We start from the raw sequence: 72,089 nt of genomic DNA on the forward strand, positions 1-72,089 counted from the left end.
TTATTCTCCGCCTAAATTGACAGATTCAATCAGCAAATCTTATTTTCTGTCCGTTTTTCTCTGAGAATAGCTTATTATCTGATCTTCTAAAGGTCAAACCCATTTATTCGCCAGGCCCCGATGGAGTACGAGGCTGTGTGCTAAAATACGAGTCTGTGTGCTAAAATACGTACCAGGCTGTGGAACAAATCTTTCATAATTCCCTTACATAAAAAATGGAAAAAGTCCGATGCTGCCAATTCCAAAGTTATTTGAAAAATTAATTACTCCCCATCTGCAACACCTTTGCTCTTCAATCATCTCTCTTTGTCAGCATGGCTTTATTAAGCGTTGCTCCACCACCACGAACTTATTGGAGTTGATATCCTTTGTCATAGATAGCTTTCGTAAGGGATATCAAACCGATGTTATTTACACAGATTTTAGCAAAGCATTTGATTCAGTCAATCACTCACTCTTTCTGAGTAATCTGAATACGCTGGGATTTTCTACAGAACTCTTAACGTGGATCTCCAGCTACTTAGATGGAAGGACACAAAGAGTCTAATTAAAAATCACACATTCCCGTCTGGTCCGCGCTACATCTGGTGTCCCCCAAGGAAGGCATCTTGGCCCGTTGTTATTTACTCTTTTTATAGATGACTTGCTCCGTGCTTTAACGAACTCTTTAGTTCGTATGTATGCAAATGATGTAAAGCTTTGTCTTCGGTACAAATCCGTCTCCCCCCAATGCAGTCTTCAGTCTGACCTTGATAAATTTCAAAAATGGTGTTCAGCTAACGATTTAATACTTAATTTATCAAAATGCAAGCTTATAACTTTTTATCGTTTTTCCCCTCTGCAGGCTACGTATGCTCCTAATGGGATTGCCTTAGAGATTTTAGCTCAGATGATCTCGGCGTCCTATTAGACATTAAACTTAAATTTGCCGACCATATTTCCTTAATGGTTAGTAAGGCTAAAGGAGTCCTTTGTTTTATTAAAAGGTGGTCAAAAGATTTTAATGACCTGTATATAACCAAAACATTATTCATCTCTTTAGTCCGTCCGATACTGGAGTACGCTTCATGTGTCTGGAGTCCCCAATATGGAGGTACATCAGGACTAGAACATCAGGACGCATAGAATTGGTTCTGGGATGAAAATCTTCACCTTCCATCTTATAATATTAGACTCTAACCTATTGTTTAGGTGAGGGGCCGGCCCCTCGGGCCGTTGTGCCGCGGATGCCGGAAGAGTGCATCCGCGCTGAAAAGCGCACCCGCGCTTGAAAGCTCATCCGTGCTGAAGAGCGCATCCGCGCTCGCCCCTCTATGTATTCTTCCTCTCTCGTCGGCCGTCGTCGATCGTCCGCTCTGGTTTATATTGACGTTTTGCGTTTATTCTTTCTAAGTTAAGTTTAGTATTCTCTTGTAAGCAGCCCAATAAAGCTGACCACGTTATATTCATTGGAAGACGCCCCCGACTTTTTTATTCAACATTTCAACTCCTGGAATCTTTTGCGGCAACAACGACCCCCTACAATCATTTGGTCCTTCGAACCGGATAATTCCTGGATTTTCTTCTGCCAGCAGTTCCCGGCATTGTTACGCCAAAAGATAAGTACATTTTTTCGTCTTCTTCTCTATGCCGGTCTTCAGCAGTGGTCCGAACACTAAATTTTGTTCACACTGCTGCAAGATTGTTTTTCCCTCCGTGTCAACTCCAAGTCCGAGTTTTCCGACACAACGGCAGTTTGAGATTTTCTTCAAATTCTTCAAAGTTTTCCATCCGTCTCCGTTTTGTATGCTGCCCATATTTCTCGCCGTTTTCGGCCTCTCCGTTATCCATTCGCTTGCCAACTAAACTAAATTGTGCCATTTCTCCATTCGGTCGCCGTCTAGACCCGGGCTACAATTAGAGACTGCGGCTTACGTTCTTCCGCAGTTGGCAGGAAATCTGCCATCATATCCGATTTCGCGAGATCTTCTCAAGGGGCTGCCCGACATTCGCCTGGCGGACCTTAACTTCTTTGAGAGCTCCCAAGTCGATGTGTTATTAGGAGCTGACATTCTTCCGACACAACGGCAGTTTGAGATTTTCTTCAAATTCTTCAAAGTTTTCCATCCGTCTCCGTTTTTTATGCTGCCCATATATCTCGCCGTTTTCGGCCTCTCCGTTATCCATTCGCTTGCCAACGGTCGAGGCATATGTGCAAGTTAAATTGTTTGTAGTTCGGTGAATTAAAAAAATGAAAATTTTATTTTTTAATTTCACAACTTGGTGTTAAACCTTTATTAATTAAACGCAAAAATTACAAGACACTTTTGATTTTTCTTAAATATTTTTGTCAACCGTTCGCGGTCTCGGTCAAAATAGGACTGCCTTCTTAATTCTAAATCTGATCCAAAGAACCTCGGCCATCAGTTGTGTTTAGATTAGAGGCTTAAGATGAAACTGTCGCATCTTATTGTGAAATTCGATTAAGCTGATCGATGCAATTTGGTGGGTACTTGAAACGCAAAAGGCGTAATTGATTGGGCTTCGGAGGGAAGCTGATGTTTACTTTTGATTTTGATTTGTTTATGGGGAACCGAGATCGCGCCTCAGAGCCAAAGACAAAGCCGAAGGCAAATGCAGAGTTTGAAAATATTGTTTATAAAATTCATAAGTGGAAAGCCATAAGTGGCCTGGATTTATGGGTTGGATAATTGAGCCAAAGATCAAGCCAAAGGCAAATGCAGAGATTGAAAATATTGTTTATAAAAGCCATATGTGGCCTGTATTTAGGGGTTGGATAACTCTCCCCCTTCTAAAATGGATCGTCCCGATTCAATATGAAATTCGTTTAAATGATCTCTTAATTCTGTTAAAAAAATTTCTTGGTTAATAGATTTTTCTGGTTCAGGCCGATGTTTTTTGGTTACAAATAATATAGCATTTTTGTATTTTATAATAAGTGAAAGAATTAAAAATATAATGATTAAAATTAATAATATAAAGGTAAGTGATATTTTAGTATTCTTAATTTTAACGAATGGGTTTAAAATGGTTATATTATCTAAAGAAAGATCAGAGTTATTTGATAATATGTAATCGGATATTTCATAATTTTTAAAGTGGTTCGTAGTTACGTATTCAAGAATTTTATTTTGCAAATTGGTATATGAGATATTATTAATTTTAGTTGTACCATTAAATGTTATTAAAAACGAACCGTTTAAATAGGAGTTGTTAACAATATTGTTCCCATTTATAAGAATGGCATGATGTATGATGTCAATTTTTTTATTTTTTCCTCTTATTTTTTTACAGGTTAATTTCTCACCATTTATTAATCGGGTAAAACAAGTTTTTTTGTTATTTAAAGTGCAATAATTATTAAAAAGTTCGTTCTTAAAATTAGACATTTCGTAAAAAACATTTTCGCGTTTTGCGACTTGATTGCTTAATACTAGTTATCCATCGATTTGGGAAATCGCTCTAGGGTGATATATTTCACATCTGTTTTTTATTTTTGGGTATTTTATAAAAATTATTAAAAGTTCTTTATGCAATGCGATTTTAAAAACAGAGATGTCCATTAAGTCAGCGATAATTATTGGTTTTTGTTCATGTTTTAATATTTCCAAGATGTCATCATTGTTTATAGTTTTGGTATTCAAAAGGTCAATTTTCGCTGGTCACTGTGTCAGTTAAATTTTTAGATCAAATGTTAATAATCGTAAGCGATGTTTTCGAAGTGGTAGATCTAGATCAATAAATACTTTTTTAAAATCATCGGAAAGAGATTCTATTTCTTTGAATAATTGGGAATTGATAATAGACTGCTTATTATTGTTTCAATTAATTCATTAATTTTATTCTGAACTGTAATAAAATCATCATGGTCCGGAGTTCCATCTAACCATTTCCACACGGTGCCTAACTCATTTATCCCTCTTTTTAATCTAGTTGATAGTAATTGTGATTAAATTCTATGTCATTTTAATTTCCCATTTCCCCAATTTCCCATCCCTTTTATTAGTATCCCTTTTAATATTATCTGATTCCAAATTTATTATTTCTTTATAAAAGCTTAAGTTAGTTACATGGAATAAATCTGCGTATAAATCGTACGTCAATACGTCTTTATTGTCCTTAAATAAAAGATATTCGTGACTTGTATAGTCAATTATTTCTGATTTTGTTAATAAAATAAGGTGTAGTATGAGCACCTGATACAACATTTTCTGGGAAAGGAAAGAAAAAAGGATAATATATAAATACTTAGAATTTTTTATTATCTTTGTGAATAATTCTATTTCTATTGTTGATTATTATTTTGTTGGGTAAATTTTCCTTAACTATTTGTTTTTTATATCTGGTTTTAAGTTTATTTCTTTCCCCGTGTTTCTTTTCATAGACTACCTGTCCTACATGATATTCTTTTTCTTTTCTGTTTTCATTATGTGTTTCCAACATTTTCTCTTGAGTATTTTTCAAAAGTTCAGGAATGTTATCGTGCTCTATTTTATTATATAATACGTCAAAAGGTTTTTTGTTCGTTGTAGAATGAATGCTCTGATTATATTCTTGAGCGGCTCTTATTATTATTTCGGAAAAGTCAGTTAAATTAAATTCTTCTTTAATGCATCGAGCTAATTCTGTTAATGTAGAATGTGCCCTTTCAACCTGTCCGTTTGACGTGCTGTGCCTCGGATCTGCGTAATGTAAAGTTAAATTGCACCTTTGTGCGAAAGATTTAAATTGGGCCGAGGTAAAGCTCGGTTCATTATCGGTCATTATTACTTTTGCTTGTGGAAAATGCTGAAGAAGTTCCATTACTTTATTTTCGATATTTTATTTATTTTGGATTTCTTTTACTACTAGAAATTTTGAGTAAGCGTCAATACAAGTTATGAAAGTAAGACCTTGCGCGTAATATATATCAATGTGTAAATTTTCTCCTTCTTTACTTGGAATTGGGGCTTCCCCAATTGGAATTTTTATTGGGTGCCTGTTATATTTATTTTCGTTACAAATCACGCAATTTTTAATATACTCTCTTAATTTTTTAAAACAGTTTGGCCAATAATATAATTTACTGATCTGTTTGTAATTCTCTTCTAGCCCCCTATGAGCACGGCTGTGCGTTTCTTCTATTATTATAGCTTTATCTTCCTCGTTTTCCACGTCTTGTAGAAAGATTCTTGTAAAAAGGAATGTGTTTGTGAAATTATTTTTTAAAGGTAATTGAATTTTAAATAAGTCCTCTAAGGTACAATGAATTCCTACCGTAATGTTAGGTGGAAGATACGTTCTTAATATAGTTATTACATTATCTGGTGTGTCATATTCAATTAAATGTCGTGTCCTGTCAAAAATTTTCAGTGACTCATGTATTGTATACCTCCCCGTTGTTAATAACAGTTGTTGTTTAAATTGATTTAACGGTTTACGGGTCTCTTGTATTACATTTTCAAAACTACTTTCAGCTGAATGCTGTGTGTTCTGGTCTGAGTCTGACTGGTCTGTTTGTTCTATATCGCTGTCAGTAATATTATTTATCTGAATGCGAGATAATGCGTCTGCAACTACATTTGTTGTACCGGGCTTAAATGTTATTTTCGGTGTAAAACTTTGTATGAAAGAATACCATCCTTTCATATCTACATTGGGATTTTTATCCGAAATTGTGTAAGATAAAGTTTGATGGTCGGTTTTAATTTCAATTCCAATTACTCCGTATAAGTAATTTCTTAGATTTTTAAGAGCCCATACTATCGCTAAAAGTTCCTTCTTATTAGTCGCATAAGATTGTTCTGTTTTAGACAAGGTTTTTGAAATAAAAGTAATTGGTTTTCCTTCTTGAGATAAAACTGCACCAATTGCGTCGTCTGAAGTGTCGGTGGTCAAGGTAAATTTTTTATTATAGTCCGGTTGAACTAGTTCTACTTGAGCAATGAGATTTTCTTTTTGCTCGTTAAAAGCTTTAATTGCTGGTTCATCCAGCTGAATCAATATTTTTGTTGACATTCTCTTTGAGATTTTGCCATTATGACCTCCAAGATATTTTGTTAGAGGTTTGGCTATGTAGGCGTAGTTTGAAACAAATTTTCTATAATAGCCCGTAAAACTTAGGAAACTTCTTAGTTCCCGAATATTTTCTGGAAGCGGATATTTTCTAATGGTTTCAATTTTCTCTGGGTCTGTCTTGATGACGTTATAGGATACCATGTATCCTAGAAAACGGGTTTCGCGTTTGAAAAACTTAGATTTTTCTAAAGAGATTTTCATGTTTGCCCTCAATAATATATTTATAATTTTGTTTAGATCTGTATAGTGTTGTTCAATTGAGTTTGAGAATATTATAATGTCGTCCATATAGACATGACACGTTTTCCCTATTTGTTCTCTTAGAACATCGTCCATTGCTCTCTGAAAGATTCTTGGTGCATTTGTTAATCCGAATGGCATTCTTAAAAATTCGTATTTTCCATTATTTATCGAAAAGGCTGTTTTTTCGACATCAGATTCTTTCATTAGTATCTGATGAAATCCTGACTCTAAATCTATTGTTGAAAAATATCTTGCTTTTCCCAAATTTGATAGAATTACTGATGGGTCTTGCATTGGGTACCTGTCAGGTATAGTACTTTCATTCAATTTTTTGTAATCAATGACGAGTCTTAATTTACGGCTTCCGTCTTGATTCTCTCCTTTCTTTGGGACTACCAGAAGTGGTGAATTGTAAGGGCTTCTGCTAGGCCTTATTATTTTTTCTGATAACATTCTTTTGATTTCGCTATTCACGAAATCGTTGACAGATAGAGCATACGGATATTGCTTCCCGTATATTGGCCTGTCATGAATTAGATTTATTTCCCCCTTTATGTCTGTTCTAAAAGGAATTTGCATATTTATCTTTGAATGCTCCTTTTCAATATAGTGAACTATCTTTTCCCTCAGTCCGCCTAATTGGTCGGTACCTATATTATTTATTTGATTTTTGACGGTATTTACTTCGTCGGCACTCTCAGGATTTTTAATTCCCAAGATATTTTTATTTTTATTGACGGATATTTCTACGTCGGCGTTCTCAGGATTTTTAATTCCCAAGATATTTTTATTTTTATTGACGGATATTTCTACGTCGGCGTTCTCAGGATTTTTTGTTCCCAAGACATTTGTATTTTTGTTGACGGATATTTCTACGTCGGCGTTCTCGGGATTTTTTGTTCCCAAGATACTTGTATTTTTGTTGACGGATATTTCTACGTCGGCGTTCTCGGGATTTTTAACTCCCAAGCTTTTCTCACTATTTTCAACAAATAATGAATATGTGTTTTCGCACCATTATCATTAAAATCCTTTTTTATAATAAATTCTTTTAATGGAAGAATATTATTTTCTTCAATTAAACGTATTTCATTTTTCTCCTCATTATCATAATATTTCAACTTCTCCTGTTTCCCATTATTCCAAGATTCCCTTATCTATATTTATTATAGCTCCAATTTTTCTTAATAAATTGAATCCAATTAGAATATCAGATTCTAAACCTTCGATTTCATAAAATAATTGTTTTGTTTTAAATATATTTATAATATGGTAATACCTAATAATTGAGTAGCCATGAACTGTTGTTACCTTTTTGTATATTGGTAGCTCGTTTTTATTTTCAAAAATGCCCCTTTTTATGTAACAAGCAGTGGCTCCTGTATCTATTAAAACTTTTAGCTGCTTCTTGGTTTTTCCATCTATCCTATTTAAATAAGGCATTCCTCTGTAGGGGTCTGGTCTAAAAAATGGTCTTCATTGATATTATTTAATCTGGTTACTTTATTAGCTGGCTGACTTTCTGTTCCATCTGATTCCCTTTTTTGAGCTTGAGTTTGCTCTCTATTTTGATTTGTGTTATAGAAATTTGAACGATTTTTATTTTGATGATAATTATTATTATATCTACCTTGATTATCGTTTGCCTGCCAATTATTATATCTTCCCTGGTTACTATTTGACTGCCAATTTTGGCTCGGCTGCCGATTGTTATTAGATTTATTCTGGAGTTGAATCGGTGGATCAACATCCATTGGCTCGATAGCTTGTTGCTTATGATTATTATTTTGATTATTATTTTGCCAAAAATTTCCCTTTTGTGGCCAATTGTAATTTTGGTTATGATTAAAATTATTTCCCATTTTAGTGGTATTATTATTTTGCCGTATTTGATCAAATCGTAAGTTGTTTCCCCGATATTTACTTTCATTTTTAAATCCATTAAACCTATTTGCGAATTGAGCACGGAAGTTGTTTGATTCTAATTCTTGGACCTTTGCCAAAGCATTGGGCAAATCTTGTGGATTTAATGAGAAAAGAGTTTCTGAAATAGATCCATTAAGTCCGGATATAAATACTCGTAGAGCATTTCCCCTTATTGAATTGTTTTTTTCGTTGGTAATTACACTGTCCTTTCCGTCTGTCATTATGGTTTTGTTTATTAGTAAGGTCATTTTTTTATTTACTTCGTTATAGTACTCAGTAATTGTCATTCGTCCTTGCCTGAGGATACTTAGTTCTGACTCGAGAACATGTATTGGTCGTTTGTCACTATATATAAAGTCCAATCGGGATAGGATTGCTTTAAAGTTTAAAACTGTGCCATGATTGGTAAGAGCATCATGGGCAGCTCCCATAATTTTATTTCGTAAAATTGTTAGGGCGATAAAATATTGTTCACTTTCAATTTTATAGAGACTCATTGCAGTTTCTGCAGCTTCCCTCCAACCTACATATTGTGTTGTTTCCCCTGTGAAATTTGGTAAGGATTTTACCACTTCAAGTGTTGTATCGCATTTTATAGCTGGGTCAATTGTTTGTACTTTATAATCTTCCACAGTGTTTGCATCTGTGGCTAGCCTTCCTTCTAAATATTCTACTTTCCTGCTAACTTCATTCAATTGAGCGTTTATTAATCTGTTTATCAATTCTACAGTTAAACTGCCGGCTGTGGCTACACTGCCTGCAGAAAAATTTGGTGCTGAACCTCCGGTTGCCATTGTTAGATTTAGTTCACAAAAGCTATTTATCAAATCTTCCAGAATTATTCTTTATATTTTTTTGTTAAATCGCGAATCTTACTTTTTGCAATATATAAATCTTATATTATTTTCCTCAAATTTACAGGTCTTAAATTTTAGTCTTTAATTTTTTATTATTTTAAATTAATTCCTAACGATATTGTCCCGTTGGGGTCTTCCTTCTGTGTGGTTGGTGGTTGATAGAGAATGTCCTGTCTTCCTTCCTTGGGTTTTTTTGTTGGAGCGAGTTGTCGTTTTTATTTGAGAATGTCCTGCCTTCTTTTCCTGGTTTTTCTTGTTGGAGTTGTCGTTTTATTTGTTTTTGTTATTCTTGTTTGTTTTCTTTTTTGTTCGTTGATTTTGTTTTGTTTTTTTTTTTTTTTTTTTTTAGTTTTTGTGTTCTTGTAATTGTTTGGTTTAAAATTTCGGTCCACCTTTGTTTTAATTCACTCTTTATGGATTATTTCATTAATTAATTTCCATCTACTTTATTGTTAACGATCACTGTCACTTGGTAGTGTCGTTTGGTGGATGTTTTAATTTTTCCACTAAAAATGTTGAATTGTTGACCGCGCGAGTTCCGTTTATGTTTAACTTATTTTTCATTAAACTATTTTTTGGAGCTTTATGTGACGCGGCCCCTTGAGTTGGGCGCCAGTTAAATTGTTTGTAGTTCGGTGAATCAAAAAATGTACATTTTATTTTTTAATTTCACAACTTGGTGTTAAACCTTTATTAATTAAACGCAAAAATTACAAGACACTTTTGATTTTTCTTAAATATTTTTGTCAACCGTTCGCGGTCTCGGTCAAAATAGGACTGCCTTTTTATACCCTTGCAGAGGGTATTATAATTTTGGTCAAAAGTGTGCAACGCAGTGAAGGAGACATCTCCGACCCTATAAAGTATATATATTCTTGATCAGGATCACCTCCTGAGTTGATATGAGCATGTCCGTCTGTCCGTCTGTCCGTCTGTCTGTCCGTCTGTCTGTTTCTACGCGAACTAGTCTCTCAGTTTTAAAGCTATCGTCTTGAAACTTTGCACACACCCTTCTTTCCTTTGCACGCAGTATATAAGTCGGAACGGCCCGGATCGGCCGACTATATCCTATAGCTGCCATATAACTGATTGATCGGAAATGGTATAACTTTGGTGTTTTTAGAGTTAGAGAGTTCAAATTTGACATGTGAGCAAAACATTACGTCATGCCAAATTTCATAAGGATCGGCCGACTATATCCTATAGCTGCCATATAACTGAACGATCGGAAATGACCCAACTTTCGTGTTTTTGAAGATAGAAAGCTGGAACTTAGTACAGATTTAATTCTTGGTCAGTTGATCCAACCTACCAAATTTCATTAGGATCGGCCGACTATATCCCATAGCTGCCATATAACTGAACGATCGGAAATGGTATTTGGTAGAAATATCAACTTTCGTATTTTTGAAGATAGAAGTTTGGGACATTTTTTAGATTTTGTATTGTAATAAATTGGATTATATATTCCTATTCCCATAAGGATCGGCCAACTATATCCGATGTTTGCGATATATATCCGGTTTTAACTGCAAGGGTATATAAACTTCGGCTCCGCCCGAAGTTAGCTTTCCTTTCTTGTTAATTCTAAATCTGATCCAAAGAACCTCGGCCATCAGTTGTGTTTAGATTAGAGGCTTAAGATGAAACTGTCGCATCTTATTGTGAAATTCGATTAAGCTGATCGATGCAATTTGGTGGGTACTTGAAACGCAAAAGGCGTAATTGATTGGGCTTCGGAGGGAAGCTGATGTTTACTTTTGATTTTGATTTGTTTATGGGGAACCGAGATCGCGCCTCAGAGCCAAAGACAAAGCCGAAGGCAAATGCAGAGTTTGAAAATATTGTTTATAAAATTCATAAGTGGAAAGCCATAAGTGGCCTGGATTTATGGGTTGGATAATTGAGCCAAAGATCAAGCCAAAGGCAAATGCAGAGATTGAAAATATTGTTTATAAAAGCCATATGTGGCCTGTATTTAGGGGTTGGATAACTTGCATTCACATACATACATACACACATACATATTTTTTTGATGCAATTAATCCGCGAAAAATTCGCAAGTGAACAGTGAAATCGTGTGGTGACAAAAAGAAGGCATAATTAATATTGGCCAGCCGGTGTGAATTAGTTCCGGAATTTCCAAATTCACCGAACAGTCCGCCGCTGTTGTAATATTTGTTTTTTATCTTCCCCAATCAGTGTCATTTTTTACACCACATAACTTTTTTGTTCCCCCAATTATACAGTCCATTTATCAACGCTCCACTGTGCCAACATATGCCCACATGCCCTTACATATATCCGTACCTGCATGCATGTCCACATATCTCCAAATATTTTCTGCCTCCAATTTCAGGAAATATATAACCGATAAAATTTAACATATACAGTCCACTTATCGACGCTCCACTGTGCCAACATATGCCCCACATGCCCTTACATACATACATATATCCATACTTGCATGCATGTCCATATATTTCCAAATATTTTCTGCCCCCAATTTCAGGAAATAATACTGGGTTCGTTCGCGAACGTCGGCGAGCGCAGACGTGCTTTCTTTTTGTCTTCTGATCGTGCAACGAAAATTAAACAAAAACTAAGCATAGTGCAGTGCAAGCTCTAAACAAAAATACACAGCGGATGAAAAGACGCTTAGTGCGATGAACTTCGTACTTTTTGTGTAAATAAGAAAAAAAAAAATAATAAAATCAAAAACATTAAGTTATGAGTGAATTCGACACTCATACGGTGCTCCAACGTCAGCAAGACGAGCGTCGACTCTCCTTGCTACGTAACAACGCATACCACTCATTTGTGTCAACGCAAGACAACGCGACCGCAAACCCAACAAAAAAAAAATAACCAACCGCGATCAATAACCCCAACCTCGAGTAATGAACTCTATCCAACATTGCAAGGCAGGGCGCGTTCTTGCTCTCCTGCGCTCTCGTTGGATAAAACCCAATACCCTTCCCTCATGCTTGCCTGCATAGCCACGGTCACCAGTACAGTGACGTCATTAGCAACTGCAACGGCAACTATTACAACAACTACAATGGTATCGACTGCTCGCGCAATACCATCTACCGTAATATCGGAAACTGCAGTGCAAGCAAACACCTTACACCAGCGTGCCCCCTTCAAAACAACGTTCGGCCGTACAGACTGGTATGGATCGCTACATACAAATAAAACGAAAGCTTAGCCCGCAGAACTCTAGACTTGGTAACTCTGCTAAAATAACTCGAGGCACCTCAAAACAATCTACAATAGAGAAGCCCATAGAAGCAAACAGATTTGCTATTTTGGCAGATAAATCCGATGATACACCTCCTGAAATCATCGTAGGGGACAACAAAAAGCCTAAGCCGCCGCCGATTTACATCCGAGAGAAAAGTTCGAATACTCTCATAAACTCGATACTGAATCTAATAGGACCAGACAATTTCCACATAATTCCATTAACAAAGGGAAATATTCATGAAACTAAAGTTCAGACTAATACGGAAGCAAACTACAGAATTCTGTCGAAGAATTTAAACGACAATAATAAAAACTTCTACACGTACCAATTAAAAAGCAGTAAGGGCCAGCAAGTAGTACTAAAAGGTATCGAGCCGGAAGTAACACCAGATGAAGTTACAAGAGCACTGATGGAGAAAGGTTTTAATGTAAAAAATGTTATTAACATTTTGAATAGATAAAGAAAGCCTCAACCTCTTTTCAAGGTAGAGGTAGAGGAGCCGCATAAAAGAAATGGACCGGTGCAGTGTAATAATTGTCAGGAATATGGCCACACAAGGTCTTATTGCACGCTTCGTCCAGTATGCGTTGCTTGTGGAGACCTTCATAAATCTCACAGATGTCCAAAAAATAAAGACGATCCCAGCAGCAAAAAGTGCGGAAACTGTGGAGGCAACCATACGGCTAACTACAGGGGCTGTCCAGTCTACAAGGAACTGAAAAGTCGTACACACCAAAGAGTGACCACTGCTCACTCACATACACCTATGAAATCTACACGTAATGTCATCCCCCATTCAGCTGTTAAATCTTTAGCCAATAATGAGGTCACCGACAAATCCGCAAGCTATGCAACTGCTCTAAAATTGGGTCTTAAAAGTACTGCTCCCACCAATCCAAGATCATCAGTTCCCCCTCATCAACCAGAAGAACCGTCTACGAACAAACTTGAAACAATAATATGTAATCTTCAACAAAGTATGATGGAATTCATGTCATTCATGCAGACAACTATGCAAGATCTTATGCGAAACCAGAACGTTTTGATTGAGCTGCTTGTTCCTCAAAAACAGACTAAATAATCAATGGCTCCAATCCGTATAGCACTGTGGAACGCAAACGGCGTCTCACAGCGCAAACTCGAGTTAACTCAGTTCCTTATTAATTACCATATCGATGTAATGCTACTCGCAGAAAATCATCTTACAAATAAATATAATTTTCAAATTCGAGGCTATCTATTCTACAACACGAATCACCCAGACGGGAAAGCTCACGGAGGCACTGGGATTCTGATTAGAAATCGCATCAAGCACTGCTTCCACAATAGCTTCGCCACTAACTTCATGCAAGCTACATCAATAGATGTGCAAATGGATTCCCGATCTTTAAAGCTTGTATACTGTCGCCGTATACCGCCGTATACTGTCCTCCTCGGTTCACAATATCAGAATCCCAATTCATGGAATATTTCAACTCTCTGAGCGAACAATTTATAGCAGCAGGAGACTTCAATGCCAAGCACACGCACTGGGGATCTCGACTTGTGACTCCTAAGGAAAGGCAGTTGTACAATGCAATAATAAAAGCAAGCAACAAGCTAGACTGTGTGTCACCTGGGACACCTACATATTGGCCAACAGATCCTAGAAAACTGCCAGACTTGATAGATTTTGCAGTCACAAAAAACATTCCTCGCAACCTGATAAGTGCCAACTCCTTACCAGATCTATCGTCCGATCACTCGCCTGTACTTCTTCATCTAAATCTACATCCAGTTGCGGTAGATAAACCATTCAGACTAACAACGAATAAAACCAATTGGCTTAACTAAAAAAAATATGTAAGTTCGCACATTGAGTTGAATCTACGTCTGAATGACGAAGCTGATATCAACTTATCCACAAACACTCTTTAATCCGTCTTGGTCGCAGCAGCTCGTGTATCAACTCCACAAACGCAAAAAACATCGTACAATAATAGATACACGAACGTTGAAATAGAGCAGCTCGTTCTAGCAAAGCGACGCTTTCGGCGAGAATGGCAATCCAACAGATCACCAACCGCAAAACAAAGGTTGAAAGACGCTACAGAGAGGCTCTCAGCTGCACTTCGTCATGAAGAAGAAGGGTCGCAAAAACACTACATAGAACAGTTATCCCCAATGAGCTCCAAGTTCCCACTTTGGAGAGCACACTCATCTCTCTGCGCACCAATCGAATCGGCAATGCCAATAAGGACATCCACAGGCAACAGGGCTCGAAGCGACGAAGAAAGAGCCGTCAGATTCGCAGAGCATCTTCAAAATGTATTTCAGCCCAACACATCATCAAACGGGATCTCACTGCCAGCAACATCAGATATCGACACATCAACGTATGAACCTATTGTATTTAGGCCACATGAGTTACTCAAAATCATAAACGAACTCAACCCAAAAAAATCTCCAGGATGCGACCTAATATCACCAAAAATGATTATTGAACTCCCTTTCTGTGCTGTTCGAGCTATTTGCCAGCTCTTCAATGCAATAACGAGACACGGAAACTTTCCAGAGAGATGGAAAAAGTCGATAATTATAATGATACCAAAACCTGGCAAAGACCGCACAATCGCTTCATTATATAGACCAATTAGTTTACTAACGTGTCTATCAAAACTCTTTAAAAAATGCTTCTTGGCATACATTACCCTATATCTCAGAACACACAGCAAAATCCCTATTCATCAATTCGGTTTTCGAGAAAAACACGGAACCATTGAGCAAGTCAACCGCATAACCTCAGAAATCCAAAATACATTCGAACAAAGGGAGTACTGCACTGCGATATTTCTGGACGTATCACAAGCTTTCGACAGGGTATGGTTAGAAGGTCTAATGCACAAAATTATAGAAATGCTCCCAACCAACACACACAAACTTCTAAAGTCATACCTATCCAACATTCTCAGTAAGATGTAATTCAGCCATATCCGATGACTACACCATTAGTGCCGGAGTTCCTCAAGGCAGCGTGCTTGGACCAACACTCTACCTTATCTACACTGCGGACATCCCAACGAGCAGGAATCTAACCACATCCACTTTTGCACATGACACAGCGATCCTAAGCCGCGCGAGATGCCACAAGCAAGCAACGGCGCAACTTGCTATACATCTGGTGGCAGTGGAGAAATGGCTATCCGACTGGCGAATCAAAGTTAAGGAACAACAAGAAAGGAAAGCTAACTTCGGGCGGAGCCGAAGTTTATATACCCTTGCAGTTAAAACCGGATATATATCGCAAACATCGGATATAGTTGGCCGATCCTTATGAGAATAGGAATATATAATCCAATTTATTACAATACAAAATCTAAAAAAAGTCCCCAACTTCTATCTTCAAAAATACGAAAGTTGATATTTCTACCAAATACCATTTCCGATCGTTCAGTTATATGGCAGCTATGGGATATAGTCGGCCGATCCTAATGAAATTTGATAGGTTGGATCAATTGACCAAAAATAGAATCTGTATTAAATTCCAGCTTTCTATCTTCAAAAACACGAAAGTTGGGTCATTTCCGATCGTTCAGTTATATGGCAGCTACAGGATATAGTCGGCCGATCCTTAGGAAATTTGGCATGACGTAATGTTTTGCCAAAAATAGCTCTCATGTCAAATTTGAACTCTCTAACTCTAAAAACACCAAATTTATACCATTTCCGATCAATCAGTTATATGGCAGCTATAGGATATAGTCGGCCGATCCGGGCCGTTCCGACTTATATACTGCGTGCAAAGGAAAGAAGGGTGTGTGCAAAGTTTCAAGACGATAGCTTTAAAACTGAGAGACTAGTTCGCGTAGAAACAGACAGACGGACAGACAGACGGACAGACAGACGGACAGACAGACGGACAGACAGACGGACAGACGGACAGACGGACATGCTTATATCAACTCAGGAGGTGATCCTGATCAAGAATATATATACTTTATAGGGTCGGAGATGTCTCCTTCACTGCGTTGCACACTTTTGGACAAAATTATAATACCCTCTGCAAGGGTATAAAAATGCAAACACGTAACGTTCACTCTTAACAGGCAAGACTGCCCTCCACTTACTCTTAACAACACAGTGGTTCCGATAGCAAATGTAGTAACATATCTTGGCGTACACCTCGATAGACGGCTTACCTGGCGCAGCCACATTGAAGCCAAAAGAACGCATTTAAAGCTCAAAGCCAACAGCCTCCACTGGCTTATCAATAGCCGTTCGCCCCTTAGATTGGACTACAAGGTACTACTATATAACACCGTCTCGAAACCAATCTGGATGTACGGCTCCCAGTTGTGGGGGAATGCCAGTAACAGCAGTGTAGATATAATGCAACGAACTCAATCAAAAATTCTCAGAACCATCACCGGGGCCCCGTGGTACGTTCGGAATGAAAACATTCACAGGGACCTTCACATACAACTCTTCAGAGAAGAGATGGCACAAATCAAAACAAAGTACTACAACAGGCTATCATCCAAATCATCTCGCGAGAGACCTCACGCGAGTTTCCAGCAGTTCTCGTCTTCGCCGCAACGACCTCCCAATCCAGCGTTAATTATTAGGACCACGTAGTCTCTATTCAGTTCAAAACAAACTGTTAGATATTGTATTATTTTAATATTTGCAACCTTATTGTTAGACTCATAAAGAGTGATCCAATAAAAACAAAATAAGCTCAAAAAAAAAAAAAAAATTTCAGGAAATATATAGCCGATAAAATTTAAAAAAAATTTAAATTTTCTAAAACCAACAATTATAAAACGCCATTTCACTACAAATCCGTGATTGTGTCGCTTAAATTCTTTAATCCTCGACCTAGCCGTGTTGTGTTTTTTGGTGCTTTTTTTTTCCTTTGGGGTACGTACAGGGTGCCGACGGCATAACCGGCTGCGTAACAAATAGATTTAAAAAAAAATTAATTAATTATAAATTTATATATTTATAATTATAACCACCACAATTTATTTAATTAATATTTCCGTTCGAGCGAAGGGTCATTTTTATTTTAAGTCCGGCCACTCAACGAGGTACCTGTTGCGCAAGTCAGTCGACAAGCGCTGACCAGCGAATTGGACTCTGAGAATGCCCACGGGAGACGACAAAAAGCTGCGTTCGATCCCAGCCATCCGTTTGGACAGATCTCAATCCGCATCTCCGCGGACGCATCTTTTGAAGCCTAAGGCTACCAGTGCCAGTCCAAGGGCAAAGAGTGACGAATCCGTCAATACAACCCCCGGTCCTTCACAGAGGCAGACTCGCTCCGTTGCAAAAATGGCTCCAAGTGCGGTCGAAGTGGCGTTGACAAAGTTCATCGCCACAACAGATCGAATTAGCCAATTTGAGGCTAACATAAATACTCCGGGCGCCCCAGAAACGGAAATAGGCTCCCAATACATGTGCGAAGTCCATCGGGACCAAATTCGGGCACTGTGGGAGAAGGTGGAGAAGAGCTATGAGAGCTGCTCCGATTTGCTAGCCGTGTCCGACGACAATGCGGTCGCCTCGACACTGCTGGAAGCGAAGTACAGCTACTGTTACTCCGTCTTTTCGAAGTGTATTGCCCAGCTTCGGGAGAAAATTGCCTCCCAATCCACTCAGGCTTCCGTCAATGTCCACACCCCCGCGTCTACAGGCTGCCAGTTACTATCTTCGGTGGCCCACCTTCAGAGACTTGTTTACGGCCATTTACATCCAAAACTCGCGGCTAACCCCGGTAGAGAGGTTATTCCGGTAGAGAGGTTGTCTAAAACAAGTGGTGACGCCCACGCCATTGCTCCGCTTACCCATGAGGGGTTTGTCGTCGCTTGGAAAAGCCTCACAGACCGCTTTGAGAACCGGCGGCTATTGGTCAATAGCCAGTTGAAAATCCTTTTCAACGTTCAGGCTATTCCACAAGAGTCCGGAGTCACTCTGAAGGAGCTGCAAGCCAACCATTCAGAGTTGTCTGACAGCCCTAGCAATGTCCGCCATCAATGTTGAGGCTTGGGACTGCCTCCTGGTGTTTATGATTTCGTCAAAGCTCCCCGAGGTCACACTTTCTATGTGGGAGCAATCCGTCCATAATAAGGCCGAGATTCCAACATGGAAGGAATTAGATAACTTTCTGACAGAGCGCCATCGCACTCTGGAGGCCATCGACGACGTCAGGCCTAGTGGCTCCATGCAATTTCCGCCAAGGTCGGCACTTCCTACTGCCCCTGCTCGGAGGCTCACTTCATACGAGACTCGAGTGGTTCCGGGCCAAAAGGGCTGCGATCTCTGTTCGAGGGAGGACCACCCCATTCGCTTATGTCCGCGTTTCCTAGAAATGGATGTAAATGGGCGCTCTGACTACATAAGGAGGAAGCAGTTATGTTTAAACTGTTTTTCCCGAGGCCACCAGCAACGAGACTGCCCGAGCGCCCATACCTGCTTCACATGCCACAGCAAACACCACACCCTATTGCACCGCGGCAATCCGTTCGCCACCGCTCCAAGTCGGCCTACGCCGCCTACCGCTCCAAGTCCGCCTACGCCAGCAAACGGCTCTGAGGATCAGTCAAATGTGCAGGTGTGTTTCGCTTCCGGGTCAGGAGCAGTCCTACTGGGCACGGCCCTTATAAACGTGTGCCATTAGGGGTGCACCGTCCAGGCACGAGCACTAATAGACTCAGGGTCCGAAGCGACTTTCATAACGGAACGACTGTTCAACCTTGTCAAGTTTCCCTTCAAGACGATTCATGCACAAGTTTCCGGCCTTTATTAGACCATTTCCGCACAGTCTACTAAATTGTGCCATTTCTCCATTCGGTCGCCGTCTAGACCCGGGCTACAATTAGAGACTGCGGCTTACGTTCTTCCGCAGTTGGCAGGAAATCTGCCATCATATCCGATTTCGCGAGATCTTCTCAAGGGGCTGCCCGACATTCGACTGGCGGACCCCAACTTCTTTGAGAGCTCCCAAGTCGATGTGTTATTAGGAACTGACATTCTTCCGTCCATTTTCCTGGGTAATTCCAAGGCTAACATCTGCGGGTCGCTTCTTTGTCAGGAGACCATTTTCGGATGGGTGCTGACCGACCCATTATCTCCAGCCAACCCCCGCAGCGTGTCTGTTTTTTTCCGCACGAGTTGCCCGCAGCCTCGGTGATTCACTGGACCAGGGAGAGGTGCCCACACGGATCAGTTCGGAATCGGACTCAGGTTGCGAGCACAATTCTGTCTTGACTCCTTGTGCAATTTCCGCATCGCATCACGCTGCACGGTGGCAATCAGCTGATGATCCGTCTGATCTGGGCCAAATTCTGGATTCCCAGATCATATTCAGCACGATGTCGCAACGCCCACCCAACGCCCAGTCACTGGAGAGCAGATGTACTCGACGTACACAATCCTACCGATGCCGAGTCTGCAATGGGATCCATCCATTGAAGAAGTGTCGGCGCTTCCTACGCCTCAGTGCCGAGGAGCGGCTCCGACCGGTTCTCGTGAACCGCTATTGCTCGAGCTGCCTGGCCCACGAGCACTCCGACGGATCCTGTCGGCGTGGGGACGGCTGTAAGACGTGTGGTCAGGGTCACCACACGCTGCTGCACCCCGTGACCAAGGAGCACCGGTCACCGCCCGCGGGAGACAGTACACGGGGTGTCTCGCTCTCTCGTCGGGCGTTATCCGCCAACTCCCGGCGCAGTTCGGGTGCTTCTCGCCCTGCGTCCGCCATTTTCCGGCATTCCCAAACCGATCCACGCCCGCCGACTTCCCGGCACTCTTCGATAACTCCTCGGCATTCTTCCGCCACTGGCCGGCAGCCATCAAGTGCTCCACTGCATTCGTCCGCCACCCATCGGTTGCCGTCCACCGCTCGTCCGCCCGCGTCATCGGCGCCTAGGCAATTTTCCGCCTCTCCTCGAGGGCCCTCGCAGGACGCGGTCGCTGCGCCTACCCTATCGTCGCTGCTGAACCGGAACAGCGTCAACACCGGGACCAGGCCCCCCCGGCATTCGTGGAGTAAAGACGTGTGTTCGATAATTACCTCTTTCAATCCGTTACCGCTCGTGTGTACACCTTGCACACGAAGTCTATTTTCGACCACTGCAAAGCGGTGGCTGCTATTGTCGAGAAATCCAACAGCGATAAGCGAGACTTAAAGCGTGGTGTCTATACCCCTCGCTCTGCGCGTTGCGTAAGCGGGAGGTTGTTTACAACTTATTCTGCAGACTTTGATTGAACTATGAATATCATTTCCTTTATACGTCATAAGTATAAAGACAAGTGATATAATGGAAGAGTCATCTGCTCGATCGCAGCCTAGCAATAGGAGCGATAAATTTGAGAAGATGAGACAAATAGCTGGTGCAGACCCTGGAGATATAAGATCCCAAATCCGCGCCCGCCGGATTTACTGCCGGAGAGCAGTAACTCTACTACTAGTGTTATCTGCACCATTACAAACACCAAAACAACCTTGGGCAATACCTCTACTTACACCGTGGCTGCGAATGCGGCCAGCAGCATATGCTCAACTACGTCTCCGCTGACAAATGTATCAACTCTGTTAGCGAATAAACCAAGTAAATGTCTGTTCCAAGCTCCTGGACGAAAAGTCTGCCGAAAACGAAAAGACGTGGCTCAGCCCTCTTTACCTGTCTGCACTCCGCCCCCGATCCGCAAAACTAAGTTGCAGACCACAACGGCGATCAACAAGCCGGCCGATTCTTCCTTCGCAAACGCATTGGGTAACAATCGATTCACAATTCTGGCTGCTGAAACAGAAAAAATGGAACAGGACCTGGAGGATGTTGACTCTATCAGTGGGGATACAATTCCACCTGGTGGTGTCGATCATTCCGCGAAATCCAACAAGATACCTGCTATTTGTGTACCGAACGTAAGCGATCCGGTCTTATTGGAAAAGTCTCTTGATCATAGCATTGGCTCCAGTAACTACAACATTCGCACTTCCAAATTTGGGGTTTCTAGAATATATACAGCCAACTCTGACGCTTTTAGGGTAGCTGTTAAAACACTGACATCGCTTAACTGCCAATTTTGGCACCAACAGCTAAAACAAGACAAGGCCTTCAGAGTAGTTGTCAAAGGAATCCATTCAAATGTTCCGAAATCACAGATTGAACAGGGATTTACTGACAACGGCTTTGAGGTCCTTAACATATACTGCCCCAAAAAGACAGATTGGAAGAACATAGAGGTTAACGAAAATGATAATGAAGCCACAATAAATTTTAAAACTAGGCAAAACTTGTTTTATGTCAACCTAAAGCAGGGTGCAAACGTAGCAGATTCCCTAAAAATAACAAATCTTGGGAGATATAGAGTCACTGTCGAGCGTGCTTCCCGCAGAAAGGAATTGCTTCAATGTCAAAGGTGTCAACTTTTTGGGCACTCGAAAAACTACTGTGTCCTGGACCCAGTTTGTGGTAAATGTAGTGGGCCTCACGCTACTGGTTCCTTACTCTGTGTGAGCGACACATACTTGTGCGTAAACTGTGGTGGTAACCACGCCACGACAGATCCAAGCTGCCCAGTCAGAATCGAAAAAAATAAAAAACAAAAGCCGAGGCCTAGACTCCCGACAACCAATTATCCAGCACGCGCTTCGCGTGGGTTCATATCAGCTGAAGCCTTAAGAACGAATATATCGTATGCTGATATAGCTCGACCCAAAGAGAGTCCAGCAAGGACTGGCTCAACTCTGCAGACTGACGCAAGCTCTCCTTCTGACCCTAGGCTCAGCCATAAATTCACAGCGATAGATATTGCCATCCGCGACATCAATTCCAAACTGGACACTCTGTTTAAGCTGATGCAGGAAAATGCAGAGTCCAACAAGGCTTTCAGAGAGCTAGTCCAGGCTCTTATTGCGCGATTGCCGAAATGATTCAACCATCACTAAACATCGGATTGTGGAACGCTCGTGGACTAGTTAGAGTATCTGAAGAGCTTCGATTATTCCTCAGCGCTCATAACATAGACATAATGCTTGCCACAGAAACACACATGCGCGCCGGTCAGCACATCTACTTGCCAGGCTATCTCATATACCATGCTTACCACCCCAGTGGCAACAGCAGAGGTGGCTCTGCAGTTATTATTAAGGATTCCCTAAGTCACATACCCCTGCCCTCAGTCTCTAGCAACGACAGACAGATAGCGAGCGTCCAATTACAGACTTCGGAAGGGAATGTCAGATTAGTGGCAATATATCTACCTCCATCAGAAACATGGGCTCAATCAGAATTCGAATCCTTGCTGGCCGAATTTGGAAGTAAGTTCATTGCCGGTGGTGATTATAACGCCAAACATGCATGATGGGGAAACTCACGAGCCTGTAGAAGGGGTAAGCTGTTACAAGAAGTCATTGCGAACGGGCATTACCAAGTACTTTCCACGGGTGAACCCACTTTTTACTCATATAACCCCCTACTAACACCGACAGCGCTTGATTTTTTCATTATCAATGGATACGCTATAGACAGGCTACAAGTAAGAACAATCCATGAACTATCCTCGGATCACACTCCTATAATGGCCACACTGCACGCAACACCTGAGAGAAAACCACAGCGCTCGCGACTCCTTGCCAGAGGTGCCAATTTAAACGCTTTCAAAGTCCACATAGAACAGCTGAGCGAGGTTAGCATAGAAATCCAGGAACCTTCTGACATTGACAATGCCATCAGCCTTTTCATGCGCATGATAAACCAGGCTGCTGAGATAGCTGCACCCAGCAACCATCAACATACAGATACATCTATACATCCCCAGCTACCACCCAGAATTGGTGCGCTCCTCAATCTAAAGCGAAGAGTAAGAAGAGAATATTCAAGAACGGGAGACGTCCGAATCCATCAGATATATAATCGGCTGGCTAACTGTCTAAGTAAGGCGCTCGCCACAAGAAAACAAGCATCCATAGACAGATTTTTGGAAAACCTAGACACAGATGCTAGTTCTAACTACTCGCTGTGGCGTATCACAAAACGGTATAAGGCTCAGCCCACCCCAAAATCAGCCATAAGAAATCCCTCAGGTGGCTGGTGCCGTACGAGCCTAGAGAAAGCTGAAACGTTTCAAGCCAACGCTTCAAGCCTTACGAATACTCGCCTGACAGTATACGTCGACAAGTTGAAGAGTTTCTAGAATCTCCATTTCAAATGAGTCTGCCTGCTAACCCTGTCTCACTGACAGAAGTGAAAGACCTTGTAGGTAAACTCTCGCCAAAGAAAACTCCTGGTGAAGACCTTTTGGACAACAGGACGATCCGACTTTTACCGGATCAAGCCTTGCAATTCCTGGTGACGTTGTTCAACAGCATACTAACTGTTGGATACTTTCCGAAAGTTTGGAAATCGGCAAACATACATATGATCCCAAAACCAGGAAAATCGCCAACTGACGTGGACTCATACAGGCCCATTAGTCTTTTACCATCCCTGGGAAAAATCATGGAAAGGCTGATCCTGAACAGGCTACTTACTCTGGAGAATGTCACCAGTGCGATCCCGGAATTCCAGTTCGGCTTTCGCCTTCAACATGGATCTCCTGAGCAATTGCACAGAGTTGTTAACTTTGCCTTAGAAGCCTTTGAGAAGAAGGAATATGCAGTAGCTGCCTTCCTTGACATTCAGCAGGCTTTTGACAGGGTATGGCACCCTGGGCTCCTGTATAAAGCCAAAAGTCTTCTTACGCCACAGCTGTTCCAGCTCGTGAAAAGCTTCCTGGAAGAACGCACATTCCACGTATCTGCTGATGGATACAAGTCGTCCACCAAACCGATTTCTGCTGGTGTTCCCCAAGGTAGCGTCCTCGGCCCTACTCTATACTCTATCTATGCTTCAGATATGCCTACAAAAACTCCAATCACTGAAGTGAACGAACAAGACGTGCTAATTGCGACCTACGCTGATGACACGGCCGTCCTGACCAAAAGCAGTAGTATCTTGGCAGCCACTTTTGCATTGCAGGAGTATCTGGACGCATTTCACCAATGGGCCACGAACTGGAACATTCGTGTAAACGCAGACAAATGTGCCAATGTAACTTTTACCAATTGCCGAAGTACCTGCCCAGGAGTCAACCTCAACGATAACCCAATCAGAGCCCTTCCTGCATACAAGTACCTCGGTGTCACCTTGGACAAAAAACTCACTTTTGGCAGGCACATTACCTGTATCCAAAACTCTTTCAGGACTAAAGTGGCTCGGATGTCCTGGCTCCTCACACCACGCAATAAGCTCGCGCTTGGATGTAAGGTGCAGATTTACAAGTCTATACTAGCGCCAAGTCTTTTCTACGGACTCCAGGTTTATGGCATCGCTGCAAAAACCAACCTAAACAAAATCCGGGTTTTGCAAGCGAAAACTCTTCGAAGGATCTCTGGAGCTCCGTGGTTTATGCGAACCAGAGACATCGAACGAGATCTCAACGTGCCTAAAATCGGAGACAAGCTCCAGGAACTTGCTCGGAAATACATGGAACGTCTAAATGAGCACCCCAACAGCCTAGCTAAAAAACTTGGTACCGCTGCTATTAGGAGCGCTGATCCAATTAATCGAGTCAAGAGAAGACTAAAAAGACACCACCCTCAAGACCTACCAAACCGGATCTTGACCTAGCCAATTTCGTCACCCTCAACATAATCATAAATAAAAATAAGTTAAAATAAAAAAACCATTAAATCACCTCTTGCCTTAAGTAACGCTTAGACTAAGTATTTTTAAAAAAATTTGTAAAAAACGATTAGATTAAGCTGTCAATTTGGTAGTAGTGCGCTAATCTTAAGAATAAAATTTCAACATTCAAAACGTTAAAAAAAAAAAAAAAAAAAAAAAAAAAAAAAAAACACCGGGACCCGCATTTTTGACACGGGGGCCTTCATCGACCCGTGTACGCCCTCTAGCTGCAGTGACGCATAGCTAGCGACGAGGGATCTGTTGCAACCCGAGCGATTGCAAGGGGGGGAGAATGTTTAGGTGAGGGGCCGTTGTGCCGCTCAGGTGAACTTAAGAGCGCATCCGCGCTGAAAAGCGCACCCGCGCTTAAAAGCTCATCCGTGCTGAAGAGCGCATCTGCGCTCGCCCCTCTATGTATTCTTCCTCTCTCGTCGGCCGTCGTCGATCGTCCGCTCTGGTTTATATTGACGTTTAGCGTTTATTCTTTCTAAGTTAAGTTCAGTATTCTCTTGTAAGCAGCCCAATAAAGCTGACCGCGTTATATTCATTGGAAGACGCCCCCGACTTTTTTATTCAACATTTCAACTCCTGGAATCTTTTGCGGCAACTACGCCCCCTACAAACACCTATAAACTTACCTAGCCTAACAAATCGTAGGACACTGCTCGTTGTAGTTTTTTGCATAACCTAATTAATGGGGATGTGGATAGCCAGCATTTACTAACACGCTTAAATTTTAACATAACTAATAGAAGGACCAGAAACTTTAGTCCTCTATTCCTTAGCCACTGTAGTTCGACATATGCACAGCACGACCCTTTTAGGGTCTTGTGTTCAAACTACAATGATCTCTACTCTATAACTTTTCTCTCCTATCCTTCAAATGTGATGTATAGAATTTTAAATTTCCTTATTAACTTCTCGTAGCTAAATATATTAAAACTAGTTTAATATTTACTAATTATTCGTTTCTAGAGCGGTCGTCTGGGCCTCTAAGCTTTATGATGAATACAGAAAAGCTAGCTGATGCTCTAATTGATGCACAAGCCATTTCATAAATTCTGAAAGACCGCGAAAAGAAAAAAAAAACCATTGGCGTTAGCATCCGTATGCATCTTTAATGGTAAGTTGGGATCGAATACAATCAACACGGGGTCACTAGTACCTTTATAATTCTTTTGCGAATTTTCTCATGCTTTTCTTTCTTTATGTTATTTTCATTTTATCATGTTAGCAGATAAAGAGGCTTCATTACTACTGGGCAATGTGGGACAAATTTCCTGAAGTAAGATGCTACACCTATAAACTGTCTAGTTTGTGTGACTGATTCTGATTTGGGAAGTAGGGTTAGTGCTTGTATTTTTCGAGGATTGGGTTTTAGCTCGTTGAGTTCTCGATAATCTATGCATAGTATATCACTGCCGTTTTGCTTTTTACTAATTAAATTAGCCTAGAGAATGGGGAGCTACTTGGTCGAATTACGTTGGATTCTAGCATTTGCTAAATATTCTCTCTTACTATTTCTTTCTCGCCCTCGCTAAGACAATATGGTCGTCTCTGAACCGGTTTGTTTAAGTCTACTAAACAGATTTCTAAAGAACCTGTAGTACACGTCTATTTGGAATACCATCAATGAGAAATTTGAAATATTTGGCAAACATGTCGTTTAGTTTTAACCTATCACTATTACTTAAATCCATTTTTAGATTACTTTTATAATCTATCACATTTAGTTATCGAATCTATCTCTTTCTAAAATTACTCCGAAACGAAATTCAAAAATGTATTGTCCAATTATGATATCATATTTAAGGGACTTATTATCTACCACGTGAAATAACAATTCTAAATTAAATTTACAGATTTGTATGGCGGACAGAATTTGCATATTACTTTTGACAACCTTGTCCTCCCTCCCATCCTCCCACCAGGAGGATGATGAGGCTCAAACCAGCGTCTGAAGAGTGGCGAAGAGAGCTTTCCGATCCTAACGCGTGTCCTTCTTTTTCAGTTCTGTCACCTTGGGAATCCATTTCCTACATTCCCCTCCAAGGGTAAAGTGAATGGCATGGTGGTCGTTGAAAGTAAGAGCATCACTGACATACCAGTTATACCTTCTTATTAGTGCGCTGCTACGAGGTGATGTCGATGATGTCGAGGTGGACCGCCTGCCTGAGTGCAAGCAAAAGATTAAAGCTAGAAAGACTCCAGGACTATACGGAGTGTCTTATTCTGTCCTCAGGCAGGCCATGCAGGAGTAACCGGAGTTCATCGCAGGGACCTTCAACAAGTGTCTCCAGCACGGCACTTTTCCAAAAAAGTGGAAGAGTCGACAGACAGACATACGACCTGTTATATATTGTCAATCCAATCTGGACCTATGGTATCCAGCTATGGGGGACGGCGTGTCAAGGCAACCAAAGGATCATTCAGATCGCCCAAAACAAGGCCATAAGAACTTTAACTGGAGCTCATCCGTTCCACGACAATGCGACAATCCACGCCCAACTGAGAGTCCCATATGTGAGCGAAGAAGTTCAGCGATTCGCCAATAGGTACGTGGTAAGGCTGGACCGACATCCTAACCCTGAGGCCGATCAAATTCAGTAATTGGGCATCTCCAATTGTGCTTGCACCAAAACCAGGTGGCGCTATTCGCATATGTGGCGATTTAAAGCAAGCAGTCAACGCACATTCAAGGATTCAAGGATTTGAGGATTCAAAAACTATCATGGTTATCAACACACCCCTTGGCCTATTTCAATACCAGCGCCTTCCCTACGGGATTGGCAGTGCTCCGGCGTTCATCCAAAGATATTTGGAGCAGCTTCTAAAAGGAATAGAAGAATGTGGCAACTACTTAGATGATATCATTATCTCAGCACCTACAAGCGAGCAACACCTAAAGCGAATCGACCAAGCTCCCAGTATACTTTGTGAGAACGGTATTATATGCAACAAGAAAGGAAAGCTAACTTCGGGCGGAGCCGAAGTGTATATACCCTTGCAGTTAAAACCGGATATATATCGCAAACATCGGATATAGTTGGCCGCTCCTTATGGGAATATGAATATATAATCCAATTTATTACAATACAAAATCTAAAAAAAGTCCCAAACTTCTATCTTCAAACATACCAAAGTTGGTATTTCTACCAAAAACCATTTCCGATCGTTCAGTTATATAACAGCTATAAGATATAGTCGGACGATCGTTATGAAATTCAGTGGGTCGGATAAACTGACAAAAAATATAATCTGTACCAAGTTCTAGCTTTCTTTCTTCAAAAACACGAAAGTTGGGTCATTTCCGATCGTTCAGTTATATGGCAGCTATAGGATATAGTCGGCCGATCCTTACTAAATTTGGCATGTCGTATTATATTGCCAAAAATAGCGCTCATAGCGCTCAAATTTGAACTCTCTAACTCTAAAAACACCGAAGTTATACCATTTCCGATCAATCAGTTATATGACAGCTATAGGATATAGTCGGCCGATCCGTTCCGACTTATATACTGCGTGCAAAGGAAAGAAGGGTGTGTGCAAAGTTTCAAGTCGATAGCTTTAAAACTGAGAGACTAGTTTGCGTAGAAACAGACAGACGGACAGACGGACAGACGGACATGCTCATATCAACTCAGGAGGTGATCCTGATCAAGAATATATATACTTTATAGGGTCGGAGATGTCTCCTTCACTGCGTTGCACACTTTTGGACAAAATTATAATACACTCTGCAAGGGTATAAAAAGGAGCTCAGGCTTGGTGGCTGTTAAACTGTTGCGTCCGCCTTCTAATCTCGCAATCGTGGGTAAAGTTGTTTACTATTGCAACCTTATACCGAACTATTTTCAGTTGGCCGCTCCTTTAAATCAACTTCAAATGTAGCATACCTTTTCGGGCCGCAACAACAACAAGCTTTTACAGCCCTGAACTCCCATATTATTAACGCGACTTAGCTAGCTCATTTCGATGAAAACCTACCACTAGTCCTAGCGACGGATGCATCATCTTTTGGTATTGGTGTAGTCCTTTCGAATATGCAACGAGATGGCAAGAAGAGGCCTATTGTTTTCGCATCCAAAAAGCTTGACAAGCATCAGGTTAAGTACAGCCAAATCGAATACGAGGGACTTTCTATAATATTCGGAGTGAAACGTTTTTAGCAATATTTGTACGGCCGAAAGTTTACCCTTATAACGGATCACAAGCCACTTGTAACGATTTGCAATTCAGGCAAGCATCTTCCTTTAATGATGTCAAACAGGCTATAGCGCTGGGCCATCAATCTCATGGCCTATAATGTTGAGACTCTCCATCTGCTCATGGCAACGCAGATGGCTCGCGTCTTTCCGTGGGCATGGACCCGGATTTCGACAAAGAAAAAGCCTGCCACATCGAAATTGAACTGTCACTACCGATCAATTCTGAGACCATTCGCAACCACATTGAAAAGGACAAACTTCGCAAACAAGTCTTACGGTATGTTAATGTAGGATGGCCAGAAAAACTTCAGCAAGGCGAGAAAGCATTATCCCCATACTTTAATCGAAATATTGCCCTCACAATCAACAAATTGATTAGACAACATGTTTGGTGGCCTACAACCGACGCAGACATTAAAAGCCTTACTCAGTCATGCAGCATCTGCAAGTGCAACATTCCTGCTCCTCAAAAAGAGTACCAAAGTAAGCATGCAGCAACACCAGCGTGGGAGCGAATCCATATCGACTTCGCCGGCCCAACAGTTCCCATTTGTATTTCAAATGTCGTCGACTTTCGTTCAGACGTTCAAATTCTCAGTCAAGAAAAACCTCAAAGACGGTATACCAGTCCGAGCTGCAGTTACTAAATACCTTGCTTCTTACAAGTTCACTCCAAATTCCTACGGAAAATCTCCCGCCGAGTTAATCCATGGTCGTCCAGTCCGTACCGTACTAAGTCAACTTTTCGAGTAGCCTGTCGAAGCCAAGCAATCAGTTACCAAGTACGTCCCAAATCAAAGGGTCTACGGTTGTAAATATGCAAGGGGAGAAAAGTGGATTAAAGACTCTATTGACCGTCCAATTGGAAAAATGCTTTTCATGATTCGCACCACAATTGGTTATATCAAGCGCCATTTCAACCAGCTAAAACCGAAGTTCCCAGCAAGCAGCTCCATCGAAAAACCTCCAGAGTTCTTTTGGATCCCGGATATTCCGCCCTCTTTAAATCGACCACTACTACAACCAGATCAACCACTACAACAACAACAAGATGAACCGGTAACTCCGCTCAGCAACGTCATTCTGAACCTGAGCCACCCGAGAGCTCTACATCATCGAACCAACAACAAAGGCAAAGGTTGTTGCACGACTTTCATCCGGCATACCAGTTCGCCAAAGTAGTCGTGTTTGCCAAGAAATAGATCGTTTCAAGCCCAAGGATTTCCGAAACCCTAAAAATCCTATTGGTTCTTAATGAAGGGAGGAGATGTGTTAAATTCCCCCAATTTATACATCTCCTATTTAGTACTTTAAGAATCTGGCAACTTTGTAAGCTACGCATACAATAAAGCAGTCTAAAATAGAACTCAACGAGAACACAACACAGGATATAGGACACCCATCAGGATATGGGACACTGCGGGTGTTCTGAAAGAACCACTTCCTTGGAAAATCATGTACGACAAAGTACTCAGTAAAGTACTGATTGGAAAATCATGTACGACAAAGTTCTCAGGACCAAACTACTGGAGGTATGCAAACTCATCGGCTTCGCGGACGACCTGACCCTAATCGTGGTGGCCAAGGAAACCGAGGACGTGAAAACCAAGGCGAATGAAGCAATTGGACATACATCAACATGGATGTCTGACTCCGGAGTGGACCTGGCAGCTCATAAAACGGAGGCGGTTCTCCTAGGGCGGTTAAATACCTAGGGGTAATGCTGGATAACAGGATGTCCTACGGAGCACACGTGGAGTGCTCCATCATATGAGTAGCAAGGATCCAAGGAGCACTCTCACGGATACAGTGAAATGTCCCAAAAATCCCAATCAATATTGTGTTCAATGAAGCTGATGAAATATACGCATCCAATCAACAAAGGGAAGGAACTCATCCCGTGAGGCCATCAAGAGGTCAGCCCAACATGCGGCAGTATCCACTTGGCAGGAGTGGTGGTAGCAAAAGTAGTAATGCCGGTACTAGACATTTCGGTGAATCGTGCATGCTATTGGTACGCGCCAATAGTATCTAGAATAGACTTTTACCTCAATGGCGCAATACACAAAAAAAAAATATTATCTTTTTGGCCATAGGCCAGCACCTTTTAAATGCACTGGACCTTGCCTAAGCGCTACTCCGTTGGACGACAGCTCACCCCGAATTTTCTTTCGCTTGAAAACGTCATTAAATCTTCAGTCCTCTCGATAGGCTCCAAGGAATTTCTCATAGCGATGATGCAGGAATGTGTATATAAATCATGGGCCATCTCCAAGTGGATGGATTTCGTGACTAAACAGGTGAACAATGCCTTTATTGGCATCAAAGTACGCATCCGTTAATCTTCAGACTGTGTTTCTGTTTCACAGTGTTCAACAGCCATGTCCTGCTTGGCGGTCACCATACAGTTGCCTAAAAACCCATTTGGATGAAACGTGACATCATTACGCTGAGGAACTCCCCATTGGCAGGGACGTGTTCTCCGGTCATCACGCTGCCGGGAACCTGATGGTATATGACACTTAAAACAACTGTGCCCGAATGCTAGTGCTTTTTGCTCGGAATCGGCCCACTCGACGTTCTCGTTGGTGCCTTGCGGATATAAGGATCTACCCGCTTTCGCCAAGATGGAAGAAACCCGGTACAGATTAAAACCGTTTTAAATCGGCAATAGCTTCATCCTCGTCTGCGAAGCTTTCTATACAATCGTCTACGTAGTGGTCTCATCTATGGTGAAGACCGCCCAAGGATACCTTGAAGTGTTTACGATCTTCACGTGCTGCGCTGAGCATGGCGAACACGCTGCTCTCCGGATCTTTGCTGTTGTCTTCAAGCCTCAACAGGAATCTATGAGCGCATATGTCCTAGTGCTGAAATACGTGATACTGAGTGTAATACTGAGTCCCACGGCTACTTGCCTAAAGTGAAAGAGGAAAGCCTGGGGTGACTTGTAGTTTTGGGGGCCCTTCAGTAGTCCTGAGTGGCCATAGGCCATGCACTTTGGCTGCTGCGTCGAAGACTAGACGGATTTCACCAGGCTTGTTTTAGTTTCACCAGGTTTAGTCGTTGTGTGTGATATCTTAATTCATTACCTAAATCACATATTGTTACATTTCCCTGCCAAAATTTCCCTGGTCTGATGATGAAAGCTTGTTAAAAAATACCAGTTAAGATGAAAATGTTTAGCTTCTAACAAGGGAAACGAAAATTCCACAAGGTAATAGCTATGACAAAATATGGTCCCAAATATTGTGAATTTGTAAAAAAAGGGGAAACGGGGAAAACGTGTAAATGAACGATGCCGAACCACAAATTCTTCTACAAACTGACGTTTTTTTATTTTTTGTGGGGAGACATAGGGTTATTAGTTTTATTCCACATGTTCTTCATTTTCTACACTAAACTAAACTGGCAGACAAAGACTACACATAAATTGACTCTACTTAGTGAACAATACTCACCCAGATCTTCACTTTCCGATAATAACTTTTCTCTTTAACAAGGAATATTTATTTATCCGTACAAAACCAAGCAATAAGGTTTTGTCAGTGCCAAGTTTTAGTACCAAACAGCTGTTCGATTGTGTACTGTTAAGTAGCTTATAAAAAGCTTCAATGGTGCTTTTAACGGATTTTCATTTTTAATAATTAATGTATTACAATATAACACATAAACTTTGACATTATAAAAAAAAATTGACTTTTGGACCATTGTGTACATTTGGTGGTAGGAATAGTATTTATAGTAATAATTCCATATGAAATATTCATAAAAACTGATACATAATTTATAATATAACACAAATTAGTCAATTATATTAGTTAATAAACATTATTAATATATAATTAGTTAATTTTAATAAAAGTTGTAGATAAAATTGGGGAAAATCGTGATAAATATTTAAATTACTTTATTGAGGTAATACCTTTTAAACATTGTCTATTATTAAATGAAAAATATTATTTATAAATTATTTTGAAATGGTAGGTTTGTTGTAACGTTGTATGTTTGTTTGTTTTAAAAAGTGTTTTAACTATCATTTTTTCATTAAAATCATTTTTTCAGTGCTCGCCATAGGATATTTTAAATCTTCAGCCTCGGGCAGCACGCTATTTCGACGGCCATAGTAAGATGCCAATAAGGTAACAATTTATTTGAGCTTTGGATGCCATGATTTAACTATTTTTACTTTTAAGTTTTATAAACCAAATTTTATTTAGCAATACTTTTTTCAATTTGTTTCAATATATTTATTTTCAGGTCTCAATTGATTTACTTTTTTTTTTTTCACTTAAAGTTGTTAAAGCCCTAGTTAAAAATAGAAATTTGTTAGTACTGAATAAAAAGTACAGAAAAACTATAATATATATCTCTTTTTTCCGTCTTCGTTTTCGAACTAAGTAGAAAGAACAAACAAACATGCTTTTTCAAACATGAACAGCAACAGAGGGCAAAAGAATTTCTTTGCCTGATTCGATTCAATTTCGTTGGTCGGATCCCATGGAATTGTTTTGCTTTTCAAACTAAGGTTTGCTTTTAGTTTAAAATGATTTATGTTCCACATTCCATATATCCTTTTCGACGCTAACTGTGCGGTATTAACTTTTTTTATGTATAAATATGTGATGTACATACGTGTTGATGTTAAACTGTCGTTATTTGGCAACACTAATCTTACGAATTACGTATTGTAGTTGCATTCTCCTATACATATTCATCAAATTCTAAATTGCTCAACTCAAGTTTTTAAACCTACTATCAATTAGTGTGTTGATTTTCTTTAGTATAAACTTTTAACTATTAAAGAAAATTATATCTTAAACTCGCGGTCGCAATCCGCTATTCATCACATTTTAAATAATTAAAGAAAAATGTACTTTCAGGTTAAACATGACACATCAAGGAATGTATACTTACTTTTCTAATCTTAATTCTATATCGGAAAAGATTTCCGATGATATTAACAGTGTGAAATCCACTTATAGTAAAGATGACTGGATTAATTTGAGTTGGGCTGAACAAGAAAATGTATTAAACAAGCATTTAATAAAACACGAGATTTATAGTAAATATTTTAAAGCTGAACAGTGTTCTCCCCTACAAACTATTCCCAAGATAAAAAAAAATTGTCTCTTCTGGCAAAATATTGATTCCACTTATTATTATAACGGACAGGATTTAAGAACATATGTAAAGCAAAATGTTGGCCTTAAAGAACTACATGATGAAATTCTCGAAAATTGTCGTGACGAACACTCTTTTCCCTTTAGCTACAGAACGGAGTCACAGATAAACATGCCAGCAATTTTTTGCGGTGCCATTGAACCATCCAAAGGTAGTTCAGAAAAAATTAATGATAGCCGAAATAAAATCAATAAAGCGTGTAACCTTAAAGAAAATTTTAAATTTGAAAACCATGGTGGATATCTTAATTCAATACCAAAATCACATGTTGTTACATTTCCCTGCCAACAGATTAATATAAACGACTGGTCTGATGAAAGCTTGTTAAAAAATACCAGTCAATATGAAAATGTTCAGCTTCTTACAAGGGAAACGAAAATTCCACAAGGTTTTGATTTTCTAAGTAACTGGTAGAACCATGACTTGAAAAAATAAAAATTATATTAACTAAATTAAATTTGAAAATATAACAAATAAAGAATGAAAACTACACCGTGAAACCTTAAGTTCCTAAACCTTAAGAAAACTAATATTCTTTAAATTGAAACTTTACTTAAACATTTTTTGTAAACTATTAAACTTATACCTACAAAAATAAAATATAAATAACTCTTGGCGATATAAAAATCAGTCGACGTACGCGCATGCGTTCCTTATTTTCTTTTTCTTATTTATTACTAAATTCAAGGAATGTTGCGTAATTTTGTTGTTTAGATATGGGAAAATCCGCAAGGACTGCTGTTGGGCCAAGCAGTATACATATGTACCTTTTAATGCATAAGAACCGATTTGGCTTAAGCTTTGGATATTGATTTAAGGATGTAGTCTCATGTGTGAAGTTGAAAAAATGGATTCGAAAGTACTGTTTATTGAGAATGTACTGTTAAAGTTTCAAATAAAAGTATCAAATAATGACAGAGATACAGCCCATAATCGAGAGCGCGCCTACACCGCAAAGTATGAGTTTCTCCGTAGCGTCTCAACTTTAAACGCGTTTTTCTCGGAACGACATTTTTTTAAGCGGCGCAGGTGATTCACAAAATTCTATGGTACCGATCTAGTTGAAATTTGGATAAGTTGTTCTAAAAAGTAACACCTCTGTCCCGTACTAGAATCATTTATTTTTAATGATTAGTTTTTTTTATCATTAATTTAAGATACATTTTTTTTTTCAGTTCGCCATTTTGTTGTATATTTCACTCTAGTACGGGACAGAGCCATAAGCTTACAAAACAATAATCTATTCTAATTTTTTGTTTCGGATGACTCTAGCAGTCGAAATCACCAGCGCCAGTGACCTACCTTTTTTTTATATGCATACTTTGGCATGCTATAAAGTGTATTAATCTACACAAGAATAAATTAAACAAAACATTTTCAAATAGTTTATGATGCCTATAAAAACATATTTGAAAATTGAAACGATCGCATTATTTTTTATTACAGAAAAATTTTTTTGAAATAACCTCTAAAAAGTAGGCCGGAACATGAGACTACATCCTTAAGTGGAAGGAATATTTCATAATTCCCTTACATAAAAAAGGGGAAAAGTCTCATGGTGCCAATTACAGAGGCATCTCTAATTGGTCGGCAATTCCAAAGTATTTTGAAAAATGCACGGCTTTATTAAGCGTCCACCACCACGAACTTATTGGAGTTGACATCCTTTGTCATAGATGGCTTTCGTAAGGGATATTAAACCGATGTAATTTACATATCTTTCGCAAAGCATTTAATTCAGTCAATCACTCACTTTTGCTGAGTAAATTGAATATACTGGGATTTTCTACAGACCTCTTAACGTGGATCTCCAGCTACTTAGATGGAAGGACACAAGGAGTCTTATTTAAAAACAAACATTCCCGTCTGGTCCGTGCTACATTTGGAGTCCAAGGAAGTCATCTTGGCCCGTTGTTATTTACTCTTTTTATAAATGAGTTGCCACCTGCTTTAACGAACTCTCAAGTTCTTATGTATGCAGATGATGTAAAGCTTTGTCTTCAGTACAAATCCATCTCACCTTGATGACTTTCAAAAATGGTGTTCAGCTAACGATTTAATACTTAATGGATCAAAATGCAAGCTTATGTCTTTTTATCGTTTTTTATAGAGAATTTTCCTGGACTCGACAGGAGGCTTACTTGGAAGCCATATCTAACTAAGAGGAGAAAGCAGTGCAACATGAGTCTCAAGGCGTTTTATTGGCTAATGGGAAGAAAATCAAAGCTGCGAACTTCTTCGAAACCCTTATTTACAAAGCCACCATATGGCCCATATGGACATATGGAATATGGCCAGTAAGACAAACGTCTAAACGATTCAATCATCAAATAGGTTTTGAACCTAACGTATCGTTTTATTGTTTGTTAAAAAAAAGGAACAAAATTAAAAAAATTTTTCAAACACCAAACAAATATTAAACCACTCTTATTTACATAATCTTGCGGCCAATCTCGGGCAAAACCAACACAATGGGCTGACAAGACCCCCCAGTTCCATCAAAACTGAGCCGCTTTCCATAAAGAAGGCCTATTCTAATTTTCTAGATGACGATTCCAGTGACTCCGAGCATGGAGAAATAAAGTGGAAGTCTGCTAAAAAACTCATCATGGAAGACGAACCAACCAACAGCGAAGCAGCCAGAGCTCCATCTAAGGCTAATATTGAAAACAACTAGTATGAAATTCTATCTGATTAAGACGATGAAGATCATGACACCGACATGGAGGTTGACGGTATGCAGAACAAAGATGACAAGAAGACCAAGCGATCTGCGGAAAAAACGGTATCAAGGGCCTCTCCAAAGACATTTCCCGCATCTTAGGTGTGGATCTTGAAGTGACCTAGAAGGATACTTACTCAACACTGAAAAAGTTCCTGAGCGAAAATAACCATCGATTCCACACATTCCAGCCCCGAGACGAGCGCGATCGGATCGTCGTTAAAGGCCTCCACTTTTCCACGGCCCGGAGGATATTAAGGAGTGTTTTAGCCGCCATGGACACAAAGTCAGGGATATACACAATCCCACGCGAAAAGGTACGAAGAAGCCACTAAACATTTTTTTTATTAGCCTCGAGCCAGCCAAAAGGAACAAGGAGGCCTTTCAAGTCAAGCGGCTATGCAGCACGGTGGTTATGGTTTAGCCAGCAATAAAATTCGACGATGTGCCCCAATGCCATTGCTGCCAGGGCTTCGGCCACACGATCGGTACTGCCATCTGGAGTACAGATACGTAAAGTGTGGAGATAGTGCGTAAAGTGTGCATCGTCAAAATCGCCAAATTAATCCTAACATCAGCTATGCCAGCACAGCCAAAAACGGAGCACCACAGTCTGACTCCAACCCCAATCCCGATCCCAGTCTTCCAAGTAATCCAATGGACGTCCTATTGGTTAGGATGGAATCTATGTTTGAGCGCATGATGGAGACGGTCATGAGCCAAATAGACCAAATGATGGCCACCGTTTGCAAATCCTTATGCATACGCGATTAGGTTATATCTATGGAACAGCGACGGCCGCAATCAATTAACCGCAATCGTATCTACCTCATATATATTGGAAGTGATAGAAGGACTTTCCTCTCACCCAAAACTGCTGCGAGTAAATGTTCCGCTTTATAGGGAAATCAAAGAGATTAGTACTGAATTCTGATATTGTTCCCTCACCTGTCAAATATAATGAAGCCTTTAAGAAAATTGTCGAAATAGTCGAAACTATTCGACTATTTTATGTGGGTCCACGTATCCTTATCCGCGAGCAACTATTACGGATTCCGCCCTGGGAATCGTCTATCTTTTCCTTTGCTTGGACTATCAAGTACCAGGGCTCGATTCCGGTTTCGAAAAGCAAGGGTAATCATCTATTTGTTGGAGCCCCTTAGGCATGAAATCGGAGAACCTTACGGGTAATCGGGGAGTTCTGTGTCGCTACAGTTGACTTCGAAAGTTTACAGTTTACGGCTTACTCACGCCTTTCATCCGCGACGATTACCTGTTGACATATAGTAATTATGTAATGTAATCTACATATAGCCAATTTAAGCACTTAAAAAGAACAAAGAACACACTAAAAGGAACGAAGGGCCCTCCGGGCACTATCGCTCTCGAAAATTGAGAGGGCGGCCCGAACTAGACATAGCCGAGCTGAAACTCTCTATAGAAAGCCCGTTGAGTCGAGCGGCCGAGAGAGAGTCGGCTTGCGATCAACTAAGCTTTTGTACAAACTTAAGTCTCATAAATAAACATTACACTAAATATTACATAAACATAATTTAAACATTAACATTAAACGCCGTGCTGCTACCTGACCCGACAATATTTAATTAATTTAATTAATTAATTAAAATTTTTTTTTTCAAAATATATAATCCTAAAAAAAACAATAAGAATATTGTCTTAGCTTGGCCTCAGTTCGTAGAGGACCACAAAAAGCACTATGATGATTTTATTTTATTTTATTTTAATTATTATGATAATTACATTTTTAGAAAGTTACATCTCAACAACATTCGAACATCGACCCAAAAAACAAAAGATCATATATTTTCTCCTGTTACTTTCACATCGGACTTAAATTGACTTTCCGGACTTTAAGAGCATGGATTCTTAGCCAATTTTTCTTGCATACTTATACGATTGGGCAAAACAACAACAAACCTACGGCTATACTATCGATTCAGTAGGCAAGCAGACTAAAAAGTCTATAACTCCAGACTAAAAAGCTTATTGATTCGTAGGTGTAGATTAGCCAAAGGAACAGTTTGACATCAAAACATTTTCCAAAAATATAAGCAAACTGGCGACACAGCGGATCCAATAATGAGTAACATTTCCATGTCCCATGCAATAAGCCTGAGAAGCGCAGGGCACATGGAAAATGAGAACCAGAGGGGCCAGGAAATGCCGCACCGTGACGCTGTACGGGAAGAACGAGGGAGGTGAACACATATGCACTGCTCGACGAGGGATCGTCTGTGACGCTCATAAACACCTAGAGGGTGTGAATCGACTACTAAAGTACGGTGGACCATGAAACAGTGAGACGACAATCGAGTCCACTTTACTACAAAATCGAGAACTTTGGGGTGAAGCCAGCGACGGGCCCTGGGCATCTTGAAATGAACGACTAAGCGGGTAGGCCAACGGTACCAGACTGGGCTTCTATGTTTACTACGTACGACCGCTGCTCGTCAAAAGAGGTAGCCGAAACAGTCCGACTCTTAGCAGAGCCAGCACGAGATGCCGTCCCAATTGAACCTGTAACAAAAGAGGGGACAGCCGCTCAGATTTCCATGTTGAACAACAACAAGGCCACGGGCGATGATGGTATAAGTGCAATTTCATTAAAACGATACTTGCCACCTCCAAGTATCAAGCTCATAAAAAAAATTTTTCCACAGCTGCTGTCATGTGAGAGCAGCTGTACCTGCTCAGCGGTTGGCAGAGAAGATGCAATATTAAGGTTAACAAAGCCAAATACACTGCCACAACCTTTTCTCTTTGACCCGGAAACTGCCCACCGGCCCGTCTCAACAGCTCCCTCTTCCCGCAGGTAAAAACCCGTAATAACTAGCTTTCACACTCGACAGGAGGCTTACTTGGAAGCCATATCTAACTAAGAGGAGAAAGCAGTGCAACATGAGGCTCAAGGCGTTTTATTGGCTAATGGGAAGAAAATCAAAGCTGCGAACTTCTTCGAAACCCTTATTTACAAAGCCACCATATGGCCCATATGGACATATGGAATATGGCCAGTAAGACAAACGTCTAATAGGTTTGAACCTAACGTATCGTTTCATTGTTTGTTAAAAAAAAGGAACAAAATTAAAAAAATTTTTCAAACACCAAACAAATATTAAACCACTCTTATTTACATAATCTTGCGGCCAATCTCGGGCAAAACCAACACAATGGGCTGACAAGACCCCCCAGTTCCATCAAAACTGAGCCGCTTTCCATAAAGAAGGCCTATTCTAATTTTCTAGATGACGATTCCAGTGACTCCGAGCATGGAGAAATAAAGTGGAAGTCTGCTAAAAAACTCATCATGGAAGACGAACCAACCAACAGCGAAGCAGCCAGAGCTCCATCTAAGGCTAATATTGAAAACAACTAGTATGAAATTCTATCTGATTAAGACGATGAAGATCATGACACCGACATGGAGGTTGACGGTATGCAGAACAAAGATGACAAGAAGACCAAGCGATCTGCGGAAAAAACGGTATCAAGGGCCTCTCCAAAGACATTTCCCGCATCTTAGGTGTGGATCTTGAAGTGACCTAGAAGGATACTTACTCAACACTGAAAAAGTTCCTGAGCGAAAATAACCATCGATTCCACACATTCCAGCCCCGAGACGAGCGCGATCGGATCGTCGTTAAAGGCCTCCACTTTTCCACGGCCCGGAGGATATTAAGGAGTGTTTTAGCCGCCATGGACACAAAGTCAGGGATATACACAATCCCACGCGAAAAGGTACGAAGAAGCCACTAAACATTTTTTTTATTAGCCTCGAGCCAGCCAAAAGGAACAAGGAGGCCTTTCAAGTCAAGCGGCTATGCAGCACGGTGGTTATGGTTTAGCCAGCAATAAAATTCGACGATGTGCCCCAATGCCATTGCTGCCAGGGCTTCGGCCACACGATCGGTACTGCCATCTGGAGTACAGATACGTAAAGTGTGGAGATAGTGCGTAAAGTGTGCATCGTCAAAATCGCCAAATTAATCCTAACATCAGCTATGCCAGCACAGCCAAAAACGGAGCACCACAGTCTGACTCCAACCCCAATCCCGATCCCAGTCTTCCAAGTAATCCAATGGACGTCCTATTGGTTAGGATGGAATCTATGTTTGAGCGCATGATGGAGACGGTCATGAGCCAAATAGACCAAATGATGGCCACCGTTTGCAAATCCTTATGCATACGCGATTAGGTTATATCTATGGAACAGCGACGGCCGCAATTACCGCAATCGTAACCGCAATCGTATCTACCTCATATATATTGGAAGTGATAGAAGGACTTTCCTCTCACCCAACACTGCTGCGAGTAAATGTTCCGCTTTATAAGGAAATCAAAAAGATTAGTACTGAATTCTGATATTGTTCCCTCACCTGTCAAATATAATGAAGCCTTTAAGAAAATTGTCGAAATAGTCGAAACTATTCGACTATTTTATGTGGGTCCACGTATCCTTATCCGCGAGCAACTATTACGGATTCCGCCCTGGGAATCGTCTATCTTTTCCTTTGCTTGGACTATCAAGTACCAGGGCTCGATTCCGGTTTCGAAAGGCAAGGGTAATCATCTATTTGTTGGAGCCCCTTAGGCCTGAAATCGGAGAACCTTACGGGTAATCGGGGAGTTCTGTGTCGCTACAGTTGACTTCGAAAGTTTACAGTTTACGGCTTACTCACGCCTTTCATCCGCGACGATTACCTGTTGACATATAGTAATTATGTAATGTAATCTACATATAGCCAATTTAAGCACTTAAAAAGAACAAAGAACACACTAAAAGGAACGAAGGGCCCTCCGGGCACTATCGCTCTCGAAAATTGAGAGGGCGGCCCGAACTAGACATTGCCGAGCTGAAACTCTCTATAGAAAGCCCGTTGAGTCGAGCGGCCGAGAGAGAGTCGGCTTGCGATCAACTAAGCTTTTGTACAAACTTAAGTCTCATAAATAAACATTACACTAAATATTACATAAACATAATTTAAACATTAACATTAAACGCCGTGCTGCTACCTGACCCGACAATATTTAATTAATTTAATTAATTAATTAAAATTTTTTTTTTTCAAAATATATAATCCTAAAAAAAACAATAAGAATATTGTCTTAGCTTGGCCTCAGTTCGTAGAGGACCACAAAAAGCACTATGATGATTTTATTTTATTTTATTTTAATTATTATGATAATTACATTTTTAGAAAGTTACATCTCAACAACATTCGAACATCGACCCAAAAAACAAAAGATCATATATTTTCTCCTGTTACTTTCACATCGGACTTAAATTGACTTTCCGGACTTTAAGAGCATGGATTCTTAGCCAATTTTTCTTGCATACTTATACGATTGGGCAAAACAACAACAAACCTACGGCTATACTATCGATTCAGTAGGCAAGCAGACTAAAAAGTCTATAACTCCAGACTAAAAAGCTTATTGATTTGTAGGTGTAGATTAGCCAAAGGAACAGTTTGACATCTAAACATTTTCCAAAAATATAAGCAAACTGGCGACACAGCGGATCCAATAATGAGTAACATTTCCATGTCCCATGCAATAAGCCTGAGAAGCGCAGGGCACATGGAAAATGAGAACCAGAGGGGCCAGGAAATGCCGCACCGTGACGCTGTACGGGAAGAACGAGGGAGGTGAACACATATGCACTGCTCGACGAGGGATCGTCTGTGACGCTCATAAATACCTAGAGGGTGTGAATCGACTACTAAAGTACGGTGGACCATGAAACAGTGAGACGACAATCGAGTCCACTTTACTACAAAATCGAGAACTTTGGGGTGAAGCCAGCGACGGGCCCTGGGCATCTTGAAATGAACGACTAAGCGGGTAGGCCAACGGTACCAGACTGGGCTTCTATGTTTACTACGTACGACCGCTGCTCGTCAAAAGAGGTAGCCGAAACAGTCCGACTCTTAGCAGAGCCAGCACGAGATGCCGTCCCAATTGAACCTGTAACAAAAGAGGGGACAGCCGCTCAGATTTCCATGTTGAACAACAACAAGGCCACGGGCGATGATGGTATAAGTGCAATTTCATTAAAACGATACTTGCCACCTCCAAGTATCAAGCTCATAAAAAAAATTTTTCCACAGCTGCTGTCATGTGAGAGCAGCTGTACCTGCTCAGCGGTTGGCAGAGAAGATGCAATATTAAGGTTAACAAAGCCAAATACACTGCCACAACCTTTTCTCTTTGACCCGGAAACTGCCCACCGGCCCGTCTCAACAGCTCCCTCTTCCCGCAGGTAAAAACCCGTAATAACTAGCTTTCACACTCGACAGGAGGCTTACTTGGAAGCCATATCTAACTAAGAGGAGAAAGCAGTGCAACATGAGGCTCACGTTTTATTGGCTAATGGGAAGAAAATCAAAGCTGCGAACTTCTTCGAAACCCTTATTTACAAAGCCACCATATGGCCCATATGGACATATGGAATATGGCCAGTAAGACAAACGTCTAATAGGTTTGAACCTAACGTATCGTTTCATTGTTTGTTAAAAAAAAGGAACAAAATTAAAAAAATTTTTCAAACACCAAACAAATATTAAACCACTCTTATTTACATAATCTTGCGGCCAATCTCGGGCAAAACCAACACAATGGGCTGACAAGACCCCCCAGTTCCATCAAAACTGAGCCGCTTTCCATAAAGAAGGCCTATTCTAATTTTCTAGATGACGATTCCAGTGACTCCGAGCATGGAGAAATAAAGTGGAAGTCTGCTAAAAAACTCATCATGGAAGACGAACCAACCAACAGCGAAGCAGCCAGAGCTCCATCTAAGGCTAATATTGAAAACAACTAGTATGAAATTCTATCTGATTAAGACGATGAAGATCATGACACCGACATGGAGGTTGACGGTATGCAGAACAAAGATGACAAGAAGACCAAGCGATCTGCGGAAAAAACGGTATCAAGGGCCTCTCCAAAGACATTTCCCGCATCTTAGGTGTGGATCTTGAAGTGACCTAGAAGGATACTTACTCAACACTGAAAAAGTTCCTGAGCGAAAATAACCATCGATTCCACACATTCCAGCCCCGAGACGAGCGCGATCGGATCGTCGTTAAAGGCCTCCACTTTTCCACGGCCCGGAGGATATTAAGGAGTGTTTTAGCCGCCATGGACACAAAGTCAGGGATATACACAATCCCACGCGAAAAGGTACGAAGAAGCCACTAAACATTTTTTTTATTAGCCTCGAGCCAGCCAAAAGGAACAAGGAGGCCTTTCAAGTCAAGCGGCTATGCAGCACGGTGGTTATGGTTTAGCCAGCAATAAAATTCGACGATGTGCCCCAATGCCATTGCTGCCAGGGCTTCGGCCACACGATCGGTACTGCCATCTGGAGTACAGATACGTAAAGTGTGGAGATAGTGCGTAAAGTGTGCATCGTCAAAATCGCCAAATTAATCCTAACATCAGCTATGCCAGCACAGCCAAAAACGGAGCACCACAGTCTGACTCCAACCCCAATCCCGATCCCAGTCTTCCAAGTAATCCAATGGACGTCCTATTGGTTAGGATGGAATCTATGTTTGAGCGCATGATGGAGACGGTCATGAGCCAAATAGACCAAATGATGGCCACCGTTTGCAAATCCTTATGCATACGCGATTAGGTTATATCTATGGAACAGCGACGGCCGCAATTACCGCAATCGTAACCGCAATCGTATCTACCTCATATATATTGGAAGTGATAGAAGGACTTTCCTCTCACCCAACACTGCTGCGAGTAAATGTTCCGCTTTATAAGGAAATCAAAGAGATTAGTACTGAATTCTGATATTGTTCCCTCACCTGTCAAATATAATGAAGCCTTTAAGAAAATTGTCGAAATAGTCGAAACTATTCGACTATTTTATGTGGGTCCACGTATCCTTATCCGCGAGCAACTATTACGGATTCCGCCCTGGGAATCGTCTATCTTTTCCTTTGCTTGGACTATCAAGTACCAGGGCTCGATTCCGGTTTCGAAAGGCAAGGGTAATCATCTATTTGTTGGAGCCCCTTAGGCCTGAAATCGGAGAACCTTACGGGTAATCGGGGAGTTCTGTGTCGCTACAGTTGACTTCGAAAGTTTACAGTTTACGGCTTACTCACGCCTTTCATCCGCGACGATTACCTGTTGACATATAGTAATTATGTAATGTAATCTACATATAGCCAATTTAAGCACTTAAAAAGAACAAAGAACACACTAAAAGGAACGAAGGGCCCTCCGGGCACTATCGCTCTCGAAAATTGAGAGGGCGGCCCGAACTAGACATTGCCGAGCTGAAACTCTCTATAGAAAGCCCGTTGAGTCGAGCGGCCGAGAGAGAGTCGGCTTGCGATCAACTAAGCTTTTGTACAAACTTAAGTCTCATAAATAAACATTACACTAAATATTACATAAACATAATTTAAACATTAACATTAAACGCCGTGCTGCTACCTGACCCGACAATATTTAATTAATTTAATTAATTAATTAAAATTTTTTTTTTTCAAAATATATAATCCTAAAAAAAACAATAAGAATATTGTCTTAGCTTGGCCTCAGTTCGTAGAGGACCACAAAAAGCACTATGATGATTTTATTTTATTTTATTTTAATTATTATGATAATTACATTTTTAGAAAGTTACATTTCAACAACATTCGAACATCGACCCAAAAAACAAAAGATCATATATTTTCTCCTGTTACTTTCACATCGGACTTAAATTGACTTTCCGGACTTTAAGAGCATGGATTCTTAGCCAATTTTTCTTGCATACTTATACGATTGGGCAAAACAACAACAAACCTACGGCTATACTATCGATTCAGTAGGCAAGCAGACTAAAAAGTCTATAACTCCAGACTAAAAAGCTTATTGATTCGTAGGTGTAGATTAGCCAAAGGAACAGTTTGACATCAAAACATTTTCCAAAAATATAAGCAAACTGGCGACACAGCGGATCCAATAATGAGTAACATTTCCATGTCCCATGCAATAAGCCTGAGAAGCGCAGGGCACATGGAAAATGAAAACCAAAGGGGCCAGGAAATGCCGCACCGTGACGCTGTACGGGAAGAACGAGGGAGGTGAACACATATGCACTGCTCGACGAGGGATCGTCTGTGACGCTCATAAACACCTAGAGGGTGTGAATCGACTACTAAAGTACGGTGGACCATGAAACAGTGAGACGACAATCGAGTCCACTTTACTACAAAATCGAGAACTTTGGGGTGAAGCCAGCGACGGGCCCTGGGCATCTTGAAATGAACGACTAAGCGGGTAGGCCAACGGTACCAGACTGGGCTTCTATGTTTACTACGTACGACCGCTGCTCGTCAAAAGAGGTAGCCGAAACAGTCCGACTCTTAGCAGAGCCAGCACGAGATGCCGTCCCAATTGAACCTGTAACAAAAGAGGGGACAGCCGCTCAGATTTCCATGTTGAACAACAACAAGGCCACGGGCGATGATGGTATAAGTGCAATTTCATTAAAACGATACTTGCCACCTCCAAGTATCAAGCTCATAAAAAAAATTTTTCCACAGCTGCTGTCATGTGAGAGCAGCTGTACCTGCTCAGCGGTTGGCAGAGAAGATGCAATATTAAGGTTAACAAAGCCAAATACACTGCCACAACCTTTTCTCTTTGACCCGGAAACTGCCCACCGGCCCGTCTCAACAGCTCCCTCTTCCCGCAGGTAAAAACCCGTAATAACTAGCTTTCACACTCGACAGGAGGCATACTTGGAAGCCATATCTAACTAAGAGGAGAAAGCAGTGCAACATGAGGCTCAAGGCGTTTTATTGGCTAATGGGAAGAAAATCAAAGCTGCGAACTTCTTCGAAACCCTTATTTACAAAGCCACCATATGGCCCATATGGACATATGGAATATGGCCAGTAAAACAAACGTCTAATAGGTTTGAACCTAACGTATCGTTTCATTGTTTGTTAAAAAAAAGGAACAAAATTAAAAAAATTTTTCAAACACCAAACAAATATTAAACCACTCTTATTTACATAATCTTGCGGCCAATCTCGGGCAAAACCAACACAATGGGCTGACAAGACCCCCCAGTTCCATCAAAACTGAGCCGCTTTCCATAAAGAAGGCCTATTCTAATTTTCTAGATGACGATTCCAGTGACTCCGAGCATGGAGAAATAAAGTGGAAGTCTGCTAAAAAACTCATCATGGAAGACGAACCAACCAACAGCGAAGCAGCCAGAGCTCCATCTAAGGCTAATATTGAAAACAACTAGTATGAAATTCTATCTGATTAAGACGATGAAGATCATGACACCGACATGGAGGTTGACGGTATGCAGAACAAAGATGACAAGAAGACCAAGCGATCTGCGGAAAAAACGGTATCAAGGGCCTCTCCAAAGACATTTCCCGCATCTTAGGTGTGGATCTTGAAGTGACCTAGAAGGATACTTACTCAACACTGAAAAAGTTCCTGAGCGAAAATAACCATCGATTCCACACATTCCAGCCCCGAGACGAGCGCGATCGGATCGTCGTTAAAGGCCTCCACTTTCCACGGCCCGGAGGATATTAAGGAGTGTTTTAGCCGCCATGGACACAAAGTCAGGGATATACACAATCCCACGCGAAAAGGTACGAAGAAGCCACTAAACATTTTTTTTATTAGCCTCGAGCCAGCCAAAAGCAACAAGGAGGCCTTTCAAGTCAAGCGGCTATGCAGCACGGTGGTTATGGTTTAGCCAGCAATAAAATTCGACGATGTGCCCCAATGCCATTGCTGCCAGGGCTTCGGCCACACGATCGGTACTGCCATCTGGAGTACAGATACGTAAAGTGTGGAGATAGTGCGTAAAGTGTGCATCGTCAAAATCGCCAAATTAATCCTAACATCAGCTATGCCAGCACACCCAAAAACGGAGCACCACAGTCTGACTCCAACCCCAATCCCGATCCCAGTCTTCCAAGTAATCCAATGGACGTCCTATTGGTTAGGATGGAATCTATGTTTGAGCGCATGATGGAGACGGTCATGAGCCAAATAGACCAAATGATGGCCACCGTTTGCAAATCCTTATGCATACGCGATTAGGTTATATCTATGGAACAGCGACGGCCGCAATCAATTAACCGCAATCGTATCTACCTCATATATATTGGAAGTGATAGAAGGACTTTCCTCTCACCCAAAACTGCTGCGAGTAAATGTTCCGCTTTATAAGGAAATCAAAGAGATTAGTACTGAATTCTGATATTGTTCCCTCACCTGTCAAATATAATGAAGCCTTTAAGAAAATTGTCGAAATAGTCGAAACTATTCGACTATTTTATGTGGGTCCACGTATCCTTATCCGCGAGCAACTATTACGGATTCCGCCCTGGGAATCGTCTATCTTTTCCTTTGCTTGGACTATCAAGTACCAGGGCTCGATTCCGGTTTCGAAAGGCAAGGGTAATCATCTATTTGTTGGAGCCCCTTAGGCCTGAAATCGGAGAACCCTACGGGGTAATCGGGGAGTTCTGTGTCGCTACAGTTGACTTCGAAAGTTTACAGTTTACGGCTTACTCACGCCTTTCATCCGCGACGATTACCTGTTGACATATAGTAATTATGTAATGTAATCTACATATAGCCAATTTAAGCACTTAAAAAGAACAAAGAACACACTAAAAGGAACGAAGTGCCCTCCGGGCACTATCGCTCTCGAAAATTGAGAGGGCGGCCCGAACTAGACATTGCCGAGCTGAAACTCTCTATAGAAAGCCCGTTGAGTCGAGCGGCCGAGAGAGAGTCGGCTTGCGATCAACTAAGCTTTTGTACAAACTTAAGTCTCATAAATAAACATTACACTAAATATTACATAAACATAATTTAAACATTAACATTAAACGCCGTGCTGCTACCTGACCCGACAATATTTAATTAATTTAATTAATTAATTAAAATTTTTTTTTTCAAAATATATAATCCTAAAAAAAACAATAAGAATATTGTCTTAGCTTGGCCTCAGTTCGTAGAGGACCACAAAAAGCACTATGATGATTTTATTTTATTTTATTTTAATTATTATGATAATTAAAATAAAAGTAATCGAACTACCGAACTGAGCGGACGTGCTTTGTCCGAGCTCCGGGAAAACTTCACTTCGCTTATATTTTCGCTAATATAAGCGAAAAGACACTGAAATACAATTTATTAAAAGCGACAGACAAGCTTTTTTTTTTATAACAGTTGTAATGTGCTAAACCAAAACTAGTGCATTGTTGAAAAAAAAAAAAATACGTACCACGCAATGAGCTCATTGAGCAACGACCAAAAGAACGAGCGTAGAAGTTCAGTGAACCAAAGAAACGGCTTCTACTCTTACTTTTCAACCCGCGATACCGAAGTGGAAAAATCGGCGCTTAAAAGCAACCCGGCTTTACTGACCGCTGAAACCCAAAGGGCACGGTCTTGCTCACCCGCTCTGCTCACTCCGACTCCCGCGTCATGGAGTTCGCAGTGTAAAACCCCCCCTCCAATATCGGAAACAATTTTCGCACCAACAACAAGCAGCGCTACAACTTCTGCAACAACAGCGAAAACCCCTGCAACTCAAAGTACCACGACGTCAACGACTACAGCGAGTACAAAAACAAGAAAGGAAAGCTAACTTCGGGCGGAGCCGAAGTTTATATACCCTTGCAGTTAAAACCGGATAATCGCAAACATCGGATATAGTAGGCCAATCCTTATGGGAATAGGAATATATAATCCAATTTATTACAATACAAAATCTAAAAAAAGTCCCAAACTTCTATCTTCAAAAATACGAAAGTTGATATTTCTACCAAATACCATTTCCGATCGTTCAGTTATATGGCAGCTATGGGATATAGTCAGCCGATCCTAATGAAATTTGGTAGGTTGGATCAACTGACCAAAAATAGAATCTGTATTAAATTCCAGCTTTCTATCTACAAAAACACGAAAGTTGGGTCATTTCCGATCGTTCAGTTATATGGCAGCTATAAGATATAGTCGGCCGATCTTTATGAAATTTGGCATGACGTAATGTTTTGCCAAAAATAGCTCTCATGTCAAATTTGAACTCTCTAACTCTAAAAACACCAAAATTATACCATTTCCGATCAATCAGTTATATGGCAGCTATAGGATATAGTCGGCCGATCCGGGCCGTTCCGACTTATATACTGCGTGCAAAGGAAAGAAGGGTGTGTGCAAAGTTTCAAGACGATAGCTTTAAAACTGAGAGACTAGTTCGCGTAGAAACGGACAGACAGACAGACGGACAGACGGACATGCTCATATCAACTCAGGAGGTGATCCTGATCAAGAATATATACACTTTATAGGGTCGGAGATGTCTCCTTCACTGCGTTGCACACTTTTGACCAAAATTATAATACCCTCTGCAAGGGTATAACAACAACCTCGGAAAGTGCCAAAGCGGCAACGGCCACACAGACTGGAATGGATCGCTACATCCAAATTAAGCGCAAGCTTAGCCCGCAGAGTAATCCGGCAGGCAACAAAACAAAAATTAACCGTGTCCTGAATAACGATAATAAACCAGACAGATCCACTACTAACAGATTTGCCCTACTGGCGGAGGCTGAGGAAAACCAACCAGCCCAAGACACCGCAAAAAAACCCAAGCCCCCTCCAATCTATATTAGGGAAAAAAGCTCGAGTGCCCTGGTCAACAAAATTGCGTCGTTGATCGGGAACGGTGAAAACTTTCATGTTGTTCCGCTTATCAAAGGGAACATCCATGAAACAAAGGTGCAAACCAAGACTGAAGAGCACTTCCGAATAGTGTCAAAATATCTGGACACTGTACAGAAAAACTATTACACGTACCAGCTGAAAAGCAGTAAGGGCCTACAAGTGGTAGTAAAGGGAATAGAACCTGATGTTACCGCCGAGGAAATAAAAACCGCCCTTAAAGAAAAGGGCTTCGCCGCCAAGAATGTTATTAACATTCTAAATAAAGATAAAAAGCCACAACCCCTCTTCAAGGTCGAGCTCGAGCCTGAAAGCAGGTCGCTGAAGAAGAACGAAGTCCACCCAATCTACAACCTGCAATATCTTTTGCATCGGAAAATCACTGTTGAAGAGCCACATAAACGTAACGGTCCAGTGCAATGCACTAATTGTCAAGAGTATGGACACACAAGGTCTTACTGCACACTTCGGGCTGTCTGTGTAGTCTGCGGGGACGCCCACAAGTCTGCTTGCTGCACTACAAACAAGGACAGTACCGTGAAGAAATGTGGAAACTGCGGAGGCAGCCATACGGCAAACTATAGAGGATGTATTGTGTACAAGGAGTTAAAGAGTCGCATGCGTCAAGCGACCGCAACGCGCAACCAAAATCCACAGAATGCGTACGTTTCGTCAAAAACCACGCCAGACGTCTTCTTCGCCAAAGCTGCGAGATCCTCATTCGGTCCACTAAACACCACCAACGGCTTCTCCTATGCCGATGCTCTACGATCTGGAAGGGAAATTCCAATTCAGCCTAACTCTCAAAGCGCTTAACAGGCCCCAGAACAGCCACACAGCAAAACGGAAACTATGATGCTTACCCTCCAACAAAGTATGATGGAGCTTATGTCATTCATGAAAACGACCATGCAAACGCTTGTTCAAAACCAGAACATGGTGATACAGCTGCTCGTAGCACAACAGTCCAAATAATCTATGCAGGCGCTACGAATATCAATGTGGAACGCCAATGGTGTCTCACGGCATAAACTAGAATTGTCACAATTCTTGACCGAAAACCATATTGACGTTATGCTACTGGTGGAAACGCATCTTACAAGCAAATACAACTTTCATATAAGAGGCTACACAATCTACCGCACAGATCATCCAGATGGGAAAGCCCACGGCGGAACTGGAGTTCTAATCAGAGAACGAATTAAACACCATTTTCACAAAAGGTTTGCAACAAACTTCTTGCAGGCCACATCGATACAAATTCAGTCAAGCAACGGAATCCTTTCAATTGCTGCCGTTTACTGCCCTCCTCGCTTCTCAATCTCGGAAGGACAATTTATGGACTTCTACAATTCACTTGGGGATCGATTTATAGCCGCAGGAGACTACAACGCCAAACATACGCACTGGGGATCACGTCTAGTGACTCCCAAAGGAAGACAATTGTACAATGCAATTATAAATGTGAAAAATAAACTGGACTACGTTTCCCCTGGAAGTCCCACATACTGGCCAACAGACTCACGAAAGCTCCCAGACCTTATTGATTTTGCAGTGACAAAAAACATACCTCGCAATCTAATAAGTGCCAAAGCAGTCTCGGACTTATCATCAGACCACTCGCCTGTGCTTCTAACGCTTCTTCAAAGCCCAGAAATAACCGAACACCCCTTCAGTCTGACGACGACAAAAACAAACTGGCTAAAATACAAAAAGTACGTGAGTGCCCACATAGAACTCGCCCCGGATTTTAACATGGAATCTGACATCGACTACACTACGAGCGCCCTGGAAGAAGTACTCGTTGCGGCAGCTAAAATCTCTACTCCTCATAGGAAAGAAGTAGACCGAAACAAACACTTCAAATCTAATCAGCAAATCGAACAGCTCGTGCGAGAAAAGAGGCGCACGCGTCGTGATTGGCAAAACAGCAGATCACCAGCTTCAAAACAACGCCTTAAGGAAGCAACCCGATCACTCGACCAGGCTCTTCACCAACAGGAAGAAAATGCACAGCTGAGGTACATCCAGAATCTCTCGCCAACAAGCACAAAGTACCCCCTGTGGAGGGCCCACCCAAATCTTAGTGCCCCAATTGAAACGACCACCCCGATAAGAAACTCTTCGGGATGCTGGGCTCGCAGCAACGAAGACCGAGCTGAAACATTCGCCACACATCTCCAAAGTGTCTTCCAGCCAAACCCAGCCTCAAATTCATTCCTCCTGCCAGTAATTCAGCCAGAGTCCTCCCCTCAGCCAGCCGCACCTCCATTCCGGCCGAACGAAATCGAAAAAGTCATAAGAGGGCTAAAACCAAAAAAGGCTCCCGGTGGTGACCTATTGACCCCAAAGATGCTGATCGAACTTCCAAAATGCGCTATAGAGGTCGTCTGCAAACTATTTAATGGAATCATTAATCTTGGCTATTTCCCAAAAAAGTGGAAGAAATCCATTATTATAATGATACCGAAGCCTGGAAAAGACCACACAATTCCGTCATCATACAGACCAATAAGCCTTCTATCTTGTTTGTCTAAACTGTTTGAAAAATGCTTGTTAACTCGCATAATACCACATCTGGAAGCTTGCAATATCATCCCGGCACACCAATTTGGCTTTCGAAGATACCATGGAACCATCGAACAAGTGAACAGATTAACATCCGAAATACGCTCAGCCTTCGAACAACGAGAATACTGCAGCGCTATTTTCCTCGACGTATCTCAAGCTTTCGACCGAGTTTGGCTCATCGGACTCATGCACAAAATTAAAACGTATTTGCCAACATACACCCACAAGCTACTGGAATCATACCTCTTCAATAGGGTATTCTCAGTGAGATGCAACGCAGCTACTTCGGGCGACTACACCATCGAAGCTGGAGTTCCACAGGGAAGCGCACTCGGGCCGTGTCTATATGTTTTGTATACTGCGGATATTCCTACGAGCGCACAACTAACAACGTCAACGTTCGCCGATGATACCGCTATTCTTAGTCGCTCCAGATGCCCAACGCAGGCAACAACCCAACTGGCTAATCATCTCACAATAGTGGAAAGGTGGCTGTCCGACTGGCGCATTAAAATAAACGAACAAAAGTGTAAACATATAACGTTTACTCTTAATAGACAAACATGCCCTCCGCTTTTACTAAACGGTATGCAGATCCCTCAAGCTAACGACGTAACGTACCTTGGCGTTCACCTTGATAGACGACTTACCTGGCGTAAGCACATCGAATGCAAAAAGATGCATCTAAAACTGAAAGCCAGCAGCCTCCACTGGATCATAAACTCACGATCGCCACTGTGCCTAGACTACAAGTTACTACTGTACAATTCAGTCCTAAAGCCAATCTGGACGTATGGCTCCCAGCTGTGGGGGAACGCGAGCAGCAGCAACATAGACATCATACAGCGCGCACAATCAAAAATCCTGAGAACTATCACAGGGGCACCTTGGTATGTTCGCAACGAAAACATCCACCGGGATCTGGGCATCCTCGCAGTGAAAGACGAAATCCAGAAGCAAAAAGAGTCATACAAAGAAAAACTGTCTTCGCACCCAAATTTTCTCGCTCGGGGATTGACTCGGGTTTCTAGCGTATCCCGCCTTAGACGCAACGACCTCCCAACCCAGCAATCGATTTTTAGGGCCGTCTAACTCCGTATCAGTCAATATGACTGTTAGTTAAGTTAAAAATATAAGATTTGATACACCTCTTGTTAGTCTCGCAAAGAGAAGATTCAAGAAATAAAAGCAACGTTAAAATAAAAAAAAAAAAAAAAAAATTATTATGATAATTACATTTTTAGAAAGTTACATCTCAACAACATTCGAACATCGACCCAAAAAACAAAAGATCATATATTTTGTCCTGTTACTTTCACATCGGACTTAAATTGACTTTCCGGACTTTAAAAGCATGGATTCTTAGCCAATTTTTCTTGCATACTTATACGATTGGGCAAAACAACAACAAACCTACGGCTATACTATCGATTCAGTAGGCAAGCAGACTAAAAAGTCTATAACTCCAGACTAAAAAGCTTATTGATTCGTAGGTGTAGATTAGCCAAAGGAACAGTTTGACATCAAAACATTTTCCAAAAATATAAGCAAACTGGCGACACAGCGGATCCAATAATGAGTAACATTTCCATGTCCCATGCAATAAGCCTGAGAAGCGCAGGGCACATGGAAAATGAGAACCAGAGGGGCCAGGAAATGCCGCACCGTGACGCTGTACGGGAAGAACGAGGGAGGTGAACACATATGCACTGCTCGACGAGGGATCGTCTGTGACGCTCATAAACACCTAGAGGGTGTGAATCGACTACTAAAGTACGGTGGACCATGAAACAGTGAGACGACAATCGAGTCCACTTTACTACAAAATCGAGAACTTTGGGGTGAAGCCAGCGACGGGCCCTGGGCATCTTGAAATGAACGACTAAGCGGGTAGGCCAACGGTACCAGACTGGGCTTCTATGTTTACTACGTACGACCGCTGCTCGTCAAAAGAGGTAGCCGAAACAGTCCGACTCTTAGCAGAGCCAGCACGAGATGCCGTCCCAATTGAACCTGTAACAAAAGAGGGGACAGCCGCTCAGATTTCCATGTTGAACAACAACAAGGCCACGGGCGATGATGGTATAAGTGCAATTTCATTAAAACGGATACTTGCCACCTCCAAGTATCAAGCTCATAAAAAAAATTTTTCCACAGCTGTTGTCATGTGAGAGCAGCTGTACCTGCTCAGCGGTTGGCAGAGAAGATGCAATATTAAGGTTAACAAAGCCAAATACACTGCCACAACCTTTTCTCTTTGACCCGGAAACTGCCCACCGGCCCGTCTCAACAGCTCCCTCTTCCCGCAGGTAAAAACCCGTAATAACTAGCTTTCACACTCGACAGGAGGCTTACTTGGAAGCCATATCTAACTAAGAGGAGAAAGCAGTGCAACATGAGGCTCAAGGCGTTTTATTGGCTAATGGGAAGAAAATCAAAGCTGCGAACTTCTTCGAAACCCTTATTTACAAAGCCACCATATGGCCCATATGGACATATGGAATATGGCCAGTAAGACAAACGTCTAAACGATTCAATCATCAAATAGGTTTTGAACCTAACGTATCGTTTCATTGTTTGTTAAAAAAAAGGAACAAAATTAAAAAAATTTTTCAAACACCAAACAAATATTAAACCACTCTTATTTACATAATCTTGCGGCCAATCTCGGGCAAAACCAACACAATGGGCTGGCAAGACCCCCCAGTTCCATCAAAACTGAGCCGCTTTGCATAAAGAAGGCCTATTCTAATTTTCTAGATGACGATTCCAGCGACTCCGAGCATGGAGAAATGAAGTGAAAGTCTGCTAAAAAACTCATCATGGAAGACGAACCAACCAACAGCGAAGCAGCCAGAGCTCCATCTAAGGCTAATATTGAAAACAACTAGTATGAAATTCTATCTGATTAAGACGATGAAGATCATGACACCGACATGGAGGATGACGGTATGCAGAACAAAGATGACAAGAAGACCAAGCGATCTGCGGAAAAAACGGTATCAACGGCCTCTCCAAAGACATTTCCCGCATCTTAGGTGTGGATGTTGAAGTGACCTAGAAGGATACTTACTCAACACTGAAAAAGTTCCTGAGCGAAAATAACCATCGATTCCACACATTCCAGCCCCGAGACGAGCGCGATCGGATCGTCGTTGAAGGCCTCCACTTTCCACGGCCCGGAGGATATTAAGGAGTGTTTTAGCCGCCATGGACACAAAGTCAGGGATATACACAATCCCACGCGAAAAGGTACGAAGAAGCCACTAAACATTTTTTTTATTAGCCTCGAGCCAGCCAAAAGCAACAAGGAGGCCTTTCAAGTCAAGCGGCTATGCAGCACGGTGGTTATGGTTGAGCCAGCAATAAAATTCGACGATGTGCCCCATTGCCATTGCTGCCAGTGCTTCGGCCACACGATCGGTACTGCCATCTGGAGTACAGATACGTAAAGTGTGGAGATAGTGCGTAAGAGCTTTTCCCCTTTCATCCCCAGAGCATCCATATCACCCCACACTGGAGGTCTCAATCGAAACCACTCCTGGTATCGATCAGTTGTCTCCGAGCGTGGTAAATAAGATTCGCTGTTTCCGTAAAGCTGATTTTCAGAAACTTAATAGCCTTATTGATACATTTGACTGGTCTGATATTCTGGCGTGCACTGATCTTAATGTCACTTTAGAAAAATTTTATTTTACTTTAAATAAATTTTTTGACTCATGTGTGCCTTGGAAATATCCGTCCGCTTCAACAAATCCTCCTTGGTTTACAAGGTGCCTCGCTAACTTAAAAAATAAAAAAAATAAGCTTTTACTTAAATATAAAAAAACCTGCAGTAGTGTTGATTTCTCAAGATACCTACTAGCTCGGTCGAATTTTACCGTGCATAACGCTGAATGTTATAGGAATTATATTGACCGCTGCCGGATACAATTTACTCAGGATCCAAAGCAGTTTTATAATTTTGTAAACACTAAGCGTAAACACGTATCTTTTTCACCCCTGCTTACGTTTGAAAATTCCTCTGCGACTTCTGATCAGGCCATTGCCGATCTATTCGCAGAATTTTTTCAAACAACTTATTCTCCTCCAAAATTGACTGATCAGCCTTACGCATATAACATTCAAGCAGCAAATCTTATTTTCTGTCCGTCTTTTTCTGAGAACAACTTATTATCTGGTCTTTTAAGGGTCAAACCCATTTATTCGCCAGGCCCCGATGGAGTACCAGGCTGTGTGCTAAAATACTGTTCCAGGGCTCTGTGCAAACCTCTACTTAGACTTTTCAACTTATCTTTGGAAACCTCGATTTTTCCCCTTAAGTGGAAGGAATCATTTATAATTCCCCTACATAAAAAAGAGAAAAAGTCTGAGGCTGCCAACTACAGAGGCATCTCTAAATGGTCGGCAATTCCAAAGTATTTTGAAAAATGCACGGCTTTATTAAGCGTCCACCACCACGAACTTATTGGAGTTGACATCCTTTGTCATAGATGGCTTTCGTAAGGGATATTAAACCGATGTAATTTACATATCTTTCGCAAAGCATTTAATTCAGTCAATCACTCACTTTTGCTGAGTAAATTGAATATACTGGGATTTTCTACAGACCTCTTAACGTGGATCTCCAGCTAATTAGATGGAAGGACACAAGGAGTCTTATTTAAAAACAAACATTCCCGTCTGGTCCGTGCTACATTTGGAGTCCAAGGAAGTCATCTTGGCCCGTTGTTATTTACTCTTTTTATAAATGAGTTGCCACCTGCTTTAACGAACTCTCTAGTTCTTATGTATGCAGATGATGTAAAGCTTTGTCTTCAGTACAAATCCATCTCACCTTGATGACTTTCAAAAATGGTGTTCAGCTAACGATTTAATACTTAATGGATCAAAATGCAAGCTTATGTCTTTTTATCGTTTTTTATAGAGAATTTTCCTGGACTCGACAGGAGGCTTACTTGGAAGCAACATGAGGCTCAAGGCGTTTTATTGGCTAATGGGAAGAAAATCAAAGCTGCGAACTTCTTCGAAACCCTTATTTACAAAGCCACCATATGGCCCATATGGACATATGGAATATGGCCAGTAAGACAAACGTCTAAACGATTCAATCATCAAATAGGTTTTGAACCTAACGTATCGTTTCATTGTTTGTTAAAAAAAAGGAACAAAATTAAAAAAATTTTTCAAACACCAAACAAATATTAAACCACTCTTATTTACATAATCTTGCGGCCAATCTCGGGCAAAACCAACACAATGGGCTGACAAGACCCCCCAGTTCCATCAAAACTGAGCCGCTTTCCATAAAGAAGGCCTATTCTAATTTTCTAGATGACGATTCCAGCGACTCCGAGCATGGAGAAATGAAGTGAAAGTCTGCTAAAAAACTCATCATGGAAGACGAACCAACCAACAGCGAAGCAGCCAGAGCTCCATCTAAGGCTAATATTGAAAACAACTAGTATGAAATTCTATCTGATTAAGACGATGAAGATCGTGACACCGACATGGAGGTTGACGGTATGCAGAACAAAGATGACAAGAAGACCAAGCGATCTGCGGAAAAAACGGTATCAAGGGCCTCTCCAAAGACATTTCCCGCATCTTAGGTGTGGATCTTGAAGTGACCTAGAAGGATACTTACTCAACACTGAAAAAGTTCCTGAGCGAAAATAACCATCGATTCCACACATTCCAGCCCCGAGACGAGCGCGATCGGATCGTCGTTAAAGGCCTCCACTTTTCCACGGCCCGGAGGATATTAAGGAGTGTTTTAGCCGCCATGGACACAAAGTCAGGGATATACACAATCCCACGCGAAAAGGTACGAAGAAGCCACTAAACATTTTTTTTATTAGCCTCGAGCCAGCCAAAAGGAACAAGGAGGCCTTTCAAGTCAAGCGGCTATGCAGCACGGTGGTTATGGTTTAGCCAGCAATAAAATTCGACGATGTGCCCCAATGCCATTGCTGCCAGGGCTTCGGCCACACGATCGGTACTGCCATCTGGAGTACAGATACGTAAAGTGTGGAGATAGTGCGTAAAGTGTGCATCGTCAAAATCGCCAAATTAATCCTAACATCAGCTATGCCAGCACAGCCAAAAACGGAGCACCACAGTCTGACTCCAACCCCAATCCCGATCCCAGTCTTCCAAGTAATCCAATGGACGTCCTATTTGTTAGGATGGAATCTATGTTTGAGCGCATGATGGAGACGGTCATGAGCCAAATAGACCAAATGATGGCCACCGTTTGCAAATCCTTATGCATACGCGATTAGGTTATATCTATGGAACAGCGACGGCCGCAATCAATTAACCGCAATCGTATCTACCTCATATATATTGGAAGTGATAGAAGGACTTTCCTCTCACCCAAAACTGCTGCGAGTAAATGTTCCGCTTTATAAGGGAATCAAAGAGATTAGTACTGAATTATGATATTGTTCTCTCACCTGTCAAATATAATGAAGCCTTTAAGAAAATTGTCGAAATAGTCGAAACTATTCGACTATTTTATGTGGGTCCACGTATCCTTATCCGCGAGCAACTATTGCGGAGGATACGGATAGAACAATCCAATCCGTAGTTGGCGCGCCAGGTGTATTGGACTGTTTTTCTTTCTTTGCTCGCAAAAAATACCGCGGTTAGCTAACAAAGGCTAGTTCCACCAAATTAACAGTTCAACGTGACTGCCCGAGCCCAAAAATAATATAAATAGCTCAACATTTAACAAACGCCCTCTTTATTTTAAGGCTGATTCTCAGCTTCCGCTTGACTGCGTCATAGGCGCTCGTCCGCCCGTCGCTCATCAATCACCGTTCCAGTCGCCATAGATGGTTGCTCCAGTTGTTGTTGGGGCTGCTCGTGCTCTGCTGCTTGATGTTTCGACTAATTTTTACCCTTACGATGGACGGCACCTTATCCGGGTTGGCTTCCAATAGGCACACCGCCCAGGCATACGCCGGGGAGGAACCTTCGTCTTGGGCTCCAATAAGCACACCGCCCAGGTATACGCCGGTGAAGATCCCCTGTCTTGTTGCCTGGCAGCTGTACAAAGGCACGAAAGCCTTCTTACCTTCGAGACACATACACTGCGCGAATATGTAGTATATATTCTTATGTATATAATGGCTCCGGCCTTTAATCCAGCTTTCCAGAATTACACATCTTTGTTGTTGCTATGTGGGGCTCTAGCGGACTTTCATGGACCACAACGCTTTGCTCCTTGCTCCTTTAAGTCGTCTTAATGTAATGACATGGTTTTATCAAAAAAATATGGTCTAAAGAATTCAATGACACTTATTAAAAAAAAAAATTTTATTTGCTTTAAGAAGCGGATTCCACAGAACGAAACAAAGTTTCCAAAATTTATAATCCAATCAAGAAAAAAAAAACATTTTAAAATCACCTTAACATCGCCTTAGTTCGTAGTGAAAACCCGCTGTAAAAATCTCTATGCGTGCGGTTTCTGCGGCTTCAGGAGGATTAACGGGCGCTCCAAACAGTTGTGAGGAGATTTAATCTCCCCACACGCTAAGACAGATAGCCGGGGGCAAAGGGGGGGCCGAGGAGGTCATCAACCTGGCAGCCCAAGGGAATGTCGCCAGGATCAGTACGGGGGGTTGGGGGAAAGGTGAAAGCCAGTTACCTTGGGTTCCGGTGAAGGGCTACCCGTGGGAGGACGGAATCCACGTGGAACGTAACGGTGGCCGGTGAAAGGGTAAACGCCGCCACCCGGGAAGAAGGAATAGACGTGGAACATAACGGTTCCCGGAGCAACGTGGGGAAAGTAGTCCAGTGGGGGAATCACCACGATGCGCATTCGTGCCTTAGAAAGTGTGGCGGGGTGAGCAGCAAAGGAGCGGCAAGGATCAAAGGGGGGGTTGCGACGCAGAGTGCAGCGGGCCCTGGAAGCCCACCGGTGCACCACATGCCAGCAGCAGAGATCCGTGACCGGGGGAAACGAGGAGCCACGGACAGCGACCCGCCAACGGGAAAGTGGCCTGATTCTGGAAGCAGGATTAACGGCAAGAGCAGGATCCAGGAGGATTAACGGGCGCTCCAGTCAGTATAAAAGGAGGCCCATTGGAGCGGCTCGGGACGAGTCTTTTTAGGAAGCTTGTAGCGTTGAGTTGGAGGACCGCCTGTGGAGAGTCCGCCATTCAAGTGTTAAGCCGTTTCTAAAAGGGATTCGGTTTGTTTGAGTTAAAGGACCGCCTTTGGAGAGTCCGACAGCCAAGCGCAAGGAGAGCGAATAGACAATAAGGAAAGGATCCATTGCTGGACTTTCCTCTGAAAACCCAGGGTCGTGTAGTCGAGTTGGCTCATTCCCGAACACGGCAGGTAGCCTTCCAACGATGTGGGGAAAGGATAAGTCTAGCGTATGCCTTACCGACTCTTGAAATCACAACCAACAGGCGTGATCCTGCGAAACAAGGAGGCCTACTTGGGATCACACGCCCAAGTCAAAGACCGAGGGAGAACACCCTGGTCACCAGCCCCGCCACTACAAACTCGGGTTCGCCGGCGCGTATGCACGGTGTCCCGGTGTAGCGGGAGCGCGACATACGGTCAGTCACACGGCGGCTTCCAAACCTGGCACCGGAGCGTATGCACGGTGTCCCGGTGTAGCGGAGACGTCACACGGCAACTTCCAAACCTGGCGCCGGAGCGAATGCACGGTGTCCCGGTGTAGCGAAGGCAACACGCTTAGGCAACTTCCAAACCTGGCACCGGAGCGTATGCAGGGTGTCCCGGTGTAGTGGAGGCGACAGACCGCAGCCAACCTCTAATCCCGGCCCTCCGGCGCGTATGCATGGAGGTTCTCGGGAGTAGGGGGCGAAAGATCATTGCCAATCGTCTGACCAGTCGTAGTCGACCCAAGGGGGTGTTTCTCAAGGCAAAAGGGCGGAGGGTAGCGGAATCGCTAGCAGCGCGGCAACAGGAGTAGCGGTGGCGTATCCTGAACAACCCGCAGAGGACGCCGACGATGGAGCCAGCAGAAATGGAAGGAGCAACGGAGAAAAGAGAAGAAAGCCTTTTTTAGTGTAAAGAGGTCTCAAAATAAAGAGTGTGGAAACTGCGAGCTATTTGTATTACTTTCTGGGCTTGGGCAATCACGTCGAATCTATAAATTCGGTGGAACGGATCCACGAAACTCTGTGAGCTAGCCGCGGCAAATGTGCCGAGCGGAAGCAGAAAAGACAGTTCGTAACACAGTATATAGGGAGGCGCATTGAAGCGAATCAGTAGGAGGTGTTGCGTTGAGTAGGAGGACCGGCCTTGGACACTCCGACATTCAAGTGTTCACGACATTCACGAGCGTAGAAGTTCAGTGAACCAAAGAAACGGCTTCTACTCTTACTTTTCAACCCGCGATACCGAAGCGGAAAAATCGGCGCTTAAAAGCAACCCGGCTTTACTGACCGCTGAAACCCAAAGGGCACGGTCTTGCTCACCCGCTCTGCTCACTCCGACTCCCGCGTCATGGAGTTCGCAGTGTAAAACCTCCCCTCCAATATCGGAAACAAATTTCGCACCAACAACAAGCAGCGCTACAACTTCTGCAACAACAGCGAAAACCCCTGCAACTCAAAGTACCACGACGTCAACGACTACAGCGAGTACAAAAACAACAACCTCGGAAAGTGCCAAAGCGGCAACGGCCACACAGACTGGAATGGATCGCTACATCCAAATTAAGCGCAAGCTTAGCCCGCAGAGTAATCCGGCAGGCAACAAAACAAAAATTAACCGTGTCCTGAATAACGATAATGAACCAGACAGATCCACTACTAACAGATTTGCCCTACTGGCGGAGGCTGAGGAAAACCAACCAGCCCAAGACACCGCAAAAAAACCCAAGCCCCCTCCAATCTATATTAGGGAAAAAAGCTCGAGTGCCCTGGTCAACAAAATTGCGTCGTTGATCGGGAACGGTGAAAACTTTCATGTTGTTCCGCTTATCAAAGGGAACATCCATGAAACAAAGGTGCAAACCAAGACTGAAGAGCACTTCCGAATAGTGTCAAAATATCTGGACACTGTACAGAAAAACTATTACACGTACCAGCTGAAAAGCAGTAAGGGCCTACAAGTGGTAGTAAAGGGAATAGAACCTGATGTTACCGCCGAGGAAATAAAAACCGCCCTTAAAGAAAAGGGCTTCGCCGCCAAGAATGTTATTAACATTCTAAATAAAGATAAAAAGCCACAACCCCTCTTCAAGGTCGAGCTCGAGCCTGAAAGCAGGTCGCTGAAGAAGAACGAAGTCCACCCAATCTACAACCTGCAATATCTTTTGCATCGGAAAATCACTGTTGAAGAGCCACATAAATGTAACGGTCCAGTGCAATGCACTAATTGTCAAGAGTATGGACACACAAGGTCTTACTGCACACTTCGGGCTGTCTGTGTAGTCTGCGGGGACGCCCACAAGTCTGCTTGCTGCACTACAAACAAGGACAGTACCGTGAAGAAATGTGGAAACTGCGGAGGCAGCCATACGGCAAACTATAGAGGATGTATTGTGTACAAGGAGTTAAAGAGTCGCATGCGTCAAGCGACCGCAACGCGCAACCAAAATCCACAGAATGCGTACGTTTCGTCAAAAACCACGCCAGACGTCTTCTTCGCCAAAGCTGCGAGATCCTCATTCGGTCCACTAAACACCACCAACGGCTTCTCCTATGCCGATGCTCTACGATCTGGAAGGGAAATTCCAATTCAGCCTAACTCTCAAAGCGCTCAACAGGCCCCAGAACAGCCACACAGCAAAACGGAAACTATGATGCTTACCCTCCAACAAAGTATGATGGAGCTTATGTCATTCATGAAAACGACCATGCAAACGCTTGTTCAAAACCAGAACATGGTGATACAGCTGCTCGTAGCACAACAGTCCAAATAATCTATGCAGGCGCTACGAATATCAATGTGGAACGCCAATGGTGTCTCACGGCATAAACTAGAATTGTCACAATTCTTGACCGAAAACCATATTGACGTTATGCTACTGGTGGAAACGCATCTTACAAGCAAATACAACTTTCATATAAGAGGCTACACAATCTACCGCACAGATCATCCAGATGGGAAAGCCCACGGCGGAACTGGAGTTCTAATCAGAGAACGAATTAAACACCATTTTACAAAAGGTTTGCAACAAACTTCTTGCAGGCCACATCGATACAAATTCAGTCAAGCAACGGAATCCTTTCAATTGCTGCCGTTTACTGCCCTCCTCGCTTCTCAATCTCGGAAGGACAATTTATGGACTTCTACAATTCACTTGGGGATCGATTTATAGCCGCAGGAGACTACAACGCCAAACATACGCACTGGGGATCACGTCTAGTGACTCCCAAAGGAAGACAATTGTACAATGCAATTATAAATGTGAAAAATAAACTGGACTACGTTTCCCCTGGAAGTCCCACATACTGGCCAACAGACTCACGAAAGCTCCCAGACCTTATTGATTTTGCAGTGACAAAAAACATACCTCGCAATCTAATAAGTGCCAAAGCAGTCTCGGACTTATCATCAGACCACTCGCCTGTGCTTCTAACGCTTCTTCAAAGCCCAGAAATAACCGAACACCCCTTCAGTCTGACGACGACAAAAACAAACTGGCTAAAATACAAAAAGTACGTGAGTGCCCACATAGAACTCGCCCCGGATTTTAACATGGAATCGGACATCGACTACACTACGAGCGCCCTGGAAGAAGTACTCGTTGCGGCAGCTAAAATCTCTACTCCTCATAGGAAAGAAGTAGACCGAAACAAACACTTCAAATCTAATCAGCAAATCGAACAGCTCGTGCGAGAAAAGAGGCGCACGCGTCGTGATTGGCAAAACAGCAGATCGCCAGCTTCAAAACAACGCCTTAAGGAAGCAACCCGATCACTCGACCAGGCTCTTCACCAACAGGAAGAAAATGCACAGCTGAGGTACATCCAGAATCTCTCGCCAACAAGCACAAAGTACCCCCTGTGGAGGGCCCACCCAAATCTTAGTGCCCCAATTGAAACGACCACCCCGATAAGAAACTCTTCGGGATGCTGGGCTCGCAGCAACGAAGACCGAGCTGAAACATTCGCCACACATCTCCAAAGTGTCTTCCAGCCAAACCCAGCCTCAAATTCATTCCTCCTGCCAGTAATTCAGCCAGAGTCCTCCCCTCAGCCAGCCGCACCTCCATTCCGGCCGAACGAAATCGAAAAAGTCATAAGAGGGCTAAAACCAAAAAAGGCTCCCGGTGGTGACCTATTGACCCCAAAGATGCTGATCGAACTTCCAAAATGCGCTATAGAGGTCGTCTGCAAACTATTTAATGGAATCATTAATCTTGGCTATTTCCCAAAAAAGTGGAAGAAATCCATTATTATAATGATACCGAAGCCTGGAAAAGACCACACAATTCCGTCATCATACAGACCAATAAGCCTTCTATCTTGTTTGTCTAAACTGTTTGAAAAATGCTTGTTAACTCGCATAATACCACATCTGGAAGCTTGCAATATCATCCCGGCACACCAATTTGGCTTTCGAAGATACCATGGAACCATCGAACAAGTGAACAGATTAACATCCGAAATACGCTCAGCCTTCGAACAACGAGAATACTGCAGCGCTATTTTCCTCGACGTATCTCAAGCTTTCGACCGAGTTTGGCTCATCGGACTCATGCACAAAATTAAAACGTATTTGCCAACATACACCCACAAGCTACTGGAATCATACCTCTTCAATAGGGTATTCTCAGTGAGATGCAACGCAGCTACTTCGGGCGACTACACCATCGAAGCTGGAGTTCCACAGGGAAGCGCACTCGGGCCGTGTCTATATGTTTTGTATACTGCGGATATTCCTACGAGCGCACAACTAACAACGTCAACGTTCGCCGATGATACCGCTATTCTTAGTCGCTCCAGATGCCCAACGCAGGCAACAACCCAACTGGCTAATCATCTCACAATAGTGGAAAGGTGGCTGTCCGACTGGCGCATTAAAATAAACGAACAAAAGTGTAAACATATAACGTTTACTCTTAATAGACAAACATGCCCTCCGCTTTTACTAAACGGTATGCAGATCCCTCAAGCTAACGACGTAACGTACCTTGGCGTTCACCTTGATAGACGACTTACCTGGCGTAAGCACATCGAATGCAAAAAGATGCATCTAAAACTGAAAGCCAGCAGCCTCCACTGGATCATAAACTCACGATCGCCACTGTGCCTAGACTACAAGTTACTACTGTACAATTCAGTCCTAAAGCCAATCTGGACGTATGGCTCCCAGCTGTGGGGGAACGCGAGCAGCAGCAACATAGACATCATACAGCGCGCACAATCAAAAATCCTGAGAACTATCACAGGGGCACCTTGGTATGTTCGCAACGAAAACATCCACCGGGATCTGGGCATCCTCGCAGTGAAAGACGAAATCCAGAAGCAAAAAGAGTCATACAAAGAAAAACTGTCTTCGCACCCAAATTTTCTCGCTCGGGGATTGACTCGGGTTTCTAGCGTATCCCGCCTTAGACGCAACGACCTCCCAACCCAGCAATCGATTTTTAGGGCCGTCTAACTCCGTATCAGTCAATATGACTGTTAGTTAAGTTAAAAATATAAGATTTGATACACCTCTTGTTAGTCTCGCAAAGAGAAGATTCAAGAAATAAAAGCAACGTTAAAATAAAAAAAAAAAAAAAAAATTATTATGATAATTACATTTTTAGAAAGTTACATCTCAACAACATTCGAACATCGACCCAAAAAACAAAAGATCATATATTTTGTCCTGTTACTTTCACATCGGACTTAAATTGACTTTCCGGACTTTAAAAGCATGGATTCTTAGCCAATTTTTCTTGCATACTTATACGATTGGGCAAAACAACAACAAACCTACGGCTATACTATCGATTCAGTAGGCAAGCAGACTAAAAAGTCTATAACTCCAGACTAAAAAGCTTATTGATTCGTAGGTGTAGATTAGCCAAAGGAACAGTTTGACATCAAAACATTTTCCAAAAATATAAGCAAACTGGCGACACAGCGGATCCAATAATGAGTAACATTTCCATGTCCCATGCAATAAGCCTGAGAAGCGCAGGGCACATGGAAAATGAGAACCAGAGGGGCCAGGAAATGCCGCACCGTGACGCTGTACGGGAAGAACGAGGGAGGTGAACACATATGCACTGCTCGACGAGGGATCGTCTGTGACGCTCATAAACACCTAGAGGGTGTGAATCGACTACTAAAGTACGGTGGACCATGAAACAGTGAGACGACAATCGAGTCCACTTTACTACAAAATCGAGAACTTTGGGGTGAAGCCAGCGACGGGCCCTGGGCATCTTGAAATGAACGACTAAGCGGGTAGGCCAACGGTACCAGACTGGGCTTCTATGTTTACTACGTACGACCGCTGCTCGTCAAAAGAGGTAGCCGAAACAGTCCGACTCTTAGCAGAGCCAGCACGAGATGCCGTCCCAATTGAACCTGTAACAAAAGAGGGGACAGCCGCTCAGATTTCCATGTTGAACAACAACAAGGCCACGGGCGATGATGGTATAAGTGCAATTTCATTAAAACGGATACTTGCCACCTCCAAGTATCAAGCTCATAAAAAAAATTTTTCCACAGCTGTTGTCATGTGAGAGCAGCTGTACCTGCTCAGCGGTTGGCAGAGAAGATGCAATATTAAGGTTAACAAAGCCAAATACACTGCCACAACCTTTTCTCTTTGACCCGGAAACTGCCCACCGGCCCGTCTCAACAGCTCCCTCTTCCCGCAGGTAAAAACCCGTAATAACTAGCTTTCACACTCGACAGGAGGCTTACTTGGAAGCCATATCTAACTAAGAGGAGAAAGCAGTGCAACATGAGGCTCAAGGCGTTTTATTGGCTAATGGGAAGAAAATCAAAGCTGCGAACTTCTTCGAAACCCTTATTTACAAAGCCACCATATGGCCCATATGGACATATGGAATATGGCCAGTAAGACAAACGTCTAAACGATTCAATCATCAAATAGGTTTTGAACCTAACGTATCGTTTCATTGTTTGTTAAAAAAAAGGAACAAAATTAAAAAAATTTTTCAAACACCAAACAAATATTAAACCACTCTTATTTACATAATCTTGCGGCCAATCTCGGGCAAAACCAACACAATGGGCTGGCAAGACCCCCCAGTTCCATCAAAACTGAGCCGCTTTGCATAAAGAAGGCCTATTCTAATTTTCTAGATGACGATTCCAGCGACTCCGAGCATGGAGAAATGAAGTGAAAGTCTGCTAAAAAACTCATCATGGAAGACGAACCAACCAACAGCGAAGCAGCCAGAGCTCCATCTAAGGCTAATATTGAAAACAACTAGTATGAAATTCTATCTGATTAAGACGATGAAGATCATGACACCGACATGGAGGTTGACGGTATGCAGAACAAAGATGACAAGAAGACCAAGCGATCTGCGGAAAAAACGGTATCAACGGCCTCTCCAAAGACATTTCCCGCATCTTAGGTGTGGATGTTGAAGTGACCTAGAAGGATACTTACTCAACACTGAAAAAGTTCCTGAGCGAAAATAACCATCGATTCCACACATTCCAGCCCCGAGACGAGCGCGATCGGATCGTCGTTGAAGGCCTCCACTTTCCACGGCCCGGAGGATATTAAGGAGTGTTTTAGCCGCCATGGACACAAAGTCAGGGATATACACAATCCCACGCGAAAAGGTACGAAGAAGCCACTAAACATTTTTTTTATTAGCCTCGAGCCAGCCAAAAGCAACAAGGAGGCCTTTCAAGTCAAGCGGCTATGCAGCACGGTGGTTATGGTTGAGCCAGCAATAAAATTCGACGATGTGCCCCATTGCCATTGCTGCCAGTGCTTCGGCCACACGATCGGTACTGCCATCTGGAGTACAGATACGTAAAGTGTGGAGATAGTGCGTAAGAGCTTTTCCCCTTTCATCCCCAGAGCATCCATATCACCCCACACTGGAGGTCTCAATCGAAACCACTCCTGGTATCGATCAGTTGTCTCCGAGCGTGGTAAATAAGATTCGCTGTTTCCGTAAAGCTGATTTTCAGAAACTTAATAGCCTTGTTGATACATTTGACTGGTCTGATATTCTGGCGTGCACTGATCTTAATGTCACTTTAGAAAAATTTTATTTTACTTTAAATAAATTTTTTGACTCATGTGTGCCTTGGAAATATCCGTCCGCTTCAACAAATCCTCCTTGGTTTACAAGGTGCCTCGCTAACTTAAAAAATAAAAAAAATAAGCTTTTACTTAAATATAAAAAAACCTGCAGTAGTGTTGATTTCTCAAGATACCTACTAGCTCGGTCGAATTTTACCGTGCATAACGCTGAATGTTATAGGAATTATATTGACCGCTGCCGGATACAATTTACTCAGGATCCAAAGCAGTTTTATAATTTTGTAAACACTAAGCGTAAACACGTATCTTTTTCACCCCTGCTTACGTTTGAAAATTCCTCTGCGACTTCTGATCAGGCCATTGCCGATCTATTCGCAGAATTTTTTCAAACAACTTATTCTCCTCCAAAATTGACTGATCAGCCTTACGCATATAACATTCAAGCAGCAAATCTTATTTTCTGTCCGTCTTTTTCTGAGAACAACTTATTATCTGGTCTTTTAAGGGTCAAACCCATTTATTCGCCAGGCCCCGATGGAGTACCAGGCTGTGTGCTAAAATACTGTTCCAGGGCTCTGTGCAAACCTCTACTTAGACTTTTCAACTTATCTTTGGAAACCTCGATTTTTCCCCTTAAGTGGAAGGAATCATTTATAATTCCCCTACATAAAAAAGAGAAAAAGTCTGAGGCTGCCAACTACAGAGGCATCTCTAAATGGTCGGCAATTCCAAAGTATTTTGAAAAATGCACGGCTTTATTAAGCGTCCACCACCACGAACTTATTGGAGTTGACATCCTTTGTCATAGATGGCTTTCGTAAGGGATATTAAACCGATGTAATTTACATATCTTTCGCAAAGCATTTAATTCAGTCAATCACTCACTTTTGCTGAGTAAATTGAATATACTGGGATTTTCTACAGACCTCTTAACGTGGATCTCCAGCTAATTAGATGGAAGGACACAAGGAGTCTTATTTAAAAACAAACATTCCCGTCTGGTCCGTGCTACATTTGGAGTCCAAGGAAGTCATCTTGGCCCGTTGTTATTTACTCTTTTTATAAATGAGTTGCCACCTGCTTTAACGAACTCTCTAGTTCTTATGTATGCAGATGATGTAAAGCTTTGTCTTCAGTACAAATCCATCTCACCTTGATGACTTTCAAAAATGGTGTTCAGCTAACGATTTAATACTTAATGGATCAAAATGCAAGCTTATGTCTTTTTATCGTTTTTTATAGAGAATTTTCCTGGACTAGACAGGAGGCTTACTTGGAAGCAACATGAGGCTCAAGGCGTTTTATTGGCTAATGGGAAGAAAATCAAAGCTGCGAACTTCTTCGAAACCCTTATTTACAAAGCCACCATATGGCCCATATGGACATATGGAATATGGCCAGTAAGACAAACGTCTAAACGATTCAATCATCAAATAGGTTTTGAACCTAACGTATCGTTTCATTGTTTGTTAAAAAAAAGGAACAAAATTAAAAAAATTTTTCAAACACCAAACAAATATTAAACCACTCTTATTTACATAATCTTGCGGCCAATCTCGGGCAAAACCAACACAATGGGCTGGCAAGACCCCCCAGTTCCATCAAAACTGAGCCGCTTTGCATAAAGAAGGCCTATTCTAATTTTCTAGATGACGATTCCAGCGACTCCGAGCATGGAGAAATGAAGTGAAAGTCTGCTAAAAAACTCATCATGGAAGACGAACCAACCAACAGCGAAGCAGCCAGAGCTCCATCTAAGGCTAATATTGAAAACAACTAGTATGAAATTCTATCTGATTAAGACGATGAAGATCATGACACCGACATGGAGGTTGACGGTATGCAGAACAAAGATGACAAGAAGACCAAGCGATCTGCGGAAAAAACGGTATCAACGGCCTCTCCAAAGACATTTCCCGCATCTTAGGTGTGGATGTTGAAGTGACCTAGAAGGATACTTACTCAACACTGAAAAAGTTCCTGAGCGAAAATAACCATCGATTCCACACATTCCAGCCCCGAGACGAGCGCGATCGGATCGTCGTTGAAGGCCTCCACTTTCCACGGCCCGGAGGATATTAAGGAGTGTTTTAGCCGCCATGGACACAAAGTCAGGGATATACACAATCCCACGCGAAAAGGTACGAAGAAGCCACTAAACATTTTTTTTATTAGCCTCGAGCCAGCCAAAAGCAACAAGGAGGCCTTTCAAGTCAAGCGGCTATGCAGCACGGTGGTTATGGTTGAGCCAGCAATAAAATTCGACGATGTGCCCCATTGCCATTGCTGCCAGTGCTTCGGCCACACGATCGGTACTGCCATCTGGAGTACAGATACGTAAAGTGTGGAGATAGTGCGTAAGAGCTTTTCCCCTTTCATCCCCAGAGCATCCATATCACCCCACACTGGAGGTCT

The 72,089-nt window shown here is 42.0% G+C and overlaps 2 protein-coding genes and 2 long non-coding RNA genes across 8 annotated transcripts in view; 3 read left to right on the forward strand and 1 right to left on the reverse strand.

The window, feature by feature from the left end:
* Nucleotides 1-33,897: 33,897 nt before the first annotated feature.
* LOC108120244 (uncharacterized) lies at nucleotides 33,898-35,077 on the forward strand. The gene is made up of 2 exons (XM_043213599.2): nucleotides 33,898-34,019; nucleotides 34,138-35,077. The coding sequence occupies exon 2, from the start codon at nucleotides 34,145-34,147 to the stop codon at nucleotides 34,850-34,852; it is 708 nt and encodes a 235-aa protein (XP_043069534.1). The 5' UTR covers nucleotides 33,898-34,019; nucleotides 34,138-34,144; the 3' UTR covers nucleotides 34,853-35,077.
* A 1,729-nt stretch (nucleotides 35,078-36,806) lies between these two features.
* LOC138926855 (uncharacterized) lies at nucleotides 36,807-39,765 on the forward strand. The gene is made up of 2 exons (XM_070282439.1): nucleotides 36,807-37,689; nucleotides 37,753-39,765. Exons 1-2 carry the CDS (start codon nucleotides 37,560-37,562, stop codon nucleotides 37,932-37,934), a joined length of 312 nt encoding a protein of 103 aa, XP_070138540.1. The 5' UTR covers nucleotides 36,807-37,559; the 3' UTR covers nucleotides 37,935-39,765.
* Nucleotides 38,350-60,003, reverse strand: LOC138926856 (uncharacterized). The gene is made up of 5 exons (XR_011443527.1): nucleotides 59,939-60,003; nucleotides 48,447-48,772; nucleotides 45,005-45,329; nucleotides 41,558-41,882; nucleotides 38,350-38,433 (listed from the first exon to the last, which is right to left on the reverse strand). It is a non-coding gene; the product is annotated as an uncharacterized lncRNA (long non-coding RNA).
* An 8,258-nt stretch (nucleotides 60,004-68,261) lies between these two features.
* Nucleotides 68,262-72,089, forward strand: part of LOC138926867 (uncharacterized) — a 7,869-nt gene continuing 4,041 nt past the window's right edge. Inside the window, exons 1-2 of one of the 5 annotated variants that reach the window (XR_011443550.1) lie at nucleotides 68,262-69,762; nucleotides 70,917-72,089. The exon at nucleotides 70,917-72,089 is cut by the window's right edge and continues 247 nt beyond it. This is a non-coding gene — a long non-coding RNA (uncharacterized lncRNA). The remainder of the gene's footprint in view (nucleotides 69,763-70,916) is intronic. The other 4 variants (XR_011443552.1, XR_011443554.1, XR_011443551.1 and 1 more) reach the window with 4 other exon arrangements.

The sequence above is a fragment of the Drosophila bipectinata genome, chromosome 4 (genome assembly GCF_030179905.1).
Source record: "Drosophila bipectinata strain 14024-0381.07 chromosome 4, DbipHiC1v2, whole genome shotgun sequence".
NCBI lineage: Eukaryota > Metazoa > Arthropoda > Insecta > Diptera > Drosophilidae > Drosophila > Drosophila bipectinata.

Excerpts from the sequence above, each read along its gene's own strand:
- LOC108120244 (XM_043213599.2), top strand. The coding sequence starts at position 34,145 with ATGACACATCAAGGAATGTATACTTACTTTTCTAATCTTAATTCTATA.
- LOC138926855 (XM_070282439.1), top strand. The coding sequence starts at position 37,560 with ATGCAGCACGGTGGTTATGGTTTAGCCAGCAATAAAATTCGACGATGT. Across the intron at positions 37,690-37,752 it reads ATACGTAAAGTGTGGAGATA|CCAAAAACGGAGCACCACAG; the intron begins GTGCGTAAAGTG and ends ATGCCAGCACAG.